Genomic DNA, 71,332 nt, shown 5'->3' with positions numbered 1-71,332 from the left:
CTGGCTAATGCAAGGATGACAAGAGAGAGGCACAAGGCAGTGGGCAATGTGTTGCCAGGACACAGAAAGCACAGGAACTGCCTGGGAGCCTTCCTCCCAGCCCAGTGCTCTCTCTCAGGCCCTAGATAGGCAGGAGGCCCTCACCAAGTGCCCTCCCCACTCCACGCAGAGAAATTAAGGGCAGTTGCCCAGCCCCCTGGAGGAAAGTGAGGACAGTGTCTCCCAAGGGCCTATAAAAGGGGCCAGGGCACATTTTCTCAGCGCTCCCTGCCAGCCCCTCCCCCTCACTCCTCCAGGCTCCCAGGAGCTGGGGCTCCAGGACAGCTCCCTCTTGACTGCTGTTTCCAGGTGACCCAGTTTCCCCTAACCGGCCCCCACACCTCCTCCCACCTCTGTCTCAGAAAACCCAGCTTGGTCTAATTAAAGAATTGCTGTGGTGCTGCTCACATAGCAGCTGGGTGACCCCCACAATGGGGCACCGGCATTGCAGCCACAGCTCCCATGGGCTGTGGACTGACCCCGTCATGAGACCTGGGCACACCTGTCCATGCTTCCAGAGAGAGCCCCCGACGGCAATGGGGATGCAGCCCAACTGCCAGGACCTGGGGAACGATGGTGTCACCAACACTTGGAGGGGATCCCCCTGGAAGACCTCACTTGGAGGAAAACCAACTCCATGGAGACACAGGAACTCCAGTGTGCCGTGGGGATGTCCAGATGGACCAGGCTGCAGGGGACAGAACACGTGGCACCACCAGTCACCAGGGAGGCCAAGCAGGTCTGAGGGCAGGTCGGGTGAGGTCATCCGGGAAGTGTGTGTGATGTGAGGAAGAGAAATCAGAGGCCAGCGGAAATAGGGTGGGGTACTTAATGTTTCCAACATCTGGATGCGCGAACCAAAATAGTTTGATTGTGGCCTGCAGGAAGTTTGAGACCAAGGTAGCTGACCCTCAGTGCTCCAGGAGCAGCTGTGAAGGTGTCCCCCCTCTCCTCAGCCCTGACCCAGCCCCTGTCGTCTCACAAAGAATGAACTTGACTCCTCTGCCTGCATCCACTAACCCCTGCCTCCCCAAAGGCACAAACAGGATCAGCGCACATTTGGGAAAGCAGAGGTTCAGCTCCAGGAGGCTGGGCCTTGGGGGAGGGAGGAGCAAAGAGAGGGTTTGGTGGAGAAGCAGAGCCAGAGGGGTAGGCCTGATGTGCTATGGAATCCCCCCACCTAAAATACTCAAATAAGAAGACATCAATTACAGGAGTAACAGGAATGACTACGCCTAGGGGAACAAGAAGGGCACTGGTCTGCGGGTGATCTGTGCAGTCCCACATTGTCACTGTGTCCTGGGCCCTGATTGGTCAGAGCTTGCCAGCAATGGCCTATGCCCAGCTGCAGTGATTGGCTCAGGAGTAGGCACGTGTCCTGAGCTGTTCCAATCAGAAGCTTTCTTCTCACCAGGGGTGAACCGGAGGCAGGAAGTCCAGCTGCTGCCACCCTCTAAGCAGAAAGCCAACACTTCACGAGCCACAGGAGAGAAAAATGGTCCTTTAATGAGGGGGTCCTGGACTTCAGCTTTCCTTGCTAACAAAATCCCCATTATTCTTTAAGACGGTGAAATTGGCTTTGCTACTTGTGCCAAAGGCAGCAATGATGCTTTTAGGGATGCACGAATAGGGAACCCAGCAGGGACTGTTGCCCACAGCAAATCAGTAGCCTCTTGCTGGGGCACATTTCTGGGTATTTCCAGCCCTCAGGCCCAAGCTGAAGGCCAGCCTTGAGGAAGGACAGGCAGGTCAAAGCCAGGTTCTCACCCCAGCCTTGCCCACTGAGATGGAGAGGGGGGCCAGGCCTTGTGACTCCTAATTCCAGGGGAGCAGCTGGCTGACACATCTTTGGAGTCAAGCCTACTGCCTTGAGAAAAACAACACGAAGGAAGGCGAATTCAAATTGAAGAGACTTTCAAATATGAGTCAGAAAGTGTTTCAAAGTTCACACTGTTAAAAGAAAATGCTACAATTTTTTTTTCTCCTGTTCTTCAGCTATTCTTCTCTACACAATATTGGCAGCAGTCTGGAGGAAGGCCATTACTGCTTTTCTCCTTGTGTTTCCTGTACTATTGAGTGCGAGGGAAAGAGGAAAACAAAACAAACAGCCCCGGCTCTCCTCCTCCTCCTCCTCCTCCTCCTCGCATCTCGCCTGGGACCTACTTTCTCTCCTACGGATGCCCGCCCCTGCCCGCCCACAACACACTTCTTCCAATAACAGCACCACTTCCCCCCAGTATAAAGATGCTTTACTCTTGAGCAAAGAGACTTTTGGGGCTGTTGGTGCTCTAGATATCTGAATTAGAAATTACCCTGACTCCCCCAACCCATTCTCATGAGGTTTTGTGGACTGACTGTGCAACTCCTGTTGGGAGGAACCTTCTAGACTTTGGGCACGGTCATCAGAAACAGATCTGCTGGTTTGAAATCTGTTTCAGGACTCAGGTGCCCGTGAATCTGTTATTTAACTCTGCTTCCTCCAGTTGTGCACCTTCATTCAGATCTCTGAACAGCGGCCCTGGGCTTCTCACTGTCCTCTGAAGCCCAAGGACCATAACCCAGATTGACAGGACTTTGTGCTATGTGTGGAAGCAGAATCCAAAAACACAAGTCCAACAAGAACAAAGAGTGATCAAACAACTACTGCATCTTAACCTGCAGCATCAGGAGGCCAAGAGCCTGGCTCACCTCTGTCTGAACTGGTTGAGCCCATATTGGGTGCAGGGGACCAAGCCTTAACAAAAACCATGACGGGAACAGTCAACTTTGTCCGAAGGCCCTGGAAGGCAGAGCTAGGGTCACACACGGGGAATATGAAGCAGCAGGAGCAAGAGCTGGCTTGAGGGGAAACTGAGGCTGATAGTTCGACAGCCCAGCCACAGCAGAGTGCAGGGGTCCCACCACCAGGAACTCCATGGCCACTCATGAGGCTGCTGAGAGAGAAGGTCTTGGGGCCAGCGCTGTGGCATAGCAGGTACAGCCGCAGCCTGTGGTGCCGGCATCCCATATGGACGCCAGTTCGAGTCCCGGCTGCTCCACTGCCGATCCAGCTCTCTGCTATGGCCTGGGAAAGCAGTGGAAGTTGGCCCAAGTGCTTGGGCCCCTGCACCTAAATGAAAGACCTGGAAGAAGCTCCTGGCTCCTGGCTTCGGATCGGCACAGCTCTGGCCGTTGTGGCCATCCGGGTAGTGAACCAGCGATGGAAGACCTCTCTCTCTCTCTCTCCACCTCTGGCTCTCTGTAACTTTTCCTTTCAAATAAATAAATAAGTCTTTAAAAAAAACAAAAAAGACAGCGAGAAAGAGAAGGTCTATAACAGGTGGCAGGCGGGACTGACCCAGTGAGCCCCAATCCTGAGCTGGCAGAGAGATCATCATGTTAGAAACAAGCACTCTATCACATGCCTGCAGCCAAACATTTGGCAACTGCCAGCCTAAACAACCCATAAGGATCACTCCAAGTAGCTACTGACTGACATTCTGGATTTGTTCTGCCTGTGAAGGTAGCATAGCTTTCTTGGGCTCAGCTCCAAGAAAACCTCAAAGGGGGCCACAACTCAAACAGGTGAAGGAAAATCCATGAACAAACACATCAGTCTTTCATATTGAGCTTCTGCCCACGACCCTTAAACCCAAAGAAGCCCCCACACTCACGTGGCGGGGCTACAGGCGACAGGAACGAAGGTGCTAAAGATGGGGGCACAGGCAAAGCTGACATGATGTCTACAAACACATTAGTCAGTCACAGTGCTAAGCCACACAGCCAGTCATCTAAAGGAGCTTATGTAATAGCTGAGCACGGGGAAACGGGAGTCAGGTTACAAACACTGTTTCTCCGGGCTTGGAGGAGTGTGGTCCACTCCTTCCTTCTGCAGGTAGGAAAAGAAAATCTCCCTTTGCAGCTGGGGCGATCATTTTCCAAAGGAGGCCACCTGTGGCCACAGAAGGCCCTCCTGGTTTACAGGGTTATTAAACAGGACAGGGCCATTCACAATGGCTAGATCTGGATTAGCCTCTATCTTCCCTGCCTGTCTCTGTCTCTCTCTCTACCCCACCCCCAACAAATCCTTGGCCAGACTTTCCTCTTGTGCTAATTCTTGGGTTGTTGGTGATTATAAGCCTATGAGATAACAGGAGCAATGAGTGCTGTGACCACCTAGCAATGTGACAATGGCTACAAAAGTAGCAAGTGGGGCATGTACACTGAACCTATTCCTCTGCTCTATGTCATGCTTGCCTACGCTTGGATTTTAGCATTTGCCTTTGCTCCATCAATTAAAATGCTCTAGTCTTTTTTTTTTTTTTTTTTTTTTTAATGCTCTAGTCTTAAACACAAGCATTGGGGTCAGTGTTGTGGCGTAGTGAGTTAAGTCACCTGCGATGCTGGCATCCCAATATGGGTGCTGGTTTGTGTCCTGGCTGCTCCATTTCCAGTCCAGCTCCCTGCTAATGGTCTGGGAAAAGCAGCAGAGGATGCCCCAAGAGTTTGGGTCCCTGATACCCACGTGAGAGACCCAGATAAAGTTCCTGGCTCCTGGCTTTGGCCTGCTCAGCCCTTGTATTAAAGCCATCTGGGAAATATCTCTCTCTCTCTCTCTCTCTCTGCTCTCGCTCTCTCTCTGTAACTCTTTCAAATAAATAAATCTTTTTGTTTAAAAAAAAAAAAAGGCATCTAGGAAGTTACCAGATCAAGTGGAAGAAACCCTCAAATTCAAGGATATCATACAAAATCACCAAGGACTCAACAGTAGAACCAAGCACCTCTCAGGCTCTGGGAGGAATTTCTCCAGTTATCTGTCGTAGGGAAGAATGAAGAGCTGCAGTCCATCCCGCTAAGCTGACTGGATCCAGGTTGCAGGAAGCAGTGTCAGAGCAGCTCAAGCCAAGGATGGCAGCCTCTGTGGCTGTCCGCTTCCCCTCCCAATGTCCCTGGAGTGGAGGGACCCAGCATGGCTGCTGGCAATGGGAGGGAGTCTGTTCTTGAAGGGCAGGGGGCAAAGGCACAGCTATTCCAATACGCTTCTCCACCCAGATGCAGAATCACTGTCTCCCATGGATCACTGTGAGCATCTGGGGCCCCAAGTCATCACCAACATAGAGGAGAAAGGGACTGTGGCCTGCTTCCTAACAAGACCCCTCTGACTATGCAGAAACCTCACAAACACCCCTGGGAGGCTGCCGCTGTGGCACAGCAGGTTAAGCAGCTGCCTGTGATGCTGACGTCCCATCCTGGAGCACCATTTCAAGTCCTGGTTGCTCCACTGCTGATCCACCTCCCTGCTAATGCACTTGGGAAAGCAGCAGAAGACGGCCCAAGTGCTAGGGCCCCTGCACCCCGTAAGTGACCTGGATGGACTTCCAGGCCCCTGGCTTTGGCCTGGCCCAGTCCCAGCCCCAGTTCTTGTGGCTAGTTGGGGAATGAACCAGTGGATGGAAAATCTCTCTCTCTTCCCCCCACCCCTTTCTCACTATGCCTTTCAAATAAATAAAATAAATCTGTGTGTGTGTGTCTCTCTCTGGTAAGCCATCTCCTCCCCTTGAGCCAGTTCTGTTCTTAGTCAATTAGGAAGTAGGTGGGATGGGAATTGTAAAAAGCATTTCATATAATTTGTTCACTGAGGTTTAGAGAATAATTCCAAGGAAATAAGGACAATAAAAAGCAGGAAGCTGAACTTGAAGGAGAAAGTCCCACCTGGAGGATGAGAGAATGAGAAGGGAAAGGGGAGGGGGAGGGCATGGAGACAGCAGAGCGATATTACCCGCACAGCCAGGAAATGGTGGAGCTGGGATCTGAACTCAAGCCCACAGACCTGACAGCAGAGAGGAAGACAGTGGGACAATCTCAAAGAACCATAAATGCTTTAAAAGAGCTTCTTCATGAAACACAAGATTTCAGAAAACCCAGGCATTAGTAATCAGGGAGTAATAGAAGATTTCAGTTAAGAAACCAGACCAATTCAACAGAGCAAACACTTGCTAAAGTCAATACAGAGTATATCAGTAGAGAGAAAAATCCATGCTTGATGAATCTAAAGGTAACCACCACAGAGCCTCTCCGGTGGGTAAGTGAAACGAACCCAGAGATAAAGAAGCCAGGTAAAAATGTTGACTTCCAAGCACGACACACCTGTGCATGTAACCATATCTACAACGTGGCTACTGTCCCCATTTCACAGGGGAGAAGACAGAGGTAAAGGAGGTAAAGGAACTTGTTAGTAACACCAATCGTTTGTGGCTGGCATCTGCTCTGAGTGGTAAATGCCCATGCCACGCGTTAACTGTTTTTAATATCTGCCCTGTTTGAATATAAAAGAAACCAACGTCCGACACTGGAGACGGTCCACAGAAGCATGACTGGTAGCAAGAAGAGGAGTCCTTGAAAAAAAAAAAGAAATAAAATTTATGCAGAGTAAGGAGAACTGATTAAACTCATAACTCCTCTTGCTGTGGGAGCTGTCATCACTTCTGGAGGCTGGGAAAGGAAATATATGTATCTCATCTGAAATTTCATAAAATGTGTTTTCCAAACCCCAGTGGGCTCAGCCCCCTAGGACCAGTGTTCCTTTCTTGGTGAGCACTTTCTCATTTTCACTCTGACCAACAGCTCCCAAACCAGATCCACAAGAGCGACTGTCCTCCCTCCTCTCCTCTCTGAGAGATAAAACTGTCAGCGGGGCGAATCAGGAAGCTTCCAGATGCTCTGGTCTGGTAAGGGAAGTCACCATCCAGCACGCAGGTTTGGCCGTCCCCCGGGACTGGATCTGTGACCTGCCAGGTCACTATGCCGAGAGGCGCACTGCAGTAGACTGCCATGAAACACGACTGCCGGCCGCCCGTCTTTGATCTCCAGCCAAGGTTCCTCCGCTTTGATTCCCCGCTTGGGTGTGCAGAACTCCAAGCAAACCTCTGCTTCCCTCTCACCAGCTGTGCTTCCTCTGAACACAGTATGTTCTCCAAAAGCCGTAGTTCCATCTTAGGAGAGCGACGTTACTATCACAATTGAGTTTATCACCTTGTGCTAAAACAGGTTCACTTTGTTCGTCACTCGGGCTATGCTCACATATCTGTGACCCTAACATTAGATCAGTCCTCTTATCACTGTCACCAGCAAACTACTGAACACTGTTTCATGCCTGATATCACCAATGAAAAAACTAGTTTCAGGGATTTTAATCGGCCAATTTCTGATAATTCACTTTTATTTCTAAAGTCTCATTCATTTAGCCAATATATAAATATGTATTGCCATCTACTATGCAGCAGGCAGTAAAGCAGAGTGTGAAACCCTTAATGAAAAAAAATTTTTTTTAAAAAACAAACTATTGACCAGAGAGTTTCTATTCCCAGTAATGCAGAGCAGCTCTTTTTGGACCAGCCTTCCCACATGTCCTATTATGAACTCAGAAAAGCCACGGAGAGACACTAGATTTGTTCCATCACAAGCAGGCAGAAACTGGGAGTCAACACTTAAAAGAAAAAAAAAAAAACTGTACTAGGTGACTTTCATGTCTGTACAGCTTTTTACCTGAGGGAAGAGCCCAGTCAGTGTTGTTTGTGGTGGCTAAAACTCGAGCAGAAAGCTTCTGGAATCGGACAGAGTTCAGGTAAGCACGGCTGGGGTGTAAAGAGAGATAGCCCAGAAAGAGTCGCAGAACAGAAGCCCAGGGGTCCCTGAATGATGCAGGCACAGGGAAGACTCCAAGCCACCCCACGAAGGCTAAATGAACTGAACAAAGATTCAGGGCTGGCTACCCGAAGGTTGGAGTTTCAGTTGGTCAAATTAATTGCCTGAACATAAAAAAATCCAGAGACAAAGTCTCATTCACAGCACTCAGGATGCAATCCAAAACTACTAGACAAATTTAAAAAATAGAGAAAAAGTGATCAATGGAAACTGATCGTAAGAAAACCCAGGTGTTGGAATTAATAGGTAAAGATTTTCAAGCAGCTGTCATGCTGTATTCAGTGATGTAAAGGAAATTATTCTTGCAATAAATGAGCATAAAAGGAAGTCTCAGCTGCAGCCTAGAAACTACAAGAGAAAAAAGAACCAAAAAGATTAACCAATTCAGCAAAATCCTCACCAGCTCTGTCTTCTGCACCCATGTGAGTTGTACTTCCCATTAGACACAGTTATACAGTTCTATTATTAGTTTTATTAACCGCTTTTTATATTTGATCTTAGCCAAAAGGCCAAGAAGCGATTTTTTAACCATTTTTTTTTTATCATCTTCCAGTGCTAGGTTTTGGGAAAGGCTTGGGGAGCAAAAATATGATGTAAAATCTTAAACTGTGTTCCTGAAGACCAGCCCCTCTCCTCTGACAATATCTACATGGACTACTACTCATGCTTCCCATCACTCTCAGGTCTTAAATTAGAAAAAGAGTTTGAAGTTTGGCCATGGCCTCGTGGCCTCCTTCCAGAGCTTCGTGGTGCTTCAAATTAGCTTCCAGATCACTCCTGATAGAGCTATTTGCCCCACATAAAGAATACAGGAATGAAAGGCAGGCTGTCAGGTTTGATACACCTGAATATTCTCTCTCCATAGCAGAACATCTCCCATTGGCTGATTAACCAAATCAGATCTAACTGATGGAGTAGCTACCACATGGAGTAAACAGGGAGGCACTCACCATTATAACATGCCTTTCTCCAGGCCCACTAATCAGTGTTTCACTTTTTCAGAATCTATTAGGAAAGGATCTCAAACTTGCCTATACATTGGAATCACTTGGAGATGCCGGGAATACACAGATATCCACTATGTATCCAAGACCCCTACATCTGCCAAAATAACTACATATTTTAAAAAGACAGAAAATGCCAACTGTTGGCAAGAATGCCTATTTCCTGAATCAGCATGTAAATTGGTATGACTACTTTTTAAAAACTGCTCAGCAATATCTTGCAAAATTGAGCAAGTGCATGCTTATAACCCAGTACCAGTATAAGCCCAAAAGAAATTTTCATATACATTCACTAAGAGACATTTACAGCAATGTGAATAACACTGTTTACAATAGATCCGAAGTATAAACCATCCAAAATGCCCACTGACAGTATTTGGGAAAAAACATGGTATATTCACACAATGTAATATTGTGTACCAATGAGAATGAACAATATACAATTATACCCAATAATCTGGATGCCTCACTCCAAAAATGTTAACCAAAATAAGCCAGACAAAAAAAATGCATACTGTATAATTCTGTTTAACAAAATTCAAAAATAGGCAAAACTAACCATATTGTTATCCATCAGGAGAGTGGCTTCAATGTGGGGAGGGGTAACTAGAAAGAGACATGGTAGGGGGCTTCTGGGATGCTGGAACCTTCTGACTCTTGAAAAGGATAGGAACGCCTTAGGATGTTCATTCAGAAAAAATTCACTCGGAATTTATATCATTTCTTATTTATGTAATTTTTCTTAATAAATTATTAACATTTAAAAAGAACATACTGATCTGCACCTGCATGGAAGACCCAGAAGAAGCTCCTGGCTCCTGGCTTTGGACCAGCCCAGCTCTGGCCATTGCAGTCATTTGGGGACTGAACCAGTGGATGGAAGACCTTTCTCTCTGTCTCTCCCTCTTTCTATCTATAACTCTACCTGTAAAATAAATAAACTAAAAATAAAAAAAAATGCTGATGTCTGGGTCCCACCTCGGCAGATGTTGGTTTAGTTGCTCTGGGGTGCAGCCAGAAGGGTGGATCCAATGGGCACCCAGGATCCACTGTGCCAACACCTGGCACCCTTCTTCTATTTCTTAGAGCAGAAAGCGGTGCTGTTTCTCCAAAAAGTCTAGGGTTGGATGTTTCTGTAGGATGCAAGCAGTACAGATGCTGCTAATCAGCATTTCATTGAAAAAATAAAAAGGCTCCTTATCAAACTGTATTGAATACTTACTGCTAGGGATGAGCGAAGGGCTTTCTCTACACCGTCTCACTTAATCCTCACAAAAAGAAAGGTGCTCGCAGCTCCATTTTACAGAAGGGTAAACTAAAGCTCAGTAGGCTTAAGTAATTGCCCAAGGTCACATAGTCAGAAAGCAACAGGGAGCAGGCACCACGACTCAATAGGCTAATCCTCTGCCTTGCGGCGCTGGCACACTGGGTTCTAGTCCCAGTTGGGGCACCAGATTCTGTCCTGGTTGCCCCTCTTCCAGTCCAGCTCTCTGCTGTGGCCCGGGAGTGCAGTGGAGGATGGCCCAAGTCCTTGGGCCCTGCACCCACATGGGAGACCAGGAGAAGCACCTGGCTCCTGGCTTCGGATCAGCGTGATGCACTGGCCGCAGCGCACAGGTCGCAGCGGCCATTGGAGGGTGAACCAACGGTAAAGGAAGACCTTTCTCTCTGTCTCTCTCTCTCACTGTCCACTCTGTCAAAAAAAAAAATAAAATAATAAAATAAAATAAAGCAATAGGGCTAGGATTCAAATCCCTTAATCTAACAGTACAAACCATCCAGCATCCGGCCTTGATATTCTAGCTTTATCTCTGGCCATTTTACCTCTCTCCTCACACCTCACATACTAAATACCCAATTTTCCGTCTACACTGAACAGGCTTGATGGACTCACATCTCCACAATGCTACTCATCATTTGCTAAGACTACTATGTGCCAGGTATTATGCATAATTGACTTTAATCCCCACAAGGAGTTTTAACAACAGCTACTGTTGCCCCCCATTAACTAGATTAGGAGAGGAAAGCTTATCTTGACATGCCTAAGTGCCAGGTCTAGGATTTGAATCCAGATTCACCTGCCACAAAACCCATGCAGTTTTTGCTACCCCACACTCACCTCCTCACCTTCACACATGTTGTTCCCTAGGGTGGCAATACCTTGCTTTGTTTCCACCTGAAAAATTCTACCTTGTTCTCTGAGTACTGGCTCAAGCACTGTAATAACATTTATCATCTCAAAAGGGCTTTCCAGTGACTATGTGCAGCACTTGACTTGCTGTGTCTCATTTCAACAATATTGTCTCAGCACTCATTGTATTCCCTCTGAGTCCTTCTTTCTCTGCCCTGGGCCAGATGAGTCTTTCTTCTCCCTGGTTCCAAGGCCTTTGGCCACTTCTCCGTCATGGTATTCAGCACTCTATTGAGGGTTGACTAGTTGTTGGTTTCAGATCCGCCTCTTCCTTTTGGCCGAGTGCTCTTGGAGGACAAGGGATACATGTCATATACCGTTACATCCCCTCACAGAGCCGCCCAGCACATGGTAGGTAACCAACAAGTGGGAGAGGAAGGACAGGCAAGTGGGAGACCAAGAGCCCAGAAATTCACTAATATTATTCCATCCTTTCAGGAATAGTCCTTTGGCTTGGAATAAACAAAATAGACCTGGATGACAGAGAGAGAGGGTGGGTCCTGGTCCAGAACTCACCCGGCCCCTGCTTTACCTTCCGTGATGGGACAGACTAGGACTTCCCCTGACTCTTTGCCCAACTGCTTTGCAGTTGGCTCTATGTATCCGTGCTTAGGGGACTGCTTATGAAATAATGGCTAAGCTCACTCCACAGCCCTGTTTCAGTAGATATTCTCAACTGCTCCTTGACTTGTGTTGTTCCTAAGATGTCCACATTGAATGAAGAGACATCTGGGATAGGTGAACCCAAAGAAAAGTAGAGCTTGGGCTTGGTTCTCCCCAGCAGGGGAGGTCAGATGATCACACCCCTTGCTAAATGAACTTACTCTTTCTGAGGAGGAGACACCATCAAGCAAGACACAGACAAGTCTTTGATGCCCTCTCACCCAATCTGTGCATCTACTCTACAGCAGGCCTGTCAGGGCACACCTCCTTGTCACCCCTGGGGTAAACAGCCCCTGTTTGTCACCAACATCTGTGAGCACAAAGCTCACAGATTTTTAAAGCCAGCCTCCTGCTGCCTTGCTCCACTCTTTCTGGACAAATGGACAGCTCTGCCCAGGGGTGAGTGGTCCGTATTCAGAGCCAGGTGACAACTCAGCTGGGTTTTGCACAGGCTCCCTCAAAGAAATCCCTTTAGCAAACACAGAAACCACCAGCGACTGTTTGGAAGCTTCTTATCCCTAAGTTCCCATCTCCGCTGCTGCCCTCACTGGGGGAAGCTGCATGGTTTGCCCGCTTCTAACCCAAGCGTCTCCCTTCTGCCGGCATCTTACCCCAGGACACGGTGCATCCTGTATTTTTGTATGCACTTGAGATGCTCACACAGGTCAAGTTTATCAAATCAAAGCTTGCTTAGCTCACGCATTCCTCTGGCACCACCGGGACCAGCCTGTTTTTCTCCCATTTTCTTCAGCCACATGTCTGCCAACTCCAGGACAGGGGATCAACCTGAGGGCAGAGCTGCTGTGATTTAATTTTATATCTCTAATTCCAAGCATAAGGCTAGCTAACATGTAGTTCTTGCATATTTAACAATCTTTCCCTAGGCATGGTCCAAAGGGTCATAAAATTTAAATTACTGCAGAAGCTGACTTAGAAATATTCTACTTTATATAGTTTGAGCATCCTTAATCTAAATATCCAAAATCCAAAATGCTCAAAAATCTGCAACTTTCTGAGTACCACTTACATGGCACAAATGGAAAAGTCCACACCCGACCTACGTGATGGGTAGCATCAAACAGCAGGTGGACTACAGACACTGGTATGAAATTCCCTTCAGGCTAGGGGTATCAGGTATATATGAAACACATGTGAATTATCTCCAAGACATTTCATTATGTATTGCAAATATCCCTAGATCCAAAATAACTCAAAACACTTCTGGTCCTAAGTGTTTTGAACAAGGGATATTCAACCTATTTGTATTAGACTGGCACAAACTAAAGGCATAGGCCAGCATTGTGGCACAGTGGATTTAGCTATGCCCTGGGATGTCAGCATCCTCTATGGGCACAAGTTTGAGTCCTGGCTGCTCCACTTCCGATCCAGCTCCCTGCTAATGCTCCTGGGAAAGCAGCAGAAAATGGCCCAAGTGTTTGGGCCCCTGCTACCAACATGGGAGACCCAGATAGAGTTCCTGGCTCCTGGCTTTGGCCATTGTAGCCATTTGGGGAGTGAACCAGTACATGGATGATCTTTCTTCTCTGTCTCTCCCCATCTCTCTGTAACTCTGTCTTTCAAATAAATAAATAAAGCCTGAAAAAAAAAAAACAAAACTAAAGTCACTTAATACTCAGTGGTAGAGGAGGGATGGGGAAAAGCACGCAGATATACTGTTGACTAAATAAATTGTTTGACCTCTTGGGAAGACAATTTGACAATGTTTATCACAGCTCAAAGTGAAAGAAATTTCCTTATTGTAAAATACTTGGATACAAAGATAGACACTATTGCATTTTACATCCAGTACAGGAAAAAGATGGAGACAATCTTAAGCACCTGCAAGGTTCTATAAAATAAGCAATGGTGAGGTTTTTTTTAAAGATTTATTTTTATTTATTTGAAAGAGTTAGAGAAAGGGGAGAGAGGTCTTCCATCCGCTGGTTCACTCCCCAGATGACTGCCAATGGCCAGAGCTGAGGAGCCAGGAGCTTCTTCCAGGTCTCCAACACAGGTGCAGGGCCCAAGGACATGCACCATTTTCTACTGCTTTCCCAGGCCATAGCAGAGAGCAGGATCGGAAGTGGAGCAGCCAGGACTCGAACAGGAGCCCATGCGGGATGTCAGCTCTGCAAGCCAGGTTTTTAACCCGCTGCACCATGGTGCTAGCCCCTAAGGTTTTTATCATGGGGATATCACGTAGCCTTACAGACCCAGGTGTGTATGTGTGTGTGGCATGTGCTTGGATAAATTAGCTGAAAACAGGAAGTCTCAGGAGAGTGTTGTACATGTGTGCTAAAAAGAAGAAATGATAAACAAGTAAATGAATGAGTTTGCACACGTATCAGAAATTTATGTAAAGAGGGAGGGACTTAAGGTGTAGCAGCTAAGCCTAGTTGGGATACCTGTACCTCACACTGGGGAGCTAGCTCCACTCCTGATTCCTGCTAACTGTGCACCCCAGGAGGCAGGGGTGATGGCTCCAGCATTTTTGTCCCTGCCACCCACGTGGGAGAATTGGATGGAATTCTTGGCTTTGCCTAGCCCAGCCCTAGCTATTGGAGGCTTGAGGGCAGTGAACCAATGGGTGGGAGGTCTCTGTCTGTCTCTCAAATAAACAAAAACTAATAAAAATGGAAATTAAAAAAAAAGTCTATAAAGATGTGAGTACATAAAGCATTTAAAGATTTCTTCTTCCAAAAACCAGATGATGGCTGGTGAAGGTGGTGGAGGAAATTTCACTTTCCATTTCCCACACTTCGGTACTGTTTTGGAACTTACAACGCATTTGTATTCTTTTTGTAATAAAAACGTATAAAATAGAGCAATAAGAAAGAAGCTTGGTTTTACATGTCAAAGAAGGAAACAAATGATCATTTGGTGAAAATCCTCCCTATTTCTTCCTCTCTGCCCAGTCAGTCGACAAGAGGGCCAAGGATGGCAAGAGTTCTAGAAAGGAACACGAAGATGAGGAAAGTATTCAGGAAGGTCCAAGGGTCGAGAAGGGGAAAGTGTCCGAATGTGTACCTCTTAACTGCTCTTGGATGACAGGCAGTAAAGTCATCTCTGATTGAGACACTTAACCAAAACATCCTGAGAACTCACCAGGCTGGCACGGATCCTGGAGCCTTTAACCAATGCCAAGAAGCAAAGGCTACGAATGCCAGGTAAGTTATAGACACAAGTGAACAAAGCACACCCCAGCCCCTGGGGACACAGAGGCAAGGTGCTCTGCTCATCTGTCTCTTTGCTCGGGAGCTCCCACTGCAGGGGCTGACCTTAAAGCTCTACCTGCAAGCAGGGGCTAGATGCTTCATCAACTCATCTCACGCTATTAGCCTTATTTCACACCGGGAGAAAATGAGGCTCTGTAAAAACATGCAAATAACTTCCTTAAGGTTGCAGTGAGTGGTGGAGGCAGGAATCAGACCCTTGACTGCAAAGCCACCCTAGCTGGAAGAAAGACTAGAAAAAGGCACTCGCTCAGAGTAGGGACAGCCCCGTGGAGCAAAGACTGCATTTTGTGCAAAGAGAGTACAATGATTCAGTGCAAAGACATGAAAGTCAGGTGTCCTGGATTCAAATCCTGACTCTGCCATTTTACTCCATGACCTTGGGCAAGTCATTAAAACTCTCCATGCCTCACTTTCACAAGCAGTAAAATTAGGGTTGCAATGATGCTATCTCCTAGAGTTAGAAGGATAAAAGAGTTAAACGGTGCTCGTAATGAAGGCAGAGTGCTAACAGTTATTATTAACATTAGAAGGTGCCCTTCCCTCTAGGCAGATGCAACCCTGCCGGGTGCAGAGCTTGGCAAGTGGAGCGTGGGCTCGGTGTTTCAGCCCCTCCTTTAGCCAGGTGCCATCAGGCAGTACATGACTCTACAACCTCACATGGGTCCTGCTGAGCAATTAGCCTGCACAGGCTGCCAATTCTTCCTCCCACCCTCCCCGCCACCAGCCTGGCTGTGAATCAGAATCACCTGGCACACTTTTCGTGCACAGATTCCCAAGACCCCACCTTTGCTGATTCTAATGCAGGTGGGCTGGGTGGAGGACCCAGGGATCTGTATTTTTTAACAAGCCCCAGGTGACCAGATGACCTGGGAACAGTGTGTTCCTGGACACTTGTTTTGGGCGGCAATAGAGGCCGATCACATGTTGTTCTCACTGTTGGAGTTGCTCCTTGGGTCCAAGCATCCTGTCTTGTGCCTGGGCCCAGGCCTGGGCACACAGAGGAAGCCACAGTAAGTATCTGTGTTAACACAAGCCCGCAGCAGCAGAGCAGGTGGCTGTGCACACAGGCACAACAGGGTGAATCTGCTTCTGTGCTTGACTGGGCTACGCCAAGGACCCCTCACCTATAGACTTGGGGTTCCCTACACCCTTACTGCACAAAGCAGAGTTCACAACCCAGCAGGATCTTACCCCCGGGAGCTGGTTAGGGATCAGAAGCTGGGACCCTGCCTACTCAGTCAAATTCTGCTTTTTTCTTTACAGGAACCCCAAGGTGACTCACATGCAAGTGTGAGGCATACACTGTAGACCCCTCCCCTCCACAAACAAATCAGCCCTAGGCAGGTTCACATCTAACCTGCTCAGACACCTGCTGGGGCCCACCTTCTCCCTCAGACTCCTACAGAGGCCTGGAAAAACCACACTGTCCTTTCGACAGCCTGTCCACGGCTCAGGGTGGACTTCTGCTTTAATGAGTTCTTTATTTCCAAGCCCACATTAAAATAAGCCTTCCCAATAAACTGAAAAAGAGACAATTCCGACCTCTCTAATTCTGGGGTGTAAAGCACGCCCTTCTTTTTATACAGAGTCGTGACCCCTGCTTCCCTGCCCAACGCCATCCAAAGACATCAAACGGCCCAAAGAAAACAAGCGAGGCCTTCCTGTTGGCCAGGCTTCAAGTTATCAGGCAGATTTCACACTCTAGCTTGACCTCATTAATCCAGGGCCTATCACATTGCTCTAAATGTCGGTGGAAAAACAGCCATTCAGTGGGTTTCCTTCATTCCAACAGAAAGGGAAAAAACAGGAAGCTGACAGCAGCTGCGCCCCAGCTCAGCGAGTCCCAGGGGCCCAGATGACCGGGCATTTCTCATCAGCACCTAGGTCGCCTCGCCCCATCTCCTTGTCCAGATAAAGGTGGGTCCCCAATCTACATGAGCACAAGGCACCCAGGATTATGGCCACAATTCAGATCATTCGGGCCCCAAACCCCTGCTTGGGAAGGCAGCTAGAGTGGTGGGTCTGAATCGCTTTGGCCTGCATTACCAAATGGCCATTCACTGTTCAGGATCATCCAGATTTCTTTTGCTGCCCATTCAGAGCTTCCTGCAAGCCAAACCCCTGAGACTCCAGGGGACGCAAGGCCATCTGAGTGCTCATTCACTCTTTTAATGCGTATTGATTGTCTCCCGCGTGCCGAGCCTCATGCTGAGCAACTGGGGACACAGAGCTGAATGGATTCGACACAGTCACTGACCTAATGGGGCCAACAGTCCAGTGTGGCCTTTCTTGGCGTCAGGCACTATTGACATAGGGATCAGGTATTTTTGGTTGTGGGGGATTTGCTCTGCGTAATAGGACATTTAGAAGCACCTGGGGTCTCTACCCATTACATGTCGATAGTTCCCCACTCTGTGCCCCCCATCCAAGTCCTGACAGCCAAAAACATCTCTAGACATTGCCAAGTATCCAAACTACTCCTGATTGAGAATCACAGGCCTAGCAGATGAGACAGAAGACAAGAAGAACAATGACTACAAACAACCACATAATAAAAATTGTAAATACTGCGGAGCAAGATCTGGTGCTATGATATCAATATTACCTACACCTTGGAAGCCAGGCATTTTACATAGGATTACAAATCCTATGACAACAAAGACCTATAAATCCATATTTGCAGGAGAAAAAAAGGATACTCAAGGAAGTGGAAAAAAAAAAAAAGTCAGTGGAAAGCAGTACCAAGATTTGAACCCTGGCCCCAAACTTTGTCCCCATGGAAAAGGAACGCTGAGCCTTTGTTTGGACATCTTCAGAGACAGGGAGGGTCTGTGGTCATGTGATGCTCTGACCAGCCATCCTAAAAGCCTCATTCCTTCCTAGGGCCACGGTGGGGCTCAGCGACCACCTGTCACGTCAGTCACGCTGCAAACGGCCTGCATCAGTACACGGCCATGGGACGCTGGACGGCTGAGGAATGCCACTCGGGTTCTGAGGCAGCCAAGGGAGCACCTCCCCTCTAAAGCATGTGCACCCAAGAATTTCCCAAAAACCAGGGCGTAGCACACGGGCCACAGTGTCTGAGCTACCTGCTGTCCAGCACTCAGGGGAACACGGGTGAGAGAAGCCAGTCTTTCGGCAGTCAGTGTTAGATACTGGCAAAGCGTAGCAAGGAGGTGGTACAAGATACACATGGCCACTCTGCAGACCCCCTCAATGGAACGCAAGTTCCTGCCACTTAGGAGCTGCATGCCCGTTAGCAGGTCGTCTCACTGTACCTCAGTTTCCCCCTCTGGGCACTTCAGTGGCTTGGTGTGAGGATGCAATGGCAAGGCAAGCAAAGGCCTGGGATAGTGACAAGCACCCATATCATAGTCAGAAAGGGAGTCAGGTCATGACACTTCTTTCATCCACAACCTCTTCCTTTAAATGAGAAACTGAGTCTCAAGAAGAAAGAAACAGGTGCAGAGGTGGGCAAAGCATCTCAGGAAGGAGAAGCAGCCCTCCGAGCTTCCTGTGTAAAACGAAGAGGGAGGGACACAGCAGACACTGGCACATCAGGACAGCCAGTCCTTCCTCCTGCACAAAAGTTAATCCTGAACTTTCCTGGGCATTACGATCAGAGACAGGCCTCCTCAGAGAGCCACCCCCTGACAAGGATAAAGGGTGCCTGCTTCGGGTCAGCAAGTGTTCGGTCATCCAGGGCCTCTGGCAAGGTGGCCTTTGCCTCCTGCCCCGGCCTCGTCGGCACTGTGCTGACGGTACCCCAGCTGCATCTGCTACCCACCGTCCAGACACTGAGCGCTCCCAGGCCTCTGTGCCTTTGCACACACCCTCCTGTCTGCTCAGGCTGCCCACCCCTCTATCTCCCACCACCAGGAAAATTTCGTGGAAGGGCTTAAATGTGCTCCCAAAGCAAATGCTGCCCACCTGTTATTGGCAATAATAGCTATAATAATAGCAGCACACATCTGTGAGCACTTATTAATATCTCGAAGGCCCTCAGCTGACTTCTTTACTCACACGGTTTCCCTTTTCTCTCCACCACCCCTGTCGCTAGGTGGCTTGTCTGCGTGAGAGCTGGGACATCTGTCCATCATCACCCAGCTATGAGGTGGCAGCCTCAAGGTTCAAACCTGGGTCAGCCTGAGCCCACCTGTTCACACATGCTCTTCACTTCCTCTTCTCTGCTGCAGCTTTGGCCCCACGCGGCCTCGTTTTCGACCTCCAGGCCTGCCTTGTCCCACCGAGTGGGAACCCTGGAAGCTGTCTTATTCAGCTCCAAATCCCTTGCAAAGCACAAGGTCGGGACTGGCGTGAGCATCTGTGGAATGAACTGATGAAGCCTGGAAGTGGTGCTCACAGTCTCCCTGGGGACAGGCCCACGCTGGACTCAAACTCCCCCAAGAGAAGCCTAACTCCCCTACCCCCGGGAGACAGGGCTCTCTGTCCTAACAACCAGAGGCAGATGAGACAGGGCCTAACTGCCCTGAACTAGAGCAGACGGGACCTTTGAGTGTCAGCTGCAGAGGAGGAAATGGCGGTGACGGTGACAGTCACCATTTCCTGCCTTCCGACCTGCACCAGGCGCTGTGCTAAGCACTTTCTATGTGTTGTGGTCTCACGGGCTCCTCACGACCCTCGGAAGCTGACATGACGGATGCCCATTTTACAGATGAGAAGACTGGGGCTCAGAGTAACTGACACAGAGTCACTGAGCTTTCAGAGGTAGAGCTAGGATTTAAACTGGACGTGTCTGGCTGCCTTGCTCTTCCTACTCCTAGCTTTCTGGAAGAGGCCGGTAGCCCAAGCACCCCCTGAAGTTCAATTTCTTAGATAGGCTTGCGACAAAGGAGGCTGTCCTGCTGTGTGCTGGAAGAACAGCAGCTGGACCCCACTGTCCAAAACGCTTCAGAGTCCTGGGTGCAGGGCAGAGGGGTAATGGAGGGCGGTGAGACTGGGCGGGGGACAGTTGTTGAGTGCCCAACCTGGCACCCAAGTCCGGGTGTGTGTCTCCTGCCACGTGTGAGACCAGGCTGCTCAGAGAAAATTCACTCAGGGTGTGGGTTTGGGAAGAGCCTGGTTCCTAGTTCCTGACCGCACCATAAAGGTTCTGCAGGCAGCCTTAGGGAAAACCGCCCATGGTTCTGGCTCCCCAAAAGGCTTAACAGCCAGATTAGAATTTAACCTCCACTCCAGCCCCAGTGAGCAGAGAGAGCAAAGTCTGAGCCTTGCCTCCAAGGGGAAGAGCACAGAGCAGCAGGATGTACCCGGCCCTGACACCTGAACCACAGAGCCACAGTAGCTGGAGATCCAGAGAAAGGAAAGAAGGATTGAGGGGTCTTCTTGCAGGAAGAGTCCAGAGCCCAAGGAGAGCCAGGATCGGGGGTGGGGGGCACCTTGGAGTAGACCCCAACTGGCAAGATGGTAAAGTAGAAGGTACAGCATGCTGGGGACTCAGGTGAGAAGATGGATTTGGGTGACAGGTGGGAGAGGAGTGGGGAGGGGGGGTTGAGCAGGCAGCCCCCATGGCCTCCTTGCAAGCCGGCTGGGCATGCCAGAGCTGAAGGGGGAAGATGTGGAAACACTCCCAGGCCCTGCTTCTAAAACCGCCCACCAGGCTCCACTTATGCACCTGTCTAACGGAGACACGCCCCACTGAAAACCAACGCTGAAGGCATTTACCTAGGAGTGCTCACCCTCCAGTGCTCCCAGCGCAGTGCTACGAACACGAGGCCTCACACCCAGCTTCCCCACGACCTGGTCATCAGCCCCGTCTTAGGGGGCAGCCGCGGCTCTCGAGGCCCAGTGTCTGGCTCTCGGCTAAGCAGCTGCTTGAGTGCCAGCCTGGGACGAGGCTTCCAGACCCAGGGTTTTCTCTGGGGCTTCCCCAGCCGCAGGAAATGGCAGGGCACCCGGGGAAGCACGCCGCGGGCCGAGGCGGCCAGCGGCAACCCCCTCCAGACAGAGCCCTGCAGGAAGGGCGCCTGGTACCGCAGGGCCCCGGATCCTGCACAGAGGGCGATTCAGAGGCGGCACCTGGAGCTCAGGGCCGCCCAGAGCTGGTGGGCGCTTCTGACAGCGAGAACAGGGGCCCATTATGTGCAGTGCAATCACATGGGCGCGCAAGCAGCTCGGTTTTCGGTTCTGAGAAGCGCCGGTGCAGCAGCATCTCTCTCCCTCCGCTCCCGGGCGGCCCGGAGCGCCAGGTCTCAGGCCTGGCCCGCGGCGGCGGCGCTCCGCTGGGCTGCCGGCAGGACCACATTCAAAGCTCGCCCAGCCCAGTGATCGGCCCGGGAACTGGGCGCTGTATGGTCGGCGGTTCCAGCGAAGCCGCAGGCCGCCCGCGGAGGAAAGGAGTCCGCACCAGGAAAGGAGGCGGGCAGCCAGCGCCTCCGGCTCCCGGCTCCCAGCCCCAGGCGGTCTGGGTAGCTCAGCCAGAGCGCTCCGGGTGACCTTGGTGGGGGACCCCCTGTTTGCGACCTCTCTGGGGCGGGCTGCGCAGTTTCTACACATCCTAGGCGCTCGGGGGCGCTCCTTCCAGACGAAGTCGATGAGCGGGACTCGCGAGGAGAGGAGCGCTCCCAGCGCGGGGTACCCAGCAGCCCGCGCATGGCGGCCCCAGGGAGAGGCCGGGCGCACCTCTCCCGGGGAGCTCCCCTGCGCAGGGTCGCCCCGGGCTGGCGGTCACTGTCAGCAGGATCCAGCAGCGGGGCGGGTCTGCACGCAGGGGTACCTGCCCTGGGGACCCTTCCCGCCAGGCCAGGAGCGTGCCGTGCGCCCTGCCTCTGCCTAAGGCCACCAAGCGCCGCCACGCGAGGGGGCGGCACCCCGGTGCCCAGAGGCTAGTCGCGGGGGGCGGGGCGGGGTGATGCTCTGAGGCTCTGGCGGCGGGCACTGCGCCCCCCGGCAGACTGCGGCCCGAGTCCAGAACCGCCCAAGTACCACTGCTCCCCACCCCAAGATCGGGCCACAACATCCCCAGCCAACAACCTGCCAATACGCCCCCTGCCTCGGCCTTGTCACCGGAGCTCGAGACCCGGGAGAACGCCCCCACCCCATCCAGGTTCGCCCGCCTCGCGCTCTCGGTACCCGCCTTTCCAGCGCCCCCACTCCCTAGCTACCTTAAGCTCAACGACCCCTGGCCAAAGCGCCCCGTGCCTCCCCCAGCCGGGTGAGAGGCTGGGACCAGCTCCCTCCCAGACCCTCGCCGCCCGCGCTGTCACGCCGCAGAGCGCAAGAAGCGAGGCGGCGCCGCTGGGAACTCACCCGTTCTCCCGAGCCGTGCCCCCGGCGGCTCCCGGCCCTGGCTCTGCCCGTCGGTCCTGAGCCGCAGCTGCTCGTGCGGCGACAGAGCCAGCTCTGCTGGGTCCGGAGCCTCCGCGCCGCCCCTCGGCTCCTCCCCCAAGGCGGGGCCTGGGCTCGCGGGAAGGGGGGCGGGCACGCGCCACCGGCTTGCGGGAGAGCCGGGGGAAGGGTCCCAGCGCCCTCGGGGTGGAGCGCTCTCCCTTAAGCAGCAGGAAGCTGCAAAGGGTTGGGGCGCGGCCGGGCTTGGGAAGTTTTCCTTCCGCTCCCCTCCATCCCCACCCGCACCCGGCAGGGACTGAGGGGAGGCGACGACCACATGCTCGCCCCCATTTTACAGATGGGCTTCGTGAAGGCCGGAGAGGCCAGGAGTCCAACCCCGCGCCGCCTGGGTCCCACGGCTTCCCCGCTCGTCCGGGGGCCGGGCCAGGCCTTGCCCAGGTGGCAGGTCCGTGGGGGCGGGAACCCCGGCTCCGGAGCGTGCGGGCTAGCGCTCTGTGCCGCAGTTCTGCAGTTTCCTCTTTCTGGGGAGAAGGGAGGTGAATCGAGGGCGGAAGGAAGTGGTCGCACCTCCGCGGACGTCTGCCACCGTTGGAGCAATGGGCTGCCTCTGAGATTTCACGCTGAAAATACAGAGGACATTCCCGCCGGCCTCTGTTGTCCCTGGGGCTGAAGACCCCTGCACGCCGGGCCTTTCTGTACAGGACAATGGGCTTCGCTGTCATTGAGTTGCTATTAAGAGTCACCGTCCCCTCCCTCCAGGAAGAAGAGAGAAAGTTAACAAACAAAAGAGAAAAACATCCCCAAACATTCTCTGGAATCCACTCTGGCTGAACACTGACCCGGGAACAATAGGGTTCTCTTCTGCACAAAGGGCCTTGTTTCCTGAGCTTTCAGAGGCCCCCAGATTAGAGGCCTAGGAACCCAGGGCCCGCCAGCTGGGGGTGGGGTGAGGGGCGGGGTGCAGACAAGGTTGAAGCTGGAGGAGTTTGGGGATGGTTCCCAGGTGATTGGATTCCCAGCAGCCTCGTTTGGAGAACTCACGGTGGTGTTGTGAGGCTGACGGCTTCCACCCGAGGTCACTGAATCCCAGTTTGCTGAGGACACTCAATGACCTTCCATGGAGGAGCCAAAACCGGTGGGTTGGGTTTGTCCCAGGCCCCCAGACTCCACCCTTAAGCCTCTGAAAGTCCCCCCTCATTGAATCCTAGTTCCCGCCCAGGTCATTAATAATCCAGTTGTGAATGACACTGTGTCAGCAGGTGCAGTTAGAGCAGAGCAGGTGGGGGAAGACTTAAAGTGATATTTAAAATCACCCAAGATTGTATTTAAAATCACCCAAGGGGATCAGTGTTCCCTGCAGCAAGCTTCCACTGCTTTATGATGAACTGTGGGCTGAGAGGGACTCCAGCTCTGCAAGGTATAACTTGGAGCTGTAGTCCTGAAATGAAGTTCTCAAGGCAGACGGGGCAACCTCCCAAACCCCCACGGTGGGCTTTTCCATTCACGTCTCTCACGGCGTCAGATACCAAAAGTTAAAATACTAATGTGCCCAGAATAAGCTGGATGATTCACACTTCCTGATTGCAAAGTTACTAAGCTCCAGAACCAAGAGAGTATGGTAGGGGTGTAAGGATGGGCCATGCAGTAAAGCAGGGTCCAGACTTAAACCCCTACATCTGCAGCCAATCAGTTGCAAAATCAGTTGATTTTCAGCAAGAGTGCCAAAACAAGTAAGTGGGAAAAGACTGATCTTTTCAGCAAACGATGCTGTGACGACTGAGTTATCAACATGCAAAAGAACGAGGCTGAACTCCTTACCTCACACCATATACAAAATTAACCCACAAAGAATCGGACTCAAATGTTAGAACTCAAACTGTTGACACTTCCAGAGGGAAACATAGCATAAATCACTGTGGCCTTGGATTAAAGAATGGTCTTTCAGAATGAAACCTAAAGTATAAGCAACAAAGGGCAAAACAGGTAAACTGGACTTTATTAAAACATGTGTGCTTCAAACAACACTAAGAGAGTGAAAAAATAACTGCTGTGAGCTGAATTTCCTTCCTTCCAAATTTGCATGTTGGAGTTTGAGCCCCAGTACCTCACAGTGTAACCACTGTCAGAGATGAGGTCTTTAAAAAAGTGACTCCATTGAATGGAGATCCTTAGGGTCGGTCCCTAACCTATTGTGACTAGTGTCCTGAGAAGAGACACCAGGCATGTGCCACACAGAGGAAAGACCATGCAAAGACACAGGGCAAAGACAGCCATCTCCATGCCAAGAAGAGAGACCTCAGGAAAAACCAACCCTGCCAAGTACTAGTTAATGCACTAGTATACCCAGAATAAACTGGATGACTCACACGTCCTGGTTTCAAAAGTTACTAAGAAGCTAGGTCGTCTCAGACTTGTAGCCTGTAGACTGTGAGGAATAAATACCCAGTTGGTGGTATTTTGTTATAGCAGCCTTGGCAAACCACTACAGTAACTCACAGAATGGGAAACAATATTTGCAAATCAAATACCTGATGGGGGCTTGTATCTAGAACATGTGAAGAATCCTTACAACTCAGTAATAATACATAAAGAAAAGGTCAATAGATCTAAATAGACCTCTCTCTAAGTAGATACACAAATGACCAATATGCATATGAAAAGAGACTCAGCATTATTAGCCATCATGGAAAGGCAAACCAAAACTACAAGGAGATACTTCACACCCACTTAGAGTGGCTATAATTACAGACAGGCAATAGCAAGTGTTGGCAAGGAAGTAGAGACACTGGAACTCTCATACATGGCTGACAGCAATACAGAACAGTGCAGCTAACTTCAAAAAAGTCTGACATTTCCTCAAAATACCAAACATAGAGTCACAGGTGATCCAGCAACTCTACTCCCACGTGTATACTCAAGAGAAACAAAAACACATGTCTACAGAAACACTTGCTCACAAAAGTTCACAGTGGAGCCATTCACTATAGTCTAAGAGTAGAAACAACCCAAATGTCCATCAAACGAGGAAGGGTAAGTAAAATGTGGGGTATCTATCCAACGCAATATATTATGTTTTATATATATATATATATATATATATATATATATATAAAATAAAGGAGTGAAGTACTGATACATGCTACAGAGGGGTGAACTTTGAAAACACAGAGTAAGAAGCAAGTTCCAAGGTCACACACTGTATGATTCCATTAGTGTACAGTGTCCAGAATAGGCAAATCCATGAAGACAGAGCAGATCAGAAGTCGTCTAGAGCTGGGAGAGTGTTGTTGCGGGCAAACGGGGGGCACCAGGAGAAGGTGACTGGCAAAGGGCACAGGTTTCTTTTTGGGGTAAGAGAAATGTTGTAAAATTGTGGTGATGAATTGCACCACTATCAAAATGTAAAAAAATAAAAAAACTGAATCGCATAAGTTTAAGTGGGGTGAATTGTATGGCATGCTAATTATGTTTCTACAAAGTTTTTACAAAAAATAAATTTTATGCTGACCCTTGGAGGAAAAAAAAACCACTGGCTGTGTCACCAAACCTATCTCTTCTGTCCCCAGGCAGGAAAGCCCCTCCCATCTGTGGCACCACCTACGATAAGACATTAAGATACAGCCCAAGGTCAATGAGTATTCTGAGAGGCTATGGGGAATGTTTGAGGACCTGAAGACAACACGTAAAACATAAAACACTGACATTTGTAAATACTAAATTAGATGTCTATGTAATTTTAGGTCAATTAATCAGCCCATGAATACATGCAGATTACAGAGAAACTAGAATTCAGGTGAATTACAAGCACATCCTAGAAACAAATTGCTTACTATGAAAAATGAGCTAATTCCAGCCACAAAAGGGATTTATTCTAGAGGCTATTGGATCCGGTGGATCCTACTATCAGCTAGTGAGCAGGTGGGGCCACCTGCATGCATACATTCATTTAACACCTAGTGCGGTGCCTGGCCCAGTGTAAGCCTTGCTAGGTGGCTCTTGTCTCAATGCTGATGCTGCTGGGGATGAGATTGGCTGTGGGCCAGGCAGGAAGTGCCGAGGCTGCGATGTGGGCGTGCGTAAAGGGAGCCCAGAGGAGAAAGGCATGGCGGATAGGAGTCTTGCCCTGCCATGAGCCCTCTGGGTGGTCACTTCCTCTTGCAGAGTGTCTGTTTCCCGGTCTGTAAAAACTCCGATTGTACAATACTTGTGGGTGTTTGTATGTGTGCTCTTTTTTCCCACGTCCCAGCACTTTTGAAGGAAGTAACCTTGCTTCTACCTCTTTTGTAAGCTCCCCCAAAAGCCACTTACACACTGGGGAAAACCCATAAGTGTATGGTGGGAGCACCAGATATTTGGGGCTGGCAAGTTAGGATAAAGGTAACTGGGGCAGGAGTGAGGCAGGGGTGGCCTGGTTTTCATTTTTATACTCAGTTTGTGAAGACTCCTGCGTGCAGGTCTCCATCTCAGCAGGGCCCTGGAGCCCCTGAGGGAGCTCTAGAATGATCTGCTGCCTGGACTCTACTCCAGAAGGTTCCAATCAGAACCTTCTACTCTAAAAAAAAAAAAAAAAAAAAAAAAATTTATTTATTTGAAAGGCAGAATTACAGAGAGAGGGACAGATAGAGACATTGATCTTTCATCTGTCCATTCATACCCCAACCAGCTGCAACAGCCAGGGCTGGGGCCAGGCTGAAGCCAGGAGTCGAATTCCGCTGCTTTCCTAGGTGCACCAGCAGGGAGCTGGATCCGAAGTGGAGCAGCCAGGACTCTAAGGGGTGCCTGTATGGGATGCCAGCGTCTTTGGCAGAGGCTTAACCTGCTGTGTCACAATGTTGGCTCTGAGAGATTCACAGATCAAAACATCTCCTCGGGTATGTTGAAAATGCAACTTCACTTCACTTAGCCAGGGTTAAGACCGCTGCCTCAATCCCTCTTTCTCAAACTTCACTGAGCACAGAACCATTTGGAGAAAATGGGCGAAGGGTGAGTATTAGAAATGCTGCTTCCCAGGCACGCCCCTTGCACCCCTTTCTCTCTCTGTGGTATAAGAGGGAGCCTAGGAATATGTATGCTAACCCATGCCCGCAGCTGTCATGACAGCAACGCTCTTCTGTATCCGTTACTTTGATTTAAATGGAGTTTCCCAAATTTCCTGAGAACACTCACAAAGGGCACTTATTAAAACACAAATTCCATTTGCAATCATCAGTGTAGCAGTAGGGTGAGGGAGCAAGGGTTATCAACAAATAAGAAGGCCATGGAGAGAAGAGTTCATGGGTAACAGAATATTCAGTCAACATGCCCATCACAGAGCATGCGCTCATTAAAAGGTGGCCTGTACCTTGCCAAGACACAGGTGCACCATTCTCCACCTCGGCCAAGTGCTCAGTCTCGGCATCACCCAGAATGGGGCGACCTGACATTGTGCACCCCCGATGTGATGCAATGAGATGTCCTATGTCACCGTCTTGCCAAAAATACTTAACCTGATTTTAATCACGAGGAAAATTTAGACACATCTAGAATGTGGGGCATTCTACAAGCCTAGGCTCTCCTTCTAAAAGTTAGTATCATTTAGCTTTGCCAAGGTGGAGAGTTATTCTAGATAAAAAGAGACAAAAGGGAAGCCACAAAAAATGCTTGTGGTCTATGCTCCTGGCCTGGATCCTGGACTGAAAAAGTAAGAAACGGTGTGGAGCACTGGGAATTTAAATATCATCTGTACGATGGATGGCGTTACTGCACTGATGGTCACATCCTTAGCTATGCTAACGGTGTTGTGGTGATGGGGGCAAGATGCAGGCTGTAGACAGGGTGAGGGACGGAGAGGAAGCGAAAATGAGCAGGATGCTAACAATTGGTGAATCCAGAGGAAGGGGATTTGAGTATTTCTTGCAATTTTCTTTCCATTTCTATGGGGATTTGATAGTTTTCAAAAAGAAAAAGAGGGAGCCTTCATTGTGGCATAGTGGGTATAGCCACCACCAGCGATGCCGGCATCCCATATGGGTGCAGGTTTGTGTCCCGGCTGCTCCACTTCTGATCCAGCTCCCTGCGAATGGCCTGGGAAAGCAGCAAAGGATGGCAAGTGCTTAGGCTCCTGCTACCCATGTGGGAGACCTGGAAGAAGCCCCTGACTCCTGGGTTTGGCCTTGCCCAGCCCTGGCTATTAACGGCCAGCTGGGGAGTGAACCAGCAGATGAAAGAGTGTGCTCTCTCTCTCGCTCTCTCCTCTTTTCTCTGTGTAAGTCTTTCAAATAAATACATTCCACAACAACCAAAAATGAATGAATGAATAAATAAAAGGAGGGGGAGGAAAAGCAAGTTCCTGGGCCTTTCACTTGGAGAATCTTATTCAGTGGAGCTGGGACGTGGCCCAACCCTCTGGGTTTTAAGGAGCACTTTGATGAAGGAGCCATCTTCTCCAGAATCATCAAAGGATGCCACACTTCCCCATCACCCAGCAGCCTGTGCCGCCCCCACCCTGAGGGCTTTAGACACCCCAGTGGGCGTTATCAGTACTGGGCCTGGTCCTGTTCCCTTGGCCTGTTCCCTTTTTCTCTGTCTTGTCCCCACCCTTCTTTCAGTTCCCAGTTCAAATGTCACTTGCTCTGAGGCATCCAAGATCCCCCTCAGAACCCAAGGAACTGAAACTGTAATGTCACACACAATTGTGACTATGAAATCAAGGTCTGCCGCCCCTACCGGACAGTGCTATTGGACAAGATTTTGTCCACTCCCTGCCCTAAATTAATATGTGGAAATCCTAAGCCCTACTCCCTAGGAATGTGACTGTGTTTGAAGACAGCATCTTTAAAAAGGCCACTCCAGGAAGATGAGTCTGGGTGGATGAGTTCTGATCCAACAGGACCAGCACCTGCAAGAACAGGAGTGGGAGAGACAGAGAAAGGGCCCTGGAAGCCACGGCAAGGACGCGGCCGTCACGCAGCCAGGGAGAGAGGCGGCAGAGGAAAGCAGCTGACGACACCTTCATTGTGCACTTGTGGGCTGCAGAATCACTAGCACCTGTCGTTTCAGTCCCCGGTCAGCGGCATTTCATGCTCACGGCCACAGGACACTCGCACAGCCGGCACTGCATGGCGGGGACCAGGTCTGACAAAGCCTGGCACACAGGAGGAGAGCGTCAGGGATGTGTGGAGTGAATGCAGTGACCCCGCTGCATGGGGCTGTTAGAAGGGTCCAGATCGGCATGGGTGGCAAAGCTTTCTCTGCCAAGGGCCAAGGTCATCCCCAAGCCATACAAAATGATGAGTCTAAAAATTAGCCTGCTGGAGATTCATTGGATTTCAGGTTCCACCTGCGGTTCTTTGACGAGGCCAGAATGATTTTGAAGGCCTTACATGCCCCCTGGGCCAGAAGTTCTCCACCCCTGTCACATTACGGTCCCAGCATGCACCGGGGCATCAGTGAACCGCACTTGGAGTGCAGAAAGGGGACAGGTTGGGAATTATAAACTGAGGCCTGGGCTTTCTTCCCTCTACTTTTGTTTAGCTCCTGCTGCCCCTGGCCCCTCTGCTGTTGTCACTCCTTGTCTCTGGTAGAGGACAAATACCATCTCTTGAAAAGTCAGTCCTCCATTTCAAATGGCAAAATCAAGTCTGGAGCATCCACAGCCCGTGTGGCGGCCTAAAAGCCAAAGTGTGGTTCATGTGTTACCACCTGCAACACGAAAGGCAAGGCTTTTCAGTGTTCCAGAAATCTAGGCTGGGGCCAGCGCTGTGCCACAGTGGGTAGAGCTGTCACCTGCTGCCTGCATCCTGGCTGCTTCACTTCCAATCCAGCTCCCTGCTAATGGCCTGTGAAAGCCATGAAATATGGCCCAAGTGCTTGGGCCCCTGTACCCATGTGGAAGACTCAGATGGCATTTCTGATTCCTGGCTTCAGCCTGGTCCAGTCCCAGCTGTTGATGAAGAATGAACCAGCAGATGGAAAATTCTCTCTCTCTCTCTTTCAGTCTCTCCTTTTCTCTTTGTAACTCTGCTCTTCAAATAAATAAATAAATAAATAAATAAATAAATATTTTCATTAAAAAAAGAAAAGAAAGAAATCTAAAATTGGAAGATATATTGGCAAAGCTGGAAGGTGGCGAAATGTTTATCCCCAAACAAAAGTTTTGTTAAACAGATGCTTAGTTTATCAGGGAAATGTTGATCAAACAACCAGTAAATAAAAGCTCACAGTCGGCCGGCACTGTGGCTTAACAGGCTAATCCTCTGCCTTGCGCCAGCACACCAGGTTCTAGTCCTGGTTGGGGCGCCGGATTCTATCCTGGTTGCCCCTCTTCCAGGCCTGCTCTCTGCTATGGCCCGGGAAGGCAGTGGAAGATGGCCCAAGTCCTTGGGCCCTGCACCCACATGGGAGACCAGGAGAAGCACCTGGCTCCTGACTTCGGATCAGCGCGATGCGCCAACCGCAGCAGCCATTGGAGGGTGAACCAACGGCAAAAAGGAAGACCTTTCTCTCTGTTTGTCTGTCTCTCTCTGTCTCACTATCCACTCTACCTGTCAAAAAACAAACAAACAAACAAACACACACACACACACACACACGAGGGCTTCCATTCCCCGTCTTTAAACAACAACAACAAAAAAGCTCACAGTCATCAGAGAGGCAAGAAATGGTCTGCAGTCCTGGGGCAGCCTGGGACAGTGGATCCAGAACCCCAGGGAGGAGATGAACCAAACCCTGGGACAAGCACTTCAGAGAAATGTGGCTTTGCTCAGGAAAGCTGGATACACAAGGCCTGTGACCCAGCTCCATGGTTAGGAGCACCTGCTTCGTCACAAACTAAGGATATCCACTGTGGCTTCATTTGTAATGACGGAAGGCAGGCAACATTCTGAAGATGGCACATTAGTGGAGTGGACTCATGAACCCAGGGTTAATATGACACGGTTCTAAACAGCAAAGACCATCAATCCACAGGACTTGGGGAAACACAGATGGCTGGGCCCCATAGACTCAGGGGTCTGGGTGGGGCCAGAGAATTCCCTGGAGAAGCTGACTCTGCTGCTCTGGGATCTACTCTCTGAGCACTGGATCTTGAATAACATCCTTGAGGGGTCTACAGCCATGCCCCGTACTCCAACATTAATATTCCCGCTGTGAAATGTTAACATAAAGCTATAGCTTTATGTCGGCTTAGATCAAGCTTAGCTACTGAGTGAGCCTGTGTGCCCGGATGAAACAACTTCCCATTTTCTGAGAATTTGGGGTTTTGAAAGAACATAAGATATTGTGGCCTTGTAAATGGAATCACAGGACCAAAGATTAAAGTACACAAAAACTGGTACTGCTAGCGTCCGCTTCTTCCAACCACACTAGACCAGCCACCACCAGGGACTGGAATGCCGGTGGAATGAGTAAATGAACAAATGAATGAATGCAGGTGAATTTGCTCTTAGGAAGAAGCAGCAGGAGGGCTGGTGCTGTGGCATAGTAGGTTAAGTCTCTGCCTCTGGCACCAACATCCCATACAGGCACCAGTTCAAGCCCCAAGTCCTGAATGCTCCACTTCCAATCAAGATCCCTGCTAATGGCCTGGGAAAGCAGCAGCAGACGGCCCAAGTGTTTAGGCCTCTGCACCCACGTGGGAGACCCGGAAGAAACTCCTGACTCCTGGCTTCATATAGGCGCAGTTCCAGACGTTGCAGCCATTTGGGGATTGAATCAGTGGATGCGAGACCTCTCTTTCTATCTCCCTCTCAAATAAATTAATTAAAAAAAAAAAAAAAAAAAAGAGGAAGCAGCGGGTCTTGCATTATTTCTTCTGGCCATCAGGTGGCAGTATCAGCTCTGTCAAAGTTGAATAAAATTACCAACTTAAAATTAGCCAGCTACAGATTTACTGAATTTCAAGTTCCACCTGCGGTTGCCTTGGCGTGGCCAGACCAAATGTTTGCTGAGTCTTATATGTCCCAGGGGCTGGACAATCCCCACCCCTGCTGGGAGTTACTGCTGTTGGGTGCTAGATGACCCTGAAATTCAGTTGGGTAAAGTAACCATCTCGCTACACTCATGAACTCTGAGGGCCCAAAGTCTGGGAGGGAGGGAGACAGAGAGAGAAAAAGAGAGTTCCCATTCATGAGTTCACTCCCCAGTTGCGGGCCAAGGCTAGGGCTGGGCGGAGGCCAAAGCTGGGAAGGAGAAACACAATCCAGGTCTCCCTTATGGGCATCAGGAACCCAATTACATGGGCCACCATCCACTGCTTCTCAGGTACACTAGCAGGAAGTTGGATTGAGAGTAGAGTATCTGGGACTTAAACCAAGTACTCCGATATGGGGTGCAGGCATCCCAAGTGGCAGCTTAATGCACGGTGCTACAACATCTCCCCTATTTCAATCTGTGACTTTAATGGGATACAAATAAATGTGCCAACAGAATTATTTTTGGAACCTGCAACAATGGTCATAAAGATCATGCAGGAAAATCAAGGAAAGTTCTGAAAAGAAGAGAAATCTGAGCAGACAAACTCCCCCAGACCTCAAAGTGTGTAGCATGGTGACTGCAACACACAGTTCATTGTGCATTCAGGAATAGACTGAGAGATGGATGGAACACAAGTTAGTCTGGAAACAGATCAAAAGATTTAAGGTCATGTAATAAATCATAAAAGTGGCATCTAAATCAGTGGGGAGAAGATGGATTATTCAATAAATGTTGGGACAACGGGCGAGTCATCTAAAATATTCAGCCAGAGCCCTACTGCAAACCTACACCAAGATAAATTCCAACTGAGTAAATAAACAATGGCACACATACACAGAAAAATACTACACAGCAAGGAAACTGAGTGAACCTCAGCTACACACCACTTGGATGGATCTTAGCAGCAGTGTTCAGGTGGGTGTTGGGTAGAGTAGCTAAGACGCCCCTTGGGACACGTGCATCCCATGCTGGGGTGCCTGGGTGAGAGTCTCAGCTCTACTCCGGGCTCCAGCTTCCTCCTGATGCATGCCCTGGGGGGTAGCCAATCCGTTCCCTTAGCATCCATCTGGTCACCATGGGTACAGAGTGCACAGGAAAGGCAAGATTGATACCTGATTTTTCCTCTTTATTAGTTTCAGAATTCTGAGGTTCCAAAAGGAACCAATGATGAATTCATGGATTTTAAAATACGTTTCAACCCTTCTTTATTTTTCTTTCTGATACTCAAGTTATCTCATTCCTGAGTCAGTGGGAGCCCCTTCAAGTTGGTTTGTGAATTCTTTTGATATAATCCCAAGAATCTGTTATAATTTTCTTCATTTCTAATGCAACAAAATATTCCAGGTTCAATTTACATCTTTCCTGCTCTGGAACTGGATGGAAACAGCCATTTCTCCTAGCATCATGGGTTCCTTTTGGTGGGAAAAGGTACTAAGAAACTACAATGTAGGCCGGCGCCGTGGCTTAACAGGCTAATCCTCCGCCTTGCGGCGCCGGCACACCGGGTTCTAGTCCCGGTTGGAGTGCCGGATTCTATCCCAGTTGCCCCTCTTCCAGGCCAGCTCTCTGCTATGGCCCGGGAAGGCAGTGGAGGATGGCCCAAGTGCTTGGGCCCTGCACCCACATGGGAGACCAGGAGAAGCACCTGGCTCCTGCCTTCGGATCAGCGAGATGCGCCGGCCGCAGTGGCCATTGGAGGGTGAACCAATGGCAAAAAGGAAGACCTTTCTCTCTGTCTGTCTCTCTCTCTCTCTCACTATCCACTCTGCCTGTCAAAAAAAACAAAAACAAAAAAAAACTACAATGTGAGCATTAGGGCTGTTCCTTGTTATGTGCTGTTCATTATTTCTAGACTCTATTTCAGCTAAGAAATGAATTTTTAAAAGACTCATTTACTATTTATTTGAAAGGCAGAGTGACAGGGAGAGAAGGAGAGATGAGAGAGAGAGAGAGAAAGAGAGAGAGAGAGAGAGAAATATCTTACATACATTGGTTCACTCCTCAAATGGCCACAACAGCCAGGTCCAGGCCAGGCTGACCCAAGAGCCAGGAGCTCCAGCTGGCAGGGACCCAAGCACTTGGGTCATCTTCTGCCTTCCCAAGCACACTGGCAATGTGCTGGATAAGAAGCAGAACAGGGGCTGGCTCTGCAGCATAATGGGTAAAGCTGCTGCCTGCATCCCATGTGGGTGCCAATTTGAGTCCCGGCTGCTCCACTTCCGATCCAGCTCTCTGCTATGGCCTGGGAAAGCAGTACAAGATGGCCCCAGTCCTTGGGCCCCTGTACCTGCGTGGGAGACCTGGAAGAAACTTCTGGTTCCTGGCTTCAGATCAGCGCAGCTCCAGCCATTGCAGCCATCTGGGGAGTGAACCAGCGGATGGAAGACCTCTCCCCCTCTCTCTCTGCCTCTCCTTCTCTCTGTGTAACTCTCTCTGACTTTCAGAAGATAAATAAATAATTTTTTTTTTTAAAAGCAGAGTAGCCAGGACTCCAACTGGCAGTCCAACATGGGATGCCAGTGTTGCAAGCACTGGCTTGACCTGCTACACACAACATTGGCCCTAGAAATTAATATTTTTTTTCTTTTTTTTTTAATTATTTTTGACAGGCAGAGTGGACAGTGAGAGAGAGAGACAGAGAGAAAGGTCTTCCTTTGCCGTTGGTTCACCCTCCAATGGCCGCTGCAGTTGGCGCGCTGCGGCCGGCGCACCGCGCTGATCCAAAGGCAGGAGCCAGGTGCTTCTCCTGGTCTCCCATGGGGTGCAGGGCCCAAGGATTTGGGCCATCCTCCATTGCACTCCCAGGCCATAGCAGAGAGCTGGCCTGGAAGAGGGGCAACTGGGACAGAATCCGGTGCCCCGACCGGGGCTAGAACCCGGGGTGCCGGCACTGCAGGCGGAGGATTAGCTTATTGAGCCACGGCGCCAGCCGTAATTAATATTTTTAAAGAGAAACTATATCATGTGTTCACACTTACATTTGCAATTCAAATTTAGGATTATAGAATTTTTATTTATTCATTTTATATTTTATATCTTGTGCTAAAAATCTTGGTTCCTAACATTAATATAATTATTTGGCTATATTTATATATATATATCTTCAGAGTAACTATACCAATGCTATTACTAACAACTCAGTGACTAAAAACAGCAAGATTCCTTTGCAATTCCTTTTGGTTCTTAGAATGTATTTCACTAAAGATGCATATTCAACTACTATGGTTTTTTTCCTCAACTACTGAGAAAAAAGTGACTTAAAATAAAGTCACCTACTTAAAGCCACTTAAAATAAGCCCTGTCTGTGTAAGGAAGCCACCAATCTGATAATGTAATTAGCTTCACTCTGACTTCGCTTTTGAATTTAAGGTGTGTGCTCTCATTTTGATTGCAATTGGTTTGTTTTATAACAGTGTATAATAGGCACACGATTCCTAAGTCAAATATAAAAGCCATGAATTGTTAATTAAAAATGAGACAAGGGCTTTCCAACTCTTGTTAAGTAAATCAGTCACAGGAAAAGAACCAAGGAACCTGAACAACTCATGGCCAATTCAGACAGTGAGCACTTTCATTGTTAAAAGTCCAGATGTCAACAGGGAGTTTATTACCAGGGCAACAAGCGAGACTACCAATCTAAAAGCTGCATTTACATTTATTTACTTCCTTATTTTATTAGGCAGAAAGACAGAGACAGATTGACAGATAGAGACATCTCATCAGCCATCAGCCGGCTGACTCTTCAGATGCCCACAACAGCCTGCGCTAGGCCAGGCCAAAGCCAGGAGCCTGGAATTCCTTCTTGGTCTCCCACGTGGGTGGCCAGGACCCAAGTACTTGAGCCATCACCTGCTGCCTCCTAAGGGTGTGCATTAGCAGCAGGAAGCTAGAATCAGGGACAGAGCTGATAGGAATCCAGGTGTTCCAAGTATCCTCTATTTTTTTTTTTTTCTTTAAGATTTTTAATGTATTTGAAAGGCAGAGTTAGAGAGAGAGAGATCTTCCATCTGCTGGCTCACTCTCATATGGCCTTAACAGCCAGGGCTAGGCCAGGCTGAAGCCAGGAGCTTCTTCCCGGTCTCCCATGTGAGTGACAGGGGCCCAAGCACTCGAGCCATCTTCTGCTGCTTTCCCAGGCATATTAACAGAGCAGCGAGCTACACAGGAAGTGGAGCAGCCGGGTCTTGAACTGGCACCCACACAGGATGCTGACATCACAGACGCGGCTTTACTTGCTGTCTCACAACAACGGCCCCTCCAAGCTTCTTCTTAACCCGCTAGGCCAAATGCTTGTTCCCAGCATTTTCTTGGAACAGTACACAGTTGTATTTCTCTGAAACCAGAAGGCAAACCATTTTGACCAAAAAGCAGAATGGGGTGAGAGAGGCCCAGGTGCTCACACCAGTGCCTGTGCCTGTGCGGGACTGGAGGGGAAGGCCACCTTCTGGGCGTCCCTGCTCAGGCTCCCTAGGGAAGGCTTCTTCGGCAGGGGGCTGATCCAGAAAGTGTCTGCTCTTCCTTTTTCTTCCTGAGACCTCCACACCGGGAGCTGTCAGGCAGGAGGAGCGGCATTCCCCAGGCCTCGCCCAGAAATTCCTTAGACAGTAGGCAGAGAGCGGAGACTGTGGCAGGGCCCATGGGAGTTTAGGACACAGCTTCTGCAGCTCACAGAGCCAGGGCCAAGGTCCTTGCTCAGTGTCTGCTTTTCTCCTGTCTCCCAACCAGCCTCCTCGTGTGGCTCTTTTCAAAACTCAGCCCTGAATCCAGAAATGCCTTTGGAGACTTTGCCTCGTGTCACTGGGGTGCTCCCCAGCAGGCTGCCAGGCTCAGGGTCCCCACAGCCCAGGGCCTGAGCCACACTGAGGGGTGCTGGGATGAATCAGGTGTGGTTCAGAGGTATTCTAAGAGCGTCCCTGCTGGCAGGCCCAGCATGTGGGGAGAGCTGTCAAGGCAGAGAGGGTGGGGAGTGGTCACTGGTGTGTGGTTCTCACACGTGCACACTGCTGGATTGGGGACACCTGAGGCAAAGGCTGGCAGGGTCGCTGACGACCCTGAAGGCCTTAGCGGGCATTCTCGGGATAGCCTTCTCTGTTACTAACAGCCAGGGCAGGGATACTGCTGGTCCAATTGTAAATAAGGCCTCTAGTGAAACACATTCCAAACCATCACTGAGAGTACCAAGCCTGGGGGGCAAAGCCCTGCCTCCACCTGCCCCCCATGACTAAAGCTGAAGCTTCCAGAAGCTTGTCCAGGCTGGGGAATGCTCATCAACCTCAAAACCCAGGAAACCAAGGTGGGTGTGCAAGCTGAGAAATGGCAGGCAGAGTAAGAAGAGCCCACACCCAGCCAGGTGTTCATCAAAGCTGGCTCAGGCCACACAGAGCCAGGAGGCTGGGTTCATGTCCCACTTCTTGCAAACAGAAGGCTGTGTTGGCTGAGGAATGGCAGCCAGGAGACCCCACTGTATCTCCCCAGGAGCACTTCCAGTCTATGCTAGGTGCTGGCCAGAAGGTAAAACCTCCTCCACTCAGTAAGCATTCCTGAGAACTAGTCAGGTGAGAGAGCAGCCAAGGAAACATCCTCCCTCCCAGCCAGCCTCCTGCACAATGGGCCAAGGTAGGGAGATGTGAATGACCATCCTTTAGACTCCCTTAGCCAATGACGAGAAAGTATTAACGTAGGATGGGCTTTATACGTAATAGTGAAACAAACGCCTGCCAACAACAGCGCACAGGACCAGTGAGGGGAAATGGAGCTGTACTTGGCAGCATTGTTAAATCACGTGTGAAGTGTTACAGAAGGACTTCAGCACACACTGGGCTAAGTTAAGCAGGTGTCTTGTTATCCTTAGACCAACCACCAAGCAGTAAAACACTGGGAGGTAAGTGGAATATGAAGAAATTAAACAAGGCTGAATGTTTGCTCTGGCCAGTGAACTGGAGGAGGAGTGGTGTGTGTCACGTGAGAATGGAAACCTCCAGACCCAGGACTCAACCCTCCAGGTCTCCCTTCCTGCCCTGTGTTGACTGGCAAGGTAGTGAGACGGGGATTTGGGGGCAGTGCATTCCTCCTCCCCAGCAGTCACCCTGGCCAGATTGTTGGTGATTGACAGATACACTTCATTCCTGGAATAAAATCCACTTGGTCATGATGTATCATTTTTTTTTTAAAGATTTATTTTATTTATTTGAAAGACAGTTACAGAGATGTAAAGCCAGAGAGAGGTGTTCCATCCACTGGTTCACTCCCCAAATGCCTGCAACAGCCAGAGCTGAGCTGATCCAAAGCTAGGAGCTAGGAGCTTCTTCTGAGTCTCCCACGTGGGTGCAGGAGCCTAAGGACTTAAACCATCTTCTACTGCTTTCCCAGGCCATAGCAGAGAGCTGGATTGGAAGTGGAGCAGCTGGGGCTTGAACCCATATGGGCATCAGTGCTGCAGGCCAGGGCTTTAACCCCTTTGCACCACAGCGCCAGCCCCGAGGTATTCTTTAATGTGCTGTTAGTCTGTTTTGCAAACAATTTAATCATGTTTTTTTCTTCATTGATAGTGTTGTGAGGTTGGTCTACAATTCATGTGTATAATCAATAGATTTTGATAGCTATGTTATACACAATACATCAATATAGTTGAGATTTGTTTCCTGTGCTATAAGATTTAAGGAACATTAGAAGCATCTAGTCCCTAACGCTAACAGAATTCTGTGAACCTACTGTACTTGGGCATGGAGCTTGGAGTAAGAGAGGCAGCAACTTGGTGACAACCTAAGGAAATAAGTCTGTTGATACTTCATATACCTCTATTAGGGTCAGTTTGGGTAAATCACACTTATCCTAGACAACCGAACATTTCAAGTAGATTTTCTGCTGTATTTGCAAAGTTGTTGTGCTTCATTACTTTGCTTATTTCCTTCTGATTTTGTGCTTTCTCCATTCTCATTTAGGTCTTCTAGCTTTTAAATTTTGTTTTTTTCCAAAGAACAACTTTATTTTACCATTTTTACTTTTTATTTATTCAATGTAGTAACTTTCTAGTATTAGACAGCACTGTTAAAGTCTGGTGCCATTCTCTTTCTGTCTTGTGTACAGTTTTTTTCGTGTAGAGACCCAGAGTATTTTTCTTCATCTTCAACATATAACAGTTTTATCTAGATGATCTTTCCTAGAGTTGACAATTCCAGTCAATATCCCAGACGCACAGTGCGTCTTTATGGTATTTATGTTCAGTGTATTTTTTTTGGGGGGAGAAAAGTTTTACTGAATTATCATTTTAAATATTTTGGTGCATTGTTTTTTCTCTTCAGTACAAAGTTCGACACAATTGATGAACACCTATGTAAGATGTGAAACTAAACTCTAGAAATAAAATGTAAGGACAAAGCTTCATAACATTGGGTATGGCAATTTCTGGAATCTGGTATGAAAACACAGGCAACGAGAGCAGAAACAACAACAAAGAGAAGAGGAAAGAACACTGGAGTTTGCTAGGACTCCATCAAACTTAACTTCTGTACAACAAAGGAAGCAGTAACAGAATGAAAGGGCAAATTATGGGATGGGAGAACGTATCTGCAAATTGTATCAATGATATGGGATTAATATATAAAAGGTATAAAGAACTACACATTAACAACCAAAAAAAAAAAATCAAATAACCAGATTAAAAACCAGGCAAAAGGCTGGCACCACGGCTCACCTGGCTAATCCTCCGCCTATGGCGCCGGTACCCCAGGTTCTAGTCCTGGTTGGGGTGCCGAATTCTGTCCCGGTTGCTCCTCTTCCAGTCCAGCTCTCTGCTGTGGCCCAGGAGGGCAGTGGAGGATGGCCCAAGTGCTTGGGCCTTGCACCTGCATGGGAGACCAGGAGGAAGTACCTGGCTCCTGGCTTCGGATTGGTGCAACGTGCCGGCCATAGCAGCCATTTGGGGGGTGAACCAACGGATAAGGAAGACCTTTCTCTCTGTCTAACTCTGCCTGTCAAAAAAAAAAAAAAAAAAAAAAGCAACCAGGCAAAAGGCTTGAACAGACATTTCTCCGAAGACATACAAGTGGCCAACAGCATGTAAAAAAGATGCTGAACATCCCATCATCCATCACTGGGAAATGCACACCAAACCACAGTCAGATAACACCCCACTTATTAGGACAGCTCCCCAACCCCAGGGAGAACAGGAAAAAACAGGTATTGGTGAAGCTGTAGAGAACAGGAAACCCTTGTTCTGCACAAGGGTGGAGATGTATACTGCTGCAGCCATCATGGAAAATAGTAAGGAGGTTCCTCAAAAAAACAGAACAGATGACCCAAGCAACCCCATTGCTGGGTAAACACTGAAGTCAGCATCTGAGGATCTGCACTCCCACGTTCCCACAGTACCGTTACCCACAGCAGCTGAGATGTGGAAACAACCTGTGTCCACCCAGGGATGAATGAATAAAGAAAACGTGGCAGTAACACACAGTGGAGTATCATTCAGTCTTACACAAGAAGGAAATCCTGCCACGTGTGACAATATGGATGAACCTGGAAGACATTATGCCACCTACGTGAAATAAGCCAGGGACAGAAGGACTAACTCTGCATGACTCCACTTATGTGGAATCTATGTAAAACAGTGATTGCCAGCAGCTGGCACAAGCGGGGAATTATTCAATGGCTATCAAGTCTCAGTTGTAGGAGACAAAGTTTTAGAAAGCAGTGTGCCTAGAGTGAACCACACTGTGAGATACGTAAGATGGAAGAAGGCAGAAACAAGAAAAAAACACAAAAGGCTACAAGGAAACATCTGGAGGTGATGGATTTTCTGTCTTGATGATGTCACAGGTACATCCATGTGTCCAAAGTCCCCAAATTGCATATGCTAAATAAGTGCACTTTTTTGAATACTACACTTCAATAAAGTTAAAAATAAAAAATTTAAAAAGATATTCTGGGGGCCAGCACTACGGCCAGAAGATTGATGCCCTGGCCTGAAGCGCCAGCATCCCATATGGGCACCGGTTCGAGACCTGGTGGCTCCACTTCTGATCTAGCTCTCTTCCATGGCCTGGGAAAGCAGTAGAAGATGGCCCAAGTCCTTGGGCCCCTGTACCTGTATGGGAGACCCAGAAGAAGCTCCTGGCTCCTGGCTCCGCTCCTGGCTTTGGATTGGCATAGCTCTGGCCATTGCAGCCATCGGGTGGAAGACCTCTCTCTCTCTGCCTCTCCTCTGTGTAACTCTTTCAAAAATATAAATAAATCTTTAAAAAAATAATAAAAAAAATTCTGGTACATGCATATGATAAAGTATGATTCAGCTTTTATTTTATTATTTTTTCTCTTTTTTTTAACAGGCAGAGTGGACAGTGAGAGAGACAGAGAGAAAGGTCTTCCTTTGCCATTGGTTCACCCTCCAATGGCCGCCACGGTTGGCGCGCTGCGGCCGGCGCACCGCGCTGATCCGATGGCAGGAGCCAGGTGCTTCTCCTGGTCTCCCATGCGGGTGCAGGGCCCAAGGACTTGGGCCATCCTCCACTGCACTCCCTGGCCACAGCAGAGAGCTGGCCTGGAAGAGGGCAACCGGGATAGAATCTGGTGCCCCGACCAGGACTAGAACCTGGTGTGCCAGCGCAGCAAGGCGGAGGATTAGCCTACTGAGCCGCGGCGCCGGCCCTGATCCAGCTTTTAAAAGACTGACTAGGGGGCCGGCGCCATGGCTTACTTGGTTAATCTTCCGCCTAAAGGTGCCGGCATCCCATGTGGGCACCAGGTTCTAGTCCCGGTTGCTCCTCTTCCAGTCCAGCTCTCTGCTGTGGCCCAGGAGGGCAGTGGAGGATGGCCCAAGTGCTTGGGTGCCTGCACCCGCATGGGAGACCAGGAAGAAGTGCCTGGCTCCTGGCTTCGGATCAGCGTAGTTCCAGCTGTGGCGGCCATTTGGGGGGTAAACCAACGGAAGGAAGACCTTTCTCTTTCTCTGTCAAAAAAAAAAAAAAAAAAAGACTGCCTAAGTATACTGCAACATAGATGAACCTTTTTTTTTTTTTTTTTTAAAGATTTGCTTATTTATGTAAAATTCAGAATTACAGAGAAAGAGGGAGACAGAGATCTTCCATCCGCTGGTTCACCCCTCAAATGGCTGCAATGGCCAGGTTCGGGCCAGGTCTTCCATGTGGGTGCAGGGCCCCAAGCACTTGGGCTGTCTTCCGCTGCTTCCCCGTGTGCATTAGCAAGGACCTGGATGGGAAGCAGAGCAGCCAAGACTCAAACCGGCAGCCATGAGATGCCAGCAACACAAACGGCAGCTTTACCTGCTAAGCTGCAGTACCAGCCCCCTAGACGAACCTTAAAGACACTGTGATAAGTGAAAGAAGCCAGTCAACAAACACACAAACGCTCCAACACCTCACTTTTCCAAAGGCTCTACGGGGAAAAAAAAAAGTCTTAGGAAGCAGAACGGTGATTGCCAGGGCCTAGAGGGAGAGAGAAAAGGGGGATGGTTGTCCAATGGAGTTTTTATTTTGCAACATGAGAAAGAGAGCTACTGACCAAGAACGTGCAAACATGGTTAAGACAGTTTAAATTTTATGTCATGTGGCTTTTACCACAATGAGAACAATTCAGTATAGTTGAACTTTATGGTCTTCAACTATATACAACTTGATGCGGTTTCTTTTGCCTTTGTCCATTTTTATTACTTTCTCTTATTCTTTGTATCTTTTCAATTGCGTACCCTCTTCTTTCATGCTGAAAGGTGTTTCCCCCTCTTATTTGACAAATAAATATTGCATAGATTTATGACAAGATGCTGCTCTGAAATATGTATGCTTTGTGAGAAGGCTAAAGGGAGCTCGTTACATCTCAATCTCTCATGCTGAACACACTGAAGTCTACTGTCTCGTCAACTTTCAAGGATGCAACATATCACTGCAAAATATGTCACTGTCTTGCACTTGAATTCAAGTTTCTGAGATAATTTTCCCCTTTTGTTTTTTTCCCCGAGTCCTGCCTGCCCCCCCTCACGTGTCCCCATGCTTCGGCCAGCACTGCTCACGGGCTCTCTGGCGTCCTCACACCTGCGCTCCCTAATCTATCTACAGTTCACGGTCATCAGCTGCCCTGTAGCGGCCTTTGTCTGTATGTGGAGGGAGATGCATTATCTGCTAAAAAGTTTTAGTTTGCATTTTCTTGTTTTAGTCTTTTCTTACAGTATTCCTCAGAGAGGATTCATTTGCCCACTGAAGATGAAACTGCGGAGGTGGATATTTAGCCTACCAGTTAAGACACCGGCATCCCATACTGGAGTCCTTGGGTTCAATTCCTGGCTCCAGCTCTAACTCTAGCTTCCTGCTAATGCACACCCCAGGAGGCAGTAGTGACAGCTCAAGTAACTGGGTTCCTGCTAACCACCTGAGAGCTGGATTGTGTTCCTGGTCCCCGGGGTTCAGCCCCAGACCAGTCTTGGCCACTGCAGGCATTTAGGGAGTGAACCAGCGGACAGGAGGTCCCTGGCCAGTAGAATGAACTCTGTGCAAGTTGGTGACCCTCTGTGGGCCTTTTTTCTCATTTGTAAGGAAAATAATAGGGGGAAGGAAATTATTTCCAGTTCCTTAGAGTGTGTGGGTGATGCTTTTATTACATAAACGTAACCTTTTAGTGTATGTACATGAAAGATCTCCCCCTGCTGGACAGTCACCCATCTTCTGAGTAAATTTACAAAAATACAATATCCACACAGATACAATACATTTTAAAGGATCTCTTTAAATAATACTGTGGCTTTCTTGCTCATCTCTCCATCTCTGCCCTCTGCTCTGCCTGCACTCGCTGCTGCAGGAACCTGAAGCCACAGTCACCACGGCTCAACACGGACACCAGAGGTCGTCCACCAGCTCTTCCCAGAGCAGTCCATGTGAACAGCACCCTCAAGGGTGACAACTCCCTGTGTCCCATAATTCTTCTCCCCAGGAGAAATCATTCTGCAGCCAAACGTGACCGCTGGCCTCAGGGCAGAATCTTCTGGCACAGCACTGCCCCGTCAATCTGCCCAGGTGGCTCCCGGGTGTTAGGCGCAGGATCCCTGCTACGCCTGCTCGCCAGCACCACTTCCACCGGGCCCTGGGCCTTTGATGGATGCCTGGGCTTCCGAGGAGCGCGAGGCCTGCTTGGGCAGGCGGATGGGGACGTAGACGTTGGAAGCACAGTGCTCCCTGAGGAACTCGCCCCCCTTCTCTTCATAGTCTTTCCTGGTGATCCAGGCTTCGTCATCATTCAGGTGGTCCAAGGCCCAGTCACGAGCACCATACCAGGCATCCAGCACAGGGTTCAAGGCAAGGTGAACCTGCAACACAAAGAGAATGCTCACCAGAAGGGTGTCTCCACGGCGGCTCCAGGCAGGCATTCAGCGGGCTCAGCTACAGTCCCACCTTACCCCCAGAGTATTCACAGACAGACAGGGCTACCCAGGCATCCTCCAAACACAGCCTCTCCGAGAGTGCCAGATCACAGGGTGCCCCAGACACGACCTCACAGACCAGACGGTTGCCAGGCGCCTTCTGAACACAGAGAGACCAGCTGCCCAGCCTGCTACCCCACGATGCTGGCAGCCACAGCCGCCAGTGGGGAGGGAGGAAAAGGCTTCCAGGCCCTGTGTCCCTGTGTGCAAGCAGACACTGATGTGAGGTGGCTTTGGTCATGGTGGCAAAAGGTTCTAGGCAAGATGACAGCAGAGGGGGTGAGCTGGGTGTTCACCACGCTGCCGGTGCTCACCTCCCACTGCTCATCACCGGAGTGGGCTGGGGTCAGTCATTCTGAGGACCCCTAATCTAGGCTGACCTGACCATTCATGGTAAATCAGGCCTCCTGTTCTCTGGGGCGCTGACCTGACTTCCCACCCCCTCTCTCCACCAACCACACAAGCGCCAGGTAGGAATGATGCCTTTGGAAGGGACGGGCAGGCCTTGGTGGCAAAGAATGGAGGCGATGAAAGTGCGAGCTCCGGAGCCAGACCACCAGGGCTGCCACACAGGCAGGGGCTTGTACAGAGGGGCCTCTCCCAAGACGAGAAGGACTCGCTGAGAGAACATGTGTGCTGCCTGGCAAAGAGGAGCCGACAGACGGAGCCATCACTGAATAACACCTAGGTTACAACGCACTCTGACTCAGCCAGCAAAAAGATGCGTTGGAAAGATACTGGCGGAAAAACCGTCACACTCATCTGAAAGTGAAAAAAACACGGGCTATGGAACAAGCTGTCAACAACCTCGTTTTGTGATTGAAGATATACAGATAACCTTAGTTCACAGAGGCTGAAACTACGCTATTTTTTGGTTTTAGTTTGGCTTATGTAAGTTGCCTGATATCTTAGTAATGTTTTCAAATGTTTTGCTAGTTAAGAAGACAGACCTAGTAAGGAATATAGGTAATGACAGCAGAGGAAGTGACACTAAACTGGCCACTGAGAAAGGCGCTGGAATGAATTAGGAAGAGTACTCTACACAAAAGGAACCAGCACGTGCAAAGGCCCTAGGCAGGAAAACAAAGCATTTGTGAGGAGCTAACGGTTCACTGCAGTGCAGGGTGGAAGGGAGAAGTGAGATAATGCAGTTATTCCAAGGTGAGATCCAGAGAGACCGTGTAAACCGTGGGGAGTGGAGAGGAGTGCGGCCTTCACCCCAAAGGCTCGGAGCTGCGACCTCACTGGTCTCCTGCTTCCAAGATTCCTCCTGAGACTCCATTTTTCACACCAATGTCAAAAATGCTTCCTAAATGCAAGTCGGACCACAAGACTCTCCCATTTAGACTCCTCCATGCCCACCATCGTTGAAGAGATAACGGCTGTGCAGAAACAGTTAAGGGGACAGCCTTCCTGCTTACCCGCAGAAAGCGCTGTCTGCAAGCCTGGGCCTCAGCGGGCGTCTGGGAACTTGGACTTGGGAGGAGTCTACCACGGCCTCCTAGAGCGGCTCACGGTGCTGCACTCTGTTCTCCTTCTGCAAGTCTGGAATTCGGGTATGTTCCGGGCAGGGGTACCTATGTGATCAGCTCCCCAAACAGAAGCCTGCGGCACCTACTCTCTTAACAAGCTTCCCTGGGAGGTGACATCCCACATGCCATCACAACTCACTACTGGGGGACTGAAATGCAACACGTATGACTCCATAGGGAGAGGATGTCGGAAGCCATCCCTGGTTTCCTGGTATTCTCGCCACGCACTTTGTGTTTTGCTTTATTCTTTCGCCGTAGGGGTCACAGCCATCAGTAAGACTACACACTGAGCCCTGTGAATTTTTCTGGCTAAACAGCACCAACACAATGGCTAGTGTCTGAGTTGACCATGTGCAGGCCTTTTCTGTACACGGAGTCCTGGGAACTGGTGCAGCGATTACCTCCTTCTTACACTGAGCACGCGGAGGTTTAGCAAGACCCAGCATGGTGGGGCCGGCGCTGTGACACAGCAGGTTGAGCCGCCTTCTGCAGTGCTGGCATCCCATATGTGCACTGGTTTGAGTCCCAGCTGTTCCACTTCCAATCCAGCTCCCTGCTAACGTGCCTGGGAAAGCAGCTGAGGATGGCCCAAGTGCTCAGGTCCCTGCACTCACATGGGAGACCCAGAAGAAGCTCCTGGCTCCTGGCTTCAGCCTGGCCCAGCCTCATTGTGGCCATATGGGGAGTGAACCAGAGGATGGAAGATCTCTCTCCTCTCTCTCTGTCTCTTCCTCGCTAGCTATAACTCCTTCAAATAAAGGAATAAATAAATCTTTAAAAAAAAAAAAAGATTCCGCGCAGTGTGGACGGAGTCAAGAGCATCAGGCAGCACACGGCCAAGCTTCTCTGCAGCACGCAAGGCTCTGCGTCCTGCGGCCCTGCTGCCCTTCGTGCCACCTGCCCCACGCCTCCGCCAGTCCACGCCTCCGCCCACTGAGCCACTTCTCACCACCTCAGCAAGCTCTGGGTCCCTGGACCTTTGCTCCTGTCAGTTCTTCCGTCTGGAATGCTTGCTCCAACCTGCTCCTTTCCTCGATCAGCGGATGGCACACACTCACTTGTCCTTAGGACGTGCAGATGGTGGAGCCTCCTCCACGGACACTGCCAGGCCGTGCCTCACGTCCCTCATACTCTGGCCCATCCCAGCCCGTGAACCTTGCTGCTCCCCCTCAGCTGGGGGTTGTGTCCACGACATCTCAATGCCCCCGATAGAAGCTCAGACCGGGTTTCTTGGTAAGCAGGCATTTGGTAGATAAACTGTGGAGCATACATACTGTACAGCCACTTAAAAAAAGTCGATTTTAGAAGAATAATGACATAGGAAAATGGCAGATTAAGAAAATGAAGGTTACAAAGCAGCGTACACTCACTGGGGCAGAAAGCGGACGAAAGGGAAGCTGCCTGCATGGCCCGAGAAGGGAGAAGGACTCTCAGTGCACATACGCGCTCTTACACTCTTCCAGTGTTATATGCACCGACTGCTTTTCAAATAAAAACACGAAGTACTATGTAACGTGATTCCCATCTGCTCTAAACATTAAGCACAAAGACCATAAGGAAAGCCAGAGATGTGAACTGAGGATATCTCAGGCTGATGGAGGTACAAAGTAATTTTTCTCATTTACACTTCACTTCCGCAGCCAGAACACAAACAGCGAGTGCTGTTTTCACAGCCGGCGGCGGCACGCACGGGCAGTACCTGGAAAGAAGACTGGAAGGGCCTCATCGCCAGCAGCTCCTTCTCAATCCTGGCTTTCATCCCGGGGTACATCACGTTCCCGCCAGTGAGGAAGACATTCTGAACGAGCATCTCCTGAGTGTCCTTCGGGTACCTGGAAAGAAATGATTCCTTTTGCTCCAGTGCCCCCACTGCATATCCGAAGAGTGTGCACACACGGAGATGTGGCTCTCAGGCAAAAGAAACAAGCTTCTACACAGAAAAGTAAAATAAACAAAACCCAAACTTCCACTTTTAATTTGTGTGTCTCCACAGAATGCCAGCGCAATGCATTATAATTTTTTTATTTCTGTAATACATTTTTTTTTTAATTTGACAGAGATAGTGAGAGTGAGAGAGACAGAGATAAAGGTCTTCCTTCCGATGGTTCACCCCCCAAATGGCTGCTATGGCCAGTGCGTTGCACCGATCCGAAGCCAGGAGCCAGGTGCTTCTTCCTGGTCTCCCATGTGGGTGCAGGGGCCCAAGCACTTGGGCCATACTCCATTGCACTCCTGGGCCACAACAGAGAGCTGAACTGGAGGACTGGAAGAAAAGCAACCAGGAGTAGAACCCGGCACCCATACCGGATGCCAGTGCCGCAGGTGGAGGATTAACCAAGTGAGCCATGGCGCCAGCCCCTCTGTAATACATTTTTTTTTTAAAGGTTTTTATTTGACAGATAGAGTTGGACAATGAGGGAGAGAGATAAGACAGAGAGAAAGGTCTTCCTTCTGTTGGTTCACCCCCCAAATGGCCGCTAAGGCCAGAGTTACGCGGATCCAAAGCCAGGAGCCAGATACTTCTTCCTGGTCTCCCATGCGGGTGCAGGCACCCAAGCACTTGGGCCATCCTCCCGGGCCACAGCAGAGAGCTGGACTGGAAGAGGAGCAACCGGGACTAGAACCCAGTGCCCATATAGGATGCCGGCACCGCAGGCGGAGGATTAACCAAGTGAGCCACGGCAATGGCCCCTGTAATACATGTTTTTAAAAGTCAACTTTAGGACTGGCGTTGTAGCATTAAGGGGCTAAGTTGCCGCCTGTAACACCGGCATCCCATGTGGGCACCAATTTGAATCCTGGCTGCTCCACTTCTAATTCAGCTCCCTGCTCATGGCCCAGAAAAGCAATAGAGGATGGCCCAAGTGCTTGGGCCCCTCCACTTACATGGGAGACCCGGAGGAGGCTCCTAGCTTTAGCCTGGCCCAGTCCTGGTGTCATGATGATTTGGGGAGTGAACCAGTGGATGGCAGATGGCTCTCTAACTGTCAAATAAATTAATAATCTTTAAAAAGAAAAACCAACTTGAAATTTGTATGTATTTGAAAGACAGACAGGCAGAGATCTTCCATCTGTTGGTTCGACAGCTGGGGCTGAGCCGGGGCTGAGCCAGGGCAAAGCCAGGAGCCTGAAACTCAATCTGGGCCTCTGACATGGGAGACAGGGACCCACTACTTGAGCCATCGCAGGGTGGACATTAGCAGAGAGGTGGAAGAGCCAGGACTTGAACCCAGGGACTCATATATGGAAGGTGGGCACCTCAAGCAGCACTGTAACCACTGTGTCAAACATCTGCCTCAAAAAACATCACTGAGGACTGATTTACATACAATTTGAATAAGTGTGATACATTTTTATGCCCCAGTAACTAACACAGCTGGGACACAGAACAGTTCCATCACCCACAAAAGTCCTGCCTCCCTTTCAAGGGCCCATCTCCTGACCAGTACTTTCTTTTTTAAACAACAGCTTTATCTTTTGTGTGTTTGATCGTTTTCCTACCCATTGTTAAGACAAAGTTCAAAACCATTCAATAAAGTAGAGGCAAAAGCTTTTTTCCTTTGCTAGGAGTGAGTTTCCAGCCTGTTGTAACTGAGAGCAGTAACCACAGTACTACAAATTATGTTCTCTACTTGGCCAACTTGAATGATGAAAACTCACAGACTTTGAAAATGCTGTATAAATGGGTGGATAGAGAGGGACTATTATATAAAGTACAGGCTTAAATCAACAAAATATCTTTAAGGAGGAGGGAACAACCTTTTAGAAGCTGTGTTTAGGGTGATTTAAAATCACCAGACTTTAAAAACTTGAAGGTTTATAGGAAAGCCAGTGCAGCAGATATGATCGTGTTGTTCAAACTTAAAGAAACTTAAAGCTCCTCGAATGAGCTGTACGTGTTCAGGAAACAACTGCAGAACCCAGCCAGGTGCCAGGCCTGGCGACAGAGAAGACGACAATCTGAGCATGGCGAGTCAATGAGGAGACAGCGAGACACATCTCCAAGGGCCCCGCCACCCAACCCACCTCTCAGGGCAAAATCCATAGAAGTGGTCCAGGAAAAGACAGGAAAAGGAGTTTGAGTGTCTTACCTGTCCAGGATGTACTGCAGAGTCTCTGCCACTCCGGCCTGCTCTTCTCCAATGAGAGACGGCTGGAAAATAATTTCTGGAGCTCGAATTCTTTCTGTCCCAACAAACAGCTGATGGTAGGCTGCCAGGTTGAACACAGGCTTTAAAAACCAAGGATTTAAAAGATATTTTAGGTCACAATGACAAACATGCCAATTTCCTCAAACTGCCTTTCTTATTCCAGTAGAATTTCTGTCCGGTGTTCATGGCACAACAGCCTCTTGCCAGCTCTCCTGTCTTGGTAACTCTATTTTCCACCTTCTTTTAATCTCTGAATTGCAACTACCCACACATGTGCATCAGTAAGTGGTCCCCGAGTTAGAGACTTCGTGAAAGGACCACATCCCCCACCCAGTGCTTAGCTTAGTACCCCTGGTCCCCACACAGCAAGAAAACTCTTTCCCGAGGCCTCAGATCCCAGGTCAGTTTCTCCAGCTGCTAATGTCACAACTCCAATGAGGATTAAGAATAATGACACTGGGGGCCAGCGCTGTGGCACAGCGGGGAAAGCTGCCGCCTACAGTGTCGGCATCCCATATATGCACCGGTTTGAGTCCTGCCTGCTCCACTTTTGATCCAGCTCTCTGCTATGGCCTGAGAAAGCAGTAGAAGATGGCCCAAGTCCTTGGGCCCCTGCATCCACGTGGGAGATCTGGAAGAAGCTCCTGGCTCTTGGCTTTGGATCGGCGCAGCTCCGGCCGTTGCAGCCAATTGGAGAGTGAACCAGCAGATGGAAGACCTCTCTCTCTGCCTCTCCTTCTCTCTCTGTGTAACTCTGACTTTCAAATAAATAAATAAATAAGTCTTTAAAATAGTAATAATAATAGTGACACTGGCTTACATGTAAACGAAACTTTTAAACAGTGTTCAGGTCCTGAGACCCCGGTTTCCTTTCCACATGTTTCTGCCACATAGACTGCTTCTCATAGAGTCACACATCTCGAACAACAAAAACACCCTGCCTTTGGATGTTTAGGTATTGGTAGACTTTTTCTGAAAACACAACTGGGATTTAAAAAAAAAAAAAAAAAAAAAAACGGTCCTAAAGAAACTAGACTAGACTAGACCAGTCATTTATGTCAAGAGTTTCAAAGTCCAAGCAAGAGCCAAACCTGAACGGTGGTGACTGGCTTCTCTGCTTCAGGTGTTTCCTCCGAAAACAAAGGTTCAAAATCATTCATGCTTTCCACGTCTTCCAGAGCCGGCTCCAGCTGCTCCAGGTCAGGGGTCTAAGAATAGAACAGAGCAGAATAAACAACACGGAACCTGTACCTTCAGCAAACCTAGCTCTATTAGTCAGTGCCATCAAAAAGAACTGGGATCGTGCCCAGTGTCCTACAACTTTACATTAAAACAATGAAGAATTTTCTAGGCTATTTAAAACACACACACACACACACACACACAAGAATACCATGACTAAATGACTACGGGGCAGGAATTGTAGCCCGGTGGGTTAAGTTGCCACCTGAGACACTGGCGTTCCCTAGCAGTGACTGGGCTCAAAGCATCTGCTTCTGGCAGGCAACAAAGATGGCTCAACCCATGTAGGGGAAATCAAGAGGGGAGTTTCTGGCTCCTGGCTTGAGCCTGGCTCAGGCTTAAGTGAATAAACAAACATTAAAAACAAAACAAAAAATTTAGAAAACCACACTACAAAGCCAGGAATGGACTATTTCTTAAAAAAAAAAAAAAAAAAAAAAGATTTATTCGAAAAGTCAGAGTTACACAGAGAGGAAGAGACACGCACAGAGAGATCTTCCCATCCACTGGTTCACTCCCCAAATGGCTGCACCGGCCAGAGCTAGGCCAGGCTGAAGCCATAAGTCAGGAGTTTCTTCCAGGTTACCCACATGGATACAGTGGCTTAAGTAGTTGGGTCATCTTCTGCTGCTTTCCCAGGAGCATTAGCAGGGAGCTGGATTGGAAATGGCGCAGCCAGGTCTTGAACCAGTGCCCATACAGGATATGGGGCTTTACCTACTACACCACAACACTGATCCCTTTTTTAAATTAAAGATTTATTTTATTTATTTGAAAGGCAGAGTTATAGAAAGAGAGAGAGCAATCTTCCATTTGCTGGTCCACTCCCCAAATGGTTGCAATGGCCAAGGCTGGTCCAGGCCAAAGCCAGGAAACAGGAGTTTCATCCAGATCTCCCACGTGGGTGCAGGGTCCAAGCACTTGGGCCATCTATCAACGCTTTCCCAGGCACATCAGCAGGGAACTGCATCAGAAGTGTAGCAGCCAGAACTCAAGCCCATGTGCATACGGGATGCTGGCACAGCAGGCAGCAGCTTAACCCATACAACGCAGGCCTCAAGAATGGATTCTGCTTTCATTCCCTATCTTCTTATTTATGCAAGACTAATCAACCCCTCCCTTCTCTGAAGCCTTCTGAGTGCCAGCTCAAGCTGGGCTGGTGGAAAGTGTCCTGCTGCAGCAGTCACACCACCCACACAGCGCTGGGGAAAGATTGTGTGGCAACTGGTGCCCTACAGAGCAGCTAGATTATTGCAAAATTCAAGAAATCTCTTAATAAATACATGAGCCAGGAGCTGGCACTGTGATGGAGTGGGTAAAGCCACCGCCTACAGGGCCAGCATCCCATATGGGCGCCAGTTTGAGACCTGGCTGCTCCACTTCCAATCCAGCTTTCTACTGTGGCTTGGGAAAGCAGAAGATGGCCCAAGTCTTTGGACACCTGCACCCTCCTGGGAGACCCCAAGGAAGCTCCTGGCTCTTGGCTTCAGATAAGCCCAGCTCTGGATCAACCCAGCTCTGGCTGTTGTGGCCATTTGCGGAGTGAACCAGTGGATGGAAGTCTTTTCCCTCTCTCTCTCCCCTTGCCTCTCTGTAACTCTGCCTTTCAAATAAATCAATCAATCTTTAAAAATTAAATAAATATATGAGCCAACACCAATGAGCTTTACAGCTATTCCCTTAAATACCAGGTCCCCTCCCTGTGCTGGGGATGTGAGCAAATGCCCAGCGTGGCAGGACACCTCCTGTCTATGGAGTCCTGCAGAGCAGGATTCAATGAGAGTGAGCCCATGTCGGGCCTAGACACGTTGGTATGCACCCCCAGTAGAGGGTCTGGGGCACTCTCGTTTTAATTTTAACCTGCACCCAAGCAATTACCTGGGGAGTCATTCTGGAATACATCTCTAATCACCTGTCCTGCCATGTGAAAGGCAGATGAGCCTCACCTTTGGACTCAAAGGGCAGCTGTGACAGGAAGAAAGATTCTGCTGCACCCATAGGAGGAGGCTCTGACAGGGACAGCTCAGAGGAGGCTGTCTTAGGAGGTGGCCTCCTGGGAGCCTCAAGCAGACTCAGTGACACTGACCGTGTGCCCGAGTCCCTCGTACTCTGTGAATGATGTATGTGACCAACATGATCCACAGGATTTCTACACACTTCTCTGGGACTGGTTCATATACTCTGCAAATGCGAACTGGCATTCAAACTCCTTTGCAGTGAGGCGGTGCCCCTCACACACTGGAAAGGTCAACACGGCATACAGGATGGGTGACATTCTCAATCTGTGTGGCACAGACTCTGCCACGTCTAAGGGGATTTTCCTAGGCTCGGAAGTAAACCCCCCACACTCACACACCGGAAGGATCAACACAGCATACAGGATGGGTGACATTCTCAACTCCGTGCAGCACAGACTCTGCCACGTCTAAGGGGATTTTCCTAGGCTTAAAAGTAAACCCACATAAGGAACAGGAACATTTCTTCACCTGAGAGTGGAGGGCAGCAGGAGCCAGCTGACTTATAAAGAGGTATTTGAGAAAGAAGGTGGGTGACAGGACAAGTATCTAACGGCCCATGCTGCTGACAAAGCAGGGAGAGCCATCTCCGCCAGTCCCCAACCAGAGGCAGCGGTACGCACACCCGCAGCCTGCACAGCCTCTTACAACTGCTCAGCTCCAGAATGTTTGCCTTAAGCTGCAATTCCACAAACCATGAGTCTGAGTATGAGAAGTGTAGAAAAGATCTAGCCCAGAGTCAGATAACGTAAGAGATGAACAAAGACTTCAGAGTGGCAGCGAAGCAGCAGAAGTGAGTGACAGGCTGTTTTGCCCAAGCAGGGGCAGCAGAGTGAGGACAGGAACAATGGCCCTGTTGCCTGCAGCCTGGCATCAGGAAGACTCCCAGCACCCCTCACAAGAGAAGAGCCCTGCCACGACAGTGCCTGTGCCTATTCTAACTCGGCACCAACCCAAACTCCTCAAGAAAGGACCTCCAGAGGGTCCCAGGAGAGGATGGGAAATGGATCCCCGAAGTTCCCTTCATCCTGGATATCCACAAGCCAGGAGGCAGGAAGCAGACAGGCTTGAGGCACATGGAGCAGCTCTGAGTGGCAACCAAGGACAAGTGAAAGGTCACAGGGGTGGAGCTGGGAATGGTCCACTCTGAGCAGCTTCTCCTGCAAGTGGGCCATGAACCCAGGGCATGTCGGGTGACAACTGAACACTCTTTCCTTCTAAATTCATGCTCATTTGGCCCCTTCAAGAATTTAGTTGCTTTACTGGGTTGGAAACACACAGATGTCACCTGTATGTAAAATAACTACAGACAGGAGCAGGTGTTTAGCCCAAGCTGAGATGTCTATGTCCCACATCACACCATGCCTGGGTTTGATCCCTGCCTCTGGCTCCTGACTCCAGCTTCCTGCCTGTGTAGACTCTGGGAGGCAGTAGTGACAGATCAAGTATTTGGGCTTCTGCTGCCCACATGGGAGATATAGATTGTGTCCCTTGCTCTTAGCTTCAGCCCTGGCCAAATTCCAGATGACGAGGGCATTTAGAGAGTAAACCAGAGAATAAGAGTTATCTTCCTGTCTGCCTCTCAAGTAAGAAATAGTGATAAATAGGCCGGCGCCGTGGCTTAACAGGCTAATCCTCTGCCTTGTGGCGCAGGCACACCGGGTTCTAGTCCCGGTTGGGGCGCCGGATTCTATCCCGGTTGCCCCTCTTCCAGGCCAGCTCTCTGCTATGGCCCGGGAAGGCAGTGGAGGATGGCCCAAGTCCTTGGGCCCTGCACCCGCATGGGAGACCAGGAGAAGCACCTGGCTCCTGGCTTCGGATCAGCGAGATGCCCCAGCTGCAGCGGCCATTGGAGGGTGAAGCCGCAGCGGCCATTGGAGGGTGAACCAACAGCAAAAAAAAGGAAGACATTTCTCTCTGTCTCTCTCTCACTATCCACTCTGCCTGTCAAAAAAAAAAAATTAAAAAAAAAAAAAAGAAAAAAATAGTGATAAATAAATCTTTTTTAAATTAAAAAGTAACTACAAACAAAAGCAGTGACTTACGAAATGGTAGGAGGTGAAGGCAAATGCTGGGGTCCCTCCTATCTACCATTCTCCTCCCCACTCCCCATAAAGAAGCAGGAATCTGGAGTTTCTTCCCTGGGAATCTCAGCAGCCACTTGCAAGCTCCAGCCAGCATGGGCTGGTGCAAATGATGCCACAGGACTTCCAAGGCAGGATCAGAAAAGGCCAGACAGCTTCCTCCCACCTTCCTCTCCTGAAATACTGGCTCTCTGGCTGCTCTCCCAGAAAGCTACCTCTTGGAAGCCAGCTGCCAGGTGTGAGAAGCCCAAGGCAGGGGAAAGGCCCCACATAGATGCCTGGACCAACTCCTCACTGAGTACAGCCTTGGAAGCCAGACTGAGAAGTGTAAAACCCTCCAGGCAACTCCAGTTCCCAACTGTTCCAAGTCTTCCAGCCAATGCCCCAGGCATCACGGAGCAGAGACCCCATGATACCCTGTCTAATTCCCTGACAATCGCCCATCCAACCTACAAGAACAACAGAAGGGTGGTGTCTCACATGCACCAGATGAGAGAAACAGAGATGGCCCCACTGCCACTGGCAGTCCTGTCTTCAGCTTCCATGTGCACCTCCAAGCAGCTGTGTCAAACCTCGCCCAGTGCTGTTCTCCCTTTCTAACTTCAGCTCTGTGAGTCTTGGCACATCACCTCAGCTGCTGCGAAAGCCAAACTTCCCACCATGTCGCCAGTCCAACGCCTTACTTTCCTGTCAGCCTCCTACTGTTCCATCTTTCCCCAGGGGTCAGCGAACCACACACACCACTGGAACTCTCCCTTGTCCTCCTCCCTCACTGGCCCTCTCTGATCTCGCTCCTTGGCTTTTCTCTACCCCCACCCCTCCCCCACACTCTCCTCAGCCAAGTCCTGGAGCACGCCCCCTGCTGTCCCACAGAGACTTTACAGACTCGGTGCTCCGAACTGACTGAGCTCATGGTCTTCCCCAGCCCGCTCAAGAGCACCACCACCCACTGGTACTGGATCCCAGTTGCACGCCCTCCAACTATGATTTCAGGCAAATCTCTTCGTTCTCCCAAGTCTCTGTCTCCTTATCTGTAAAACGGGAGTGATGATGGGACCTACACACTGAGCCATGAAAATTACCCAGGGCAACTCTTGCAGAAGTGCTTGGCCCAGGGTGAAGCACCTGCCCCGTGCTCCACTCCTGAGCCACTGGCCACTGTGGCTGCTGATCCAGTGGAGGCCCACAGCAGCTCCCTTCTGGATCCTAGGATCCTACTACACATTCTTACTCCTTGTCCCACCTTCTGCCTCACCCCTCTCCAACCCAGCAATCCTAACTGCCACCATTATTTTCCCAAGATGAAGCCTCACCACTCAGCTCAGCACACTGAGGAGGCTGGGATTCTCCGAGGGAGAAGCTGAAGCCTCCCCAAACCTTTCTCAAAAATCCAGGTGGACTTCCACTCCCATTCCTAACACACCTGTAAGCCATATTACAGCACAGCAGGGTGCCACAGCACTGCCCCCCACCCCAACTTTTTTAAGAACCCAAGAAGGAAGGCAGGAATTGTTTCTTAATCACCCCTATGTCCCTGGCACTCGCTGGCATCCCCAGCCCTCAAATTCCCCCCGAGTGAAGACCAAGAGACTCTTGGCTTCAAAAGGCTTCTTCCGCTGTGACAACACAGCACCATTCACCTGCCTGTGCAATGTATTCAAAAAATCTCACCGCATCTCAGAAACGAGAGCGCTTCTTAGCTTCACTACAAACAGGGAGACATCGTTCACTCACTCCAATAAAATGAAGTGGAGAGAGAGGCACCAGCCTCCAACAGAGACCAGACTTCTCCACACTGGCTACAGTCCCCTTGGGCTTGCCAGGGTCCACATGTGCTGTGCTGCCAGGAACACGAACATGACTGCTCCTTTGGAAGTGAGCAGAATGAGTTTGCCAAAGCACATCAGAACAGACACAGCACAGCTCCCTGGAACAGCCCGAGTGGCCAAGAACAAGCAGAAGCCAACTCTGATCTTGGCTGGCAGAGCAAGAGAACGTCCACACTGGGCCCGCTGTGTCTCCCAACAAACAATGATGCGCTCAGCTGTGCCCTCCCCCGCCCTCTCATGCTGCGCCTATGACTGTGAAAAGCAGGCATCTTCAAGATTAAATACTTCATGAAGGATGCTAACAACACCTACTTTGTAACATCCTCACAGGAATAATTCCAGAACCAGGGCTAGAATGAATGGGTCCATAGTAAAAAAAAAAAAAAAAAAAGATTTTTGGAAACACAGCAAATAAAAAAAAACCACCACGGTATTAACCCGGCTCAGCCATTACAGCCCCCACAGAATCTCAGTATGAAATTTGGGCCACACCCTATGGTTTCTCTCCGGCATAAAGGAGCTCAGGCCCTATGGACAGGTGAAGAATGACAGAAACGCAAATGTGGATGAACACGGACAAAGAGAACACGGGTCCAGATTCCAGCAAACCCCAGCTCAAATCTGGAACACAGACCTGCAGCCTGGGTGACGCCAACCAGCAAAGGCACACAGACCAGCCAGGGCTGACCTGGGATGCTAGGGGAGGGAGCTCGAGCAAAGGTGCCTTCTCCCCAGGGTCCCACACAATGCAGTGTGTGTATTCGCTGCCTGTTCCTTCCTCACACTATCCATGGCCTGGGGACACGAGGCGGAGAACGCTCGGCTGAGGGCAGGGACCGCGAATGAGCTTCCGGCAGCGAGCTGGAGCTGCAGGAGCTGGCTTCTCGCCGGGCCAGAGATAGTTCTGACATCTTCGCTCTACACTCAGCACCACGGGCACTGACTTGGATTTTTCCACACTATGGTTTCCTTCTAAAATCACAGGCAGTTAACAGTCCAAAGAGTTGATTTAAAACCAAAACTCCAGGGGCCAGGGCTGTGGCAGAGCGAACAAAGCCGCTGCCTGCAGTGCCAGTTCAAGTCCCAGCTGCTCCTCTTCCAATCCAGCTCTCTGCTGTGGCCTGGGAAAGCAGTGGAAGGTGGCCCAAGTGCTTGGGCCCCTGCACCCACGTGGGAGATCCAGAAGAAGCCCCTGGCTCCTGGCTTCGGATCAGCAGAACTCAGGCCATTGCAGTCATCTGGGGATTGAACCATCGGATGGAAGACCTCTCTCTCTCTCTCTCTCTCTGCCCCTGCCTCTCTGTAACTCTGCCTTTCAAGTAAATGAATAAATCTTAAAAAAAAATATCCAGGGCTGGCGCTGTGGCACAGCAGGTTAAAGCCCCAGCCTGCAGCGCTGGCATCCCACACTGGCGCTGGACGGAGTCCAGCTCCACCTCTAATCCAGCTCCCTGCTAAGGAGCCTGAGAAAGCAGTAGAGAATGGCCCAAGTCCTTGGGCCCCTGCACCCATGTGGAAGACCCAGAAGAAGCTCCTGGCTCCTGGCTCCAGATCAGCTCAGCTCAGCTCCGGCCATTGCAGCCATTTAAGGAGTGAACAAGCAGATGGAAGACCTCTCCCCCCCCCCCACCCCCATCTCTACCTCCCTCTGTAACTCTTTCAAATAAAACAGATAAATAAATTAAAAAAAAAAAAAATACAAGCTGGTCTGGTGAATTCTGCCTCAAATGTATCACAGAGCAATGAATAAACTTCTCTGTTTTAGAATTCTAGGAATAATGAATTCATGAAACAACGTATAGAATTCTTACATTCTGTTCCAGTTCTAAAGACAGGGGACCCCATCAAGGACTTCTGGGCTGAGAATGGCCCAAAGGCCCCCTTCACCAGGCAGGCCTCCAGGTGTCAAGGTCTGGACTACCACTGGGGCCTACCTCAGCTCCACCGCCTGTCTCTTTGGTGGCATCACTCACAGTCTACTGGCAGGGACAGAGAGGAGAAAAAGAGACAGTAAGGGGCCGGCACTACAGCACAGTGGCAGGTAAAGCCACCGCGTGCAGTGCCAGCATCCTATATGGGCACCAGTTCAAGTCCCAGCTGCTCCACTTCCAATCCAGCTCTCTGCTATGGCCTGGGAAAGCAGCAGAAGGTGGCCCAAGCCCTTGGGCCCCTGCACCCACATGGGAGACCCAGAAGAAGCTCCTGGCTTCTGGCTTTGGATTGGGAAGTGAGTGATCAACTAGAATTCATGGAATAATGCATTAGAGGAAGTGACAGGGTGTGCCTAACTGGCAAAGGACCACCACAACAGTGGGTTCTGATCAAGGCAGCACCACACAGGGGTCTAAGAATGCTCTTCTTATTCTACACACATACTACCCCTCCCAGGGGGCTAGAAGGCTACAGTGTGAAATGCCTGTGGCCAGAACTTCACTTGGTACAAGGTCAATGTCACTGCTGTCCTTACCCACGCGCCTGCAGACATTACTCATCATTTGTTACAACCCCTATGACACTCAGCCTTCTCAACAGACTCTCTACCCTTAGGGAGGGCTTCTCTCTCTAAATGACCCTGTAGGACCTCCCACTCAAGACCCTCGGTCACCTCTGGTTTGCTGTCCACCACATCCACCTCGAGGTTTACTTCCGCTTGAAGGATCTTCTGCTTAGCTTGCTCCACTGCCACACTGAGCTTCTGAATGTAGGACTGCAGCTCTTCCGGGGAGTCCATGTTCAGCTCGATGAGAGCTTTGTGAAACTGATCCATCTGACCATCCTCTAGAAGTTCCTGAAATCGGAACAGCCACAAATCACGCTCAAGACAAACAGGAAGCAAGGAGAAGGTACTTAGAAGCCAAACAGGGTAGAACTGCAGCAGGAGGGGCTCCCAGAGCCCCCAACTGCCCTCACTGACTTATACCTGCGGCTCCTTCTCTCCAACTATCTCCACACTACAGCACCTCATGGTCTCAGCACCCCTTGATTAGACCAAACTGCTATAGGGTGACAAATGTCAGAAATGCTGTTACCTTCAGGGGCAGTCAGGTGGGGAGAGTTACCAACTGAGGAACCAGAGAGAGGCTTCTGGGATGCTGCCAGTGTTTATTTGAGAGGCAGAGTTACAGAGAGAGAGAGACAAAGAGAGGTCTTCCATCCGCTGGTTCACTCCCCAAATGGCCACAACATCTGGGGCTAGGCCAATTCAAAGCCAGGAGCTTCTTCCAGGTCTTCCAGGTCTCCCATGTGGGTATAAGGGCCCAAGCACTTGGGCCATCTTCCACTGCTTTCCCAGGCCATTTGAAGAGAACTTGGTCAGAAGTGGAGCAGTTGGGACTTGAACCAGCACCCATATGGGATGCCAGCACTGCAGGTGGAGGCTTAACCTACTACACCCCAGAGCCGGCCCCAGGGATGTGTTTCTTCAGCTGATGCACACACAGGTGTGTCTGAGTTTGTGAAAATGAATCAAGTCTACACTGAAAATCTGTGCACTTTGCATCAGCTGTGCTACACTCAAAGTTTAAAAAATAAATGAAATGTTAAGACAAAAATAAGTCCATAAAGTGGAGGAGGCCTACCCCTCTCTCAGGGCTACCTGCTGCTAAAGTGCAACTGATGACCCTGGGAATGCTTCTGGACATCAAGGAAGCCGTCGACGGCCACTGCTTTTACGGGCGAGCGTGTGGGAAGGCGGCTTCACCTGCACATACAGCAGTCTGTCCAGCCGCTCCTGATCCAGCTGCAGCTTCTCCTCCCGCCGCCGCGCGTTCAGCTCCTGCAGCCTGCGCAGCTGCTGCTGCCGCCGCTCCTGCTTCTCCTCAGAGGTCAGGGTGCTGCCCAGCAGCTTGCTGGAAAACGGCAGCTGCATCTTGTGGACGTTGTTCTCGTAGTAATCAGGACACCGCCATTTCTGCAACTCTTCAAACAACAGTTCTGCAGGTTATGCATGGAAACACTAAGACCGCAGACACAAACGAGCCAGGCCCAGAGCTCCAGGCACCGGTGAGACGTAGAATGCTCCCTCCCCCAGCCTCTGGCCCACTCGGTCAGCTAAACACAGCCCTTGAGCCAGCAGGCCTGCACTGCAGTAAGAGCTCAATCCGCTTCCTCAGGCTGAAACGACACAAGGAAGCCTGGACCACCAGAAACGAAGGAAGAGCAACAGAACTGAGGGGGATCTGGTCAAACATCAGCCCGACCGCCTCGTGAGTGCGTGACTATCAGTGTCAAGGAGTCTCCACCGGATGTAGACCTAACACAGGGGCAGGTCTGGCGTGTACGGGGAAGGACACAGGAGTCTGTGCAGTTCCCACCTTTCTACATTCCACTTGCAGGGAGAGTCCTGATGCTAAGTAAACTGGAAAAAAAATCAGTTCCTCCCCTCTCTAAAGCTACCCCTGAAAAAAACTGAAGATACAATAAAACATGACAGATAAAACAAAACACCAAAAAAAGTTCAAACAACCTAAAAGAAGGCAGAAGAAACAGAACAGAGACAACCACACACACGTGTGCACACACATGCATACACACGCTAAAAAAAAACGGTGGACCTAAATCAAACATATGAATAAACTGTAAGTGGTCTTAACATACCCATTAAATGAATGACATCAGGGATTTTTAAAAGGTGATCCAACTATTGCAGTGCCAGCATCCTATATGGGATGCTGCTTTTCAAGTCCCTGCTGCTCCACTTCCGATCCAGCTCTCTGATATAGCCTGGGAAAGCAATAAAAGATGGCCCAAGTCCTTGGGCCCCTGCACCTCATGGGAGACCCGGAAGAAGCTCCGGGCTCCTGGCTTCAGACTGGTACAGCTCTGGCCACTGCGGCCATTTGGGGAGTGAACCAGTGTATGGAAGACCTTTCTCTCTGCCTCGTTCTCTCTCTGTCTGTAACTTTACCACTCAGATAAATAAATAAAATCTTAAAATATATACATATATATATATATATATATATGTTTGAAACTGAGTTAGAGAGAGAGATCTTCCCTCTGCTAGTTCACTCCACAGAGGGCCAAATGGCCAGGTCAAAGATAGGAGCTCAATTTAGGCCTCCCATGTGGGTAGCAGAGACCCAAACATTTGGACAATCCCCTGCTGCTTTTCCCAGGCTATTCCTGGGGAGTTGGATAGGAAGTGAAACAACAGGGACATGAACTGGTGCAGATATGGGATGGCAGTGTCGAAGGTGGTGGCTTTACCTACTATAGCACAACACCGGCCCGACAGCAGGCTAATTTTCTTTTTTTCAGATTTTTATTTATTTGAAAGGTAGTCACAGACAGATAGGAAGAGACAGAGAAAAAGGTCTTCCATCCACTGGTTCACTCCCCAAATGACCACAATGGCCAGAGCTGAACCAATCTAAAGCCAGGAGCCAGGAGCTTCCTCAGGGTCTCCCATGTGGGTGCAGGGGCCCAAGGATCTGGGCCATCTTCCACTGCTTTCCCAGGCTATAAGCAGAGAATTGGATCAGAACTGGCACTCATATGGGATACTGGCACTGCACACGGAAGCCCAGCCCACTACATTATTGCACCAGCCCCATAGTTAGCTAATTTTTAAGTTGATAATTTTGTACGGCCCATGAATGATGTTATAAATATCCAAATGGCACTTGGCAGAAAAAAGTTCCCTGCACCTGCCTTAAGGAGCTGGAGTTGGGCCAAGCCAAAGCCAGGAGCCAGGAATTCAATCCAGGTTTCCCACGCGGGTGGCAGAGACCTAAGTACTTGAGGCATCACCTGCTGCTTTCTAGGACACACATTAGCAGGAACCTGGAGTCAGCAGTAGCACTGGGATTCAGGTTTTCCAGTACAGGGTGTTGGCATCCTGAGAGACATCTTAACCACTACACCAAACACCCACGCAAAAGCAACACATTTCTAAGTAATCAATTGAAGAAAGTCCTTAAAAACAATAGAACATATCTCGGGGCCGGCGCCGTGGTATAGCAGGTAACTCTAACCCTAACCCTAACCCTAACCCTAACCCGTAGCACTGCCCTGCAGTGCCAGCATCCCATATGGGCACCGGTTCACATCCAGGCTGCTCCACTTCTGATCCAGCTCTCTGCTATGGCCTGGGAAAGCAGTAGAGGATGGCCCAAGTCCTTGGGCCCCTGCACCTGCTTGGGAGACCCAGAGGAAGTGCCTGGCTCCTGGATTCAGATCAGTGCAGCTCTGGCTGTTGTGGCCATTTGGGGGGTGAACCAGCAGATGGAAGACCTCTCTCTCTCTCTCAAACTCTGCCTTTCAAATAAAATAAATAAATCTTTAAAAAAAAATAGAACATATCTGAAGTCAATAAAAATTAAAGTAAAACACGTCAAAACTCATGGATGCAAGCAAAGCAGGGCTGACAGGGAATTCTTGGCATTGAATGCATTACTCAAGAAGAGATCTCGTAATCACCTGAGCTTTTACCTTCAGACACTAGAAGAGCAAAATAAACATAAAACAAATAGAAAAGAAATAATGAGATGAAAGTAATGAGGTTACACAAATATGTCTATGTCTGTAAAGAAAGGGAATTCATAGCTGAAAACCTTCAGCAAAGGAACTCCCTAGGCTCAATGGTTCCACTGGAGAATTCTGCCAAACATTTAAAGGAACAAAAAAAGACATTTATTTACACAATTTTTTCCAAAGAGCACAGCTTTCCAATTCCTTTAACAAGACCAGCATCACCCTGACACTAAAATCACAAAAAGATAGTACAAGAAAACCAGTATTGTGGCTCAGTAAGTTGACACACCAATTGCGATACCAACATCTCACGTTGCAGTAAGTCCTGGCTTCAGGACAACTGCTCAGCTTCTGATCTGGTTTCTTGCTAATGTACCTCGGAAAGCAGAAGCTGGTCCAAGTGCCTGGACCCCTGCCACCCAAGTGGGAGACAAGGATGGATTTCCTGGCTCCTGGGTTCAGTCTGTTCAAGACCTGGCTGTAACAGGCATTTGGGGAGTGAATCAGCGGATGGATGATTTCTCTCTCCCTGTCTTTCCCTCTCTCACTGTTGCTCTGCCTTTCTTTCTCCTTTTGTTTTGTTTTTTTTTTTTTAGAGTTTTATTTATTTGACAGGTAGAATTATAGACAGTGAGAGAGACAGAAAGAAAGGTCTTCCTTCCGTTGGTTCACTCCCCAAATGGCTGCTACGGCCAGCACTGCACTGATCCAAAGCCAGGAGCCAGGTGCTTCCTCCTGGTCTCCCATGCAGGTGCAGGGGCCCAATCACTTGGGCCATCCTCCACTGTCCTCCTGGGCCATAGCAGAGAGCTGGACTGGAAGAGGAGCAACCGGGACTAGAAACCAGTGCCCATATGGGATGCCAGCACCTCAGGAGGAGGATTAACCAAGTTAGCCACGGTGCCGGCCCCATTCCTCTGCCTTTCAAACAAATCTTTCAAACAAATCTTAACATGAGTTAAACCGTGACTTGTGACACCTGCATTGTGTATCAGAGGGCCTAGTTCGTGTCCCAGCTACTCCAGGCTTCTGATCCAACTTCTTGCTTATATACATCATAGGAAACAGCAGAGGATGGCTAAAGGACTTGGGTCCCCTGCCACCCATATGGAAGACCCGGATGGAGTTTCCGGCTCCTGGCTTCAGTTTAAGCCAGATCCAGCTGTTACAGCCATTTGGAGAGTGAACTAGTAGATGGAAGATTTCCCTTTGCCTTTCAAATAAATAAATTTTTTTTTTTTTGACAGGCAGAGTGGACAGTGAGAGAGAGACAGAGAGAAAGGTCTTCCTTTTGCCGTTGGTTCACCCTCCAATGGCCGCCGTGGTAGGTGCGCTGCAGCCGGCACACCACACTGATCCAAAGCAAGGAGGCAGGTGCTTATCCTATCCTGGTCTCCCATGGGGTGCAGGGCCCAAGCACTTGGGCCATCCTCCACTGCACTCCCTGGCCACAGCAGAGAGCTGGCCTGGAAGAGGGGCAACCGGGACAGGATCGGTGCCCCGACCGGGACTAGAACCCGGTGTGCCAGCGCCGCAAGGTGGAGGATTAGCCTAGTAAGCCGCGGCGCCGGCTCAAATAAATAAATCTTAAAAAAACAAAACTCACGGGGCCAGCGCTGTGGCGTAGTGGGTAAAGCCACCGCCTGCAGTGCTAGCATCCCATATGGGCACCAGTTCGAGTCCCGGCTGCTCCACTTCTGATCCAGCTCTCTGTTATGGCCTGGGGAAGCAGCAGAAGATGGCCCAGGCCAGCGACGTGGCTTAACAGGCTAATCCTCCGCCTTGCGGCGCCGGCACACCAGGTTCTAGTCCCGGTCAAGGTGCCAGATTCTATCCTGGTTGCCGCTCTTCCAGGCCAGCTCTCTGCTATGGCCCGGGAAGGCAGTGGAGGATGGCCCAAGTTCTTGGGCCCTGCACCCGCATGGGAGACCAGGAGAAGCACCTGGCTCCTGGCTTTGGATCAGCACGATGCGCCGGCCACAGTGGCCATTGGAGGGTGAACCAACGGCAAAAAGGAAGACCTTTCTCTCTCTCTCACTATCCACTCTGCCTGTCAAAAAAAAAAAAAAAAAAAAAAAAGAAGAAGAAGATGGCCCAAGTCCTTGGGCCCCTGCCCCTGCTTGGGAAACCCGGAGGAAGCACCTGACTCCTGGCTTTGAATCGGTGCGGCTCCAGCCATTGTGCCAATTGGAGAGTGAACCAGCAGATGGAAGACCTCTCTCTCCCTCTCCTCCTCTCTCTGTGTAACTCTTTCAAATAAATAAATAAATCTTTAACAACAACAACAACAACAACAAACTCACAAAGCTATAACAGAAAAAAAAAGTCAACTTTTTAAAAAGTCAATAGCAGATGGGGCCAGCGCTGTGACGTAGTAGGTAAAATTGCCGCCTGCAGTGCTGGCATCCCCTGTGGGTGCCAGTTCAAGTTCCGGCTGCTCCACTCCCATCCAGCTCTCTGCTATGGCCTGGGAAAGCAGCAGAAGATGGCTCTCTGGTATGGCCTGGTAAAGCATTAGATGATGGCCCAGGTCCTTGGGCCCCTGCACCCATGTGGGAGACCCGGAAGAAGTTCCTGGCTCCTGGCTTTGGATCGGCACAGTTCCAGCCATTGTAGCCAACTGGGGAGTGAACCAGCGGGTGGAAGACCTCTCTCTCTCTGTGTAACTAAGTTTCAAATAAATAAATAAATCTTAAAAAAAAAAAAAAAAAAAGGCAATAGCAGAGTACCTGGAGAATAGAGAAGCAGGTGCAGGGAGAGCTGGGTGTGCTTCAGCTGTGTCTCCAGCTGAACACCTAACTCCCTGGCCTAAATGCCATCCATGCTTTCTCTCCAAATCTGCCTCCCCAACTTCTCTGTATCCCAGGAACAACAGGTGCTTAATAAATGCCTTCTGAAGTCAAATATGGTTTTCACCACAATTTAAAAAAAGGCAGGGGAGAGGGCCTCTTCCCTTCGGGAGCTCACTGCTGGTCAGCTGAAGTCAGCCCCTTCAGTGCCAACCAGAGACTCTGTGGAACCCAGTGGAAGTCACAGTGGTACTGTCTATGCCCCTTCGGGTTTATGTCAACTATCTAAATGTATTCTATTTTTACATTTGTGTGACAAATTAAACTGAAGTAAAATACAACCGACAGTTTAAGATAAGCTTGAAAGATAGAGACGTATTTCTGAAGCACAAACTCTATTCTAAAGGTGGTTTTCAAACTTAAGCCATTTGTAATCCAGCATGTCTGCTCCCTCTTCAAAACGTTCACCTTCTGGAGAAGAGTTGAAAGTTGTGCAATTTCAAGTCCTGCCTTAGAGGCAAAAGCTACTGTTTGTGAAGGAAACAGACTTCTGCAAGTTCATTGAACAGCTTAAGAAAGTAAATACCAGAAAGGGGAAAGGCTGCTAGTAAAAGCAAAAAAAAAAACCAAAGTAAGCAAGGGTCGAAGAGCCCAGGGAGACAGCAGCACACTGACGCTGAGCCGTGTCCTCTGCACTACCTTCCACGTAGTCCTCGGCGATGTAGCTGTGCTCCTGCAGGATCTCCTCCATGCGGCTCAGGGTGATGGCTGCCAGGTGCCCAGGGTACTTGAGCTGCAGGAGACGCTGGAGGTAGCCAGCTGCTTGGCTTCCTCCAAGATTGATGCGCTTGCAGTTTCTAGCATCTAACCTACAATCAAGCATAGAAAACAGCACTGACGTTTTTGGCAACACAGTGGAGAGAATGTGCGGCATCTTAACAGAAACAGGATAATTTACCAGACAAACAGCCCAGCAGGGGGAACATAAAACCTTCCAGTTGGACTCCAAAGTTCCCTTGGTCCAAGCCCTCACTCAAAGCAGGAATTCCTCGTCTGTTACCAGACAGTCACAGACTACCTACCATCAGGAGATGAGAGTCAATGGGAAGAACACACGCCCTGTGCCAGGCCTTTATTTCATGCGTTTCTTAGGCTCTGGTCCTGGGACCAAGTAGCTTAGAATCAGCTGGGGAAAATGTTAAAGGAGCCAATTCCCAGGATTCATTTGCTTGGATGCATATTTCAGCAAGCTCCCACCTGACTCCGGTCCATGCCAGCATTTGAAAATTCCTGTCCTCGACCCTCCACTGCCGCTGAAGGAAACACATCAGTAGCTACACACACGCTGGCTTGCTGGCATCCAAGGGTCTGACCCCTTTCACAGGAACTGAAGCACGGAGCCACCCTAACTTATCTTCTTAATGCGAGAAGGTAAGGACAGCAGAGCACCAGGTGCTCAGTGTAAGGTATGGAAATGCCACTGCTGTACCACATCTCACCAGCAGATGTCAGCACAGAACAGGACATCCGCCAATCTGATCAGGTCTTGGCCTCCAGCAAAAATAATTTCCTCTCAATATAACAAAGATAACGTGCTTGTTTTCGTTTTGCATATCTGCTTACCCAAAATGGAGAATCCATATTTCCTAAGTCCTTGGTAATGCCTAAGAATTACTACTGTCTTCACCGATTTTCATGGAAACTTCAGGAAAAAAAATCCCAGCATAGATCTTAAATTCAATAGCATTTTTTTTTTTTACTTAAATATTCAGACTGCTTTACAGTCCACAATTCAACCCTGAGAAATTCGATTATCCCAATCCTATATGGTAGGAAATTAAGAAAACAAAACAAAACAAACGGCAAAAAAGGGAAAGAAGAAAGAAAGGAACTGAGGACCTCCGTACTCTTAGCAGGGCTGCAAAGCCACACATTGAGCTCCCTGCCTATGATGCACATCTCTTTGTGCAAGGCCAACAAGCTTCTCAGGAGGGCACGATGCTGCCTTGTCTCTCATCACAACGAAAGACCAACTACAAAGTGGGAACAGATTTTAAATAAGAAGCAAATGACACCTGCATTTATTCAATTCAGAAATATTTACAGAGGCTGGCGTTGTGGCACAGTGGGTAAAGCCGCCACCTGAAATCCTGGCCAGCATGCAATATGGGTACCAGTTCACATCCTGGCTGCTCCACTTCCGATCCAGCTCCCTGCTACTGGCCTGTGAAAAGCAGCAAAAGATGGCCCAAGGGTTTGGGCCCCTGCCATCCATGTGGGAGACCCAGATGAAGCTCCTGACTCCTAGTTTCAGCATTGCCCAGAGTTGGCTGTTACAGCCATTTGGGGAGTGAACCAGTAGATGGAAGATCTGTCTCTCCCTCTGTAAGTCTTTCAAAATAAATAAATCTTTTTTTAAAAAAAAAAGAAATATTTATAAGTGTCTACTATGAGCCCAACCCTGTACCCTAAAAGAAAGAGCTAAATGACAGAAATTAAAGAGATTTAAATCTTTTAAAAAAATCTTAAAAAGAAGAGTGACTCGAATACAAAGATGCTCCAAATAAAATGTATTCAGATTATTTATTCAAAATATCTTGTTGAGTGCCTACTACCTGTAGCTAATATGTTAGGTATCTCCCCATAAACAAGAATTACAAAGCGGCAGAATTACAGAGGTTGACCAAAGAGGCCCAAGTCCCTCGGGAGGTCACAGAGCACAGGTGAAGGACTCGCCCCCACTCCCACAGTAGGGCTGGTGAAAGCTAAGCCCAGACACTCAGTTCCCAGTCTCCTCCTCACTCTTTCCGCTCTGTCTTCAAAGTAGGCAATAAATAAACGTTTCTCGGCCACTTCTCGAAACGGCGATCCAACGCCCCAGGTGCAACTCACCTGCCATCTAGGATGGGTAAGATATGCGTGCACTGGTATCCGGAGGAGATGATGAGCCCACTGGAAACGGCCTTCTTCGGCATGTTGTGGTAGAAACTGAAGAGGCTGTCTATTCCGTAGGCGACCTTGGGGATGCCGTAGCACTCGAAAAGCAGCTCAGACATCATCTGTCGCGAGTACAGGGGGTTGCACACGGCTTCTGTCAAAACTATGGGGTGATCCACACAGCCCTATTTTGAAAGAAAGGACAAGCGAGTGAGTGTAAGGCATAGAGGGACCCCAACTCCTTACTGCACAGCTCAATTTGCCTTTGGTCTCTAGTATAAAAAACCTGACCACGAGCAGCGGTGAAACTCATCACCTCCACTAGAGGGCGTTGTGGAGAAACGTGAGATCAAGTCCCATCCAAACTGTGAGCGAAGTGTGATGGCTCCACCTGGGAACGGCTCCGAAATCCAGCTGCTTCTGAAGCGGCCCTCGGCCACCATGCAACAGCGTCCCGACCCGTCCCCCGGGTGCCACCGTGAGCCCCCAGCCCCTTCTCATGAACGCCCCCGCTCTGCTCCACGCCGGCAATGGCTCCCGCCTACAAAGGGTGCAACCGGCCCCTCACCGCCTCTCGGACCCCCTCTTCCCGGTGCTCTCCCCTCACTCTGCCTGCCCTGCATCCAGGCTTAGGGCGCACGGCCGCCTCGGGGCCTTTTCCCTCTGACTGGACTATTTTCCCGCCAATATTCATGGAGCTGCATCCCTCAAACACCTCCCCTCCTTCAAGTCCTTGCTCAAACATCCCCTCCTCCCCGAGTTCTACTGAACGAATCTAACCCCTTCCCTCTCGTGTACGGCGGCAGAATCTACCATTGAACCCTATCGTTCGCCGTTTTTCATACTAGCTCCAGGAAGTTTAGCGTGAGGGGCACGGAAGCACTCCAAGCACCCACGCGTTGCTAGTACGTGAGTTAACCCACAAACAAGCACGTGTGCCCGGATGCGCGCTCGCTGCTCTCTCCCCTGGGCCCAGGACGGAGCGAACACACAGCAGGTGCTCGGCTGACGGACCGAGGACGATCGGAGCCCCGCGGAGCGCGCCCAGCCCGCCCCTCACCTGTGAGGAGACACCCAGGTGCTGGAAGCTGTAGTCCAGCAGCAGCTCCTGCAGTTCCAGGTTGACCGGCACGTTGCGGTCGAAGGGCGAGCGCAGCATCCAGCGCAGCGGCTCCAGGCTGCCCAGCGCGTTGCCTACCTGCGGGCCCGCCCCGCCGCGCGCCCCGCCGCGCCCGCGGGCGCACACGGCGCGGAACTGCAGGCGCGGCTCGGGGCCCGGGTCCGGCCCGGGGCACGCCCAGCCGGCGCGGGCCTGGAACGACCCGTTGTCCAGCACCAGCGGCACCGGCTGCGGCCCGGGAGCCACCGGGCCGGCCTCCAGCACCGGATCCGGGGCCGCACGGGCATCGCGGAAGAGGTACACGTTCGCCGCCATGTTGGCGCGCCCTCGGCCCCGCCCTTCGCAGCAGCGTCCGCCCAGGCGCCGCGAAGCCCCGCCCCCACGTAACGCCAGGACGCCGTCTCCGCCCACAAAACCCGGACAGCCGCTCCGCCTGCCCCCCGCCTGCTGGGCTAGGCGGCTTTGGACTAGGACCGGTGCCAAATCCCTGCTGTTGCTTAACCTCGGCCCCAGCACCTTATGAATGACCGTGCTCCTCGGCTGCAGCCGGAATCCTGAACCAGGAGGTCCCGCCCCCGTCAGGAACGCGCCAGACCCCGCCCCTTCCCAGCCTCGAGACCCGTTCTCATTGGTCGGGGAAGCCCCGCCTCTCCGCCTAGC

General features: G+C 49.9%; 1 protein-coding gene across 1 annotated transcript; it reads right to left on the bottom strand.

Annotated features, from left to right (window-relative positions):
- Nucleotides 1-42,548: 42,548 nt before the first annotated feature.
- On the bottom strand, nucleotides 42,549-70,987 carry ACTR5 (actin related protein 5). The gene is made up of 9 exons (XM_062204196.1): nucleotides 70,613-70,987; nucleotides 69,508-69,737; nucleotides 67,315-67,484; nucleotides 61,053-61,270; nucleotides 59,958-60,140; nucleotides 51,274-51,390; nucleotides 50,123-50,262; nucleotides 47,731-47,863; nucleotides 42,549-44,385 (listed from the first exon to the last, which is right to left on the bottom strand). The coding sequence occupies exons 1-9, from the start codon at nucleotides 70,985-70,987 to the stop codon at nucleotides 44,128-44,130; spliced, it is 1,824 nt and encodes a 607-aa protein (XP_062060180.1). The 3' UTR covers nucleotides 42,549-44,127.
- Between the last annotated feature and the right edge of the window lie 345 nt (nucleotides 70,988-71,332).

This window comes from Lepus europaeus, chromosome 10, assembly GCF_033115175.1.
Source record: "Lepus europaeus isolate LE1 chromosome 10, mLepTim1.pri, whole genome shotgun sequence".
NCBI classification, from domain to species: domain Eukaryota; kingdom Metazoa; phylum Chordata; class Mammalia; order Lagomorpha; family Leporidae; genus Lepus; species Lepus europaeus.
This window is presented reverse-complemented; position numbering and strand designations above follow the sequence as displayed.

Excerpts from the sequence above, each read along its gene's own strand:
- ACTR5 (XM_062204196.1), bottom strand. The coding sequence starts at position 70,987 with ATGGCGGCGAACGTGTACCTCTTCCGCGATGCCCGTGCGGCCCCGGAT. Across the intron at positions 60,141-61,052 it reads ACAGACTGCTGTATGTGCAG|GAACTTCTAGAGGATGGTCA; the intron begins GTGAAGCCGCCT and ends TTCCGATTTCAG. Across the intron at positions 51,391-59,957 it reads TGGTGGACAGCAAACCAGAG|ACCCCTGACCTGGAGCAGCT; the intron begins GTGACCGAGGGT and ends TTCTATTCTTAG.